At 38.2% G+C, this 69,738-nt stretch overlaps 9 protein-coding genes across 12 annotated transcripts; 3 read left to right on the forward strand and 6 right to left on the reverse strand.

Annotated features, from left to right (window-relative positions):
• Positions 1-539: 539 nt before the first annotated feature.
• On the forward strand, positions 540-1,220 carry LOC122009691. The gene has a single exon (XM_042565952.1). It carries the CDS (start codon positions 540-542, stop codon positions 1,218-1,220), a length of 681 nt encoding a protein of 226 aa, XP_042421886.1.
• A 243-nt stretch (positions 1,221-1,463) lies between these two features.
• Positions 1,464-2,113, reverse strand: LOC122012455. The gene has a single exon (XM_042568999.1). It carries the CDS (start codon positions 2,083-2,085, stop codon positions 1,657-1,659), a length of 429 nt encoding a protein of 142 aa, XP_042424933.1. The 5' UTR covers positions 2,086-2,113; the 3' UTR covers positions 1,464-1,656.
• A 1,779-nt stretch (positions 2,114-3,892) lies between these two features.
• Positions 3,893-10,116, forward strand: LOC122011973. 3 transcript variants are annotated; one of them, XM_042568418.1, is made up of 8 exons: positions 3,893-4,081; positions 4,371-4,419; positions 4,495-5,522; positions 6,167-6,394; positions 6,479-7,013; positions 7,149-7,762; positions 7,860-9,745; positions 9,827-10,116. In XM_042568418.1, exons 3-8 carry the CDS (start codon positions 4,526-4,528, stop codon positions 9,854-9,856), a joined length of 4,290 nt encoding a protein of 1,429 aa, XP_042424352.1. In that variant the 5' UTR covers positions 3,893-4,081; positions 4,371-4,419; positions 4,495-4,525; the 3' UTR covers positions 9,857-10,116. The 3 variants fall into 3 exon arrangements, with proteins under 3 accessions (XP_042424352.1, XP_042424351.1, XP_042424353.1); XM_042568417.1 differs by having other exon boundaries at positions 4,503-5,522; XM_042568419.1 differs by lacking the exon at positions 4,371-4,419 and having other exon boundaries at positions 4,503-5,522.
• A 779-nt stretch (positions 10,117-10,895) lies between these two features.
• LOC122011976 (RNA exonuclease 4-like) lies at positions 10,896-14,456 on the reverse strand. Its single transcript, XM_042568421.1, has 7 exons — positions 14,323-14,456; positions 13,002-13,153; positions 12,643-12,776; positions 12,331-12,557; positions 12,034-12,240; positions 11,827-11,907; positions 10,896-11,276 (listed from the first exon to the last, which is right to left on the reverse strand). The coding sequence occupies exons 1-7, from the start codon at positions 14,349-14,351 to the stop codon at positions 11,006-11,008; spliced, it is 1,101 nt and encodes a 366-aa protein (XP_042424355.1). The 5' UTR covers positions 14,352-14,456; the 3' UTR covers positions 10,896-11,005.
• Positions 14,457-14,623: 167 nt separating this feature from the next.
• On the forward strand, positions 14,624-17,441 carry LOC122011977 (F-box protein At5g39250-like). The gene is made up of 2 exons (XM_042568423.1): positions 14,624-14,763; positions 16,429-17,441. The coding sequence occupies exon 2, from the start codon at positions 16,500-16,502 to the stop codon at positions 17,256-17,258; it is 759 nt and encodes a 252-aa protein (XP_042424357.1). The 5' UTR covers positions 14,624-14,763; positions 16,429-16,499; the 3' UTR covers positions 17,259-17,441.
• Positions 17,442-17,491: 50 nt separating this feature from the next.
• LOC122011975 (ABC transporter G family member 22-like) lies at positions 17,492-21,295 on the reverse strand. The gene is made up of 11 exons (XM_042568420.1): positions 21,192-21,295; positions 20,264-20,659; positions 20,126-20,196; positions 19,811-20,046; positions 19,590-19,745; positions 19,325-19,508; positions 18,921-19,229; positions 18,553-18,843; positions 18,183-18,467; positions 17,983-18,090; positions 17,492-17,852 (listed from the first exon to the last, which is right to left on the reverse strand). The coding sequence occupies exons 2-11, from the start codon at positions 20,637-20,639 to the stop codon at positions 17,637-17,639; spliced, it is 2,232 nt and encodes a 743-aa protein (XP_042424354.1). The 5' UTR covers positions 20,640-20,659; positions 21,192-21,295; the 3' UTR covers positions 17,492-17,636.
• A 3,466-nt stretch (positions 21,296-24,761) lies between these two features.
• LOC122012871 (myosin-binding protein 7-like) lies at positions 24,762-29,249 on the reverse strand. The gene is made up of 3 exons (XM_042569528.1): positions 27,778-29,249; positions 25,250-25,296; positions 24,762-25,166 (listed from the first exon to the last, which is right to left on the reverse strand). The coding sequence occupies exons 1-3, from the start codon at positions 28,927-28,929 to the stop codon at positions 25,010-25,012; spliced, it is 1,356 nt and encodes a 451-aa protein (XP_042425462.1). The 5' UTR covers positions 28,930-29,249; the 3' UTR covers positions 24,762-25,009.
• Positions 29,250-29,513: 264 nt separating this feature from the next.
• On the reverse strand, positions 29,514-33,775 carry LOC122011980 (beta-glucosidase BoGH3B-like). Of its 2 annotated transcripts, XM_042568427.1 has the most exons (10): positions 33,642-33,775; positions 32,826-33,090; positions 32,535-32,739; positions 32,217-32,307; positions 31,960-32,102; positions 31,562-31,805; positions 31,330-31,434; positions 30,456-30,638; positions 30,177-30,381; positions 29,514-30,078 (listed from the first exon to the last, which is right to left on the reverse strand). In XM_042568427.1, exons 2-10 carry the CDS (start codon positions 33,049-33,051, stop codon positions 29,591-29,593), a joined length of 1,890 nt encoding a protein of 629 aa, XP_042424361.1. In that variant the 5' UTR covers positions 33,052-33,090; positions 33,642-33,775; the 3' UTR covers positions 29,514-29,590. The 2 variants fall into 2 exon arrangements, with proteins under 2 accessions (XP_042424361.1, XP_042424360.1); XM_042568426.1 differs by lacking the exon at positions 33,642-33,775 and having other exon boundaries at positions 32,826-33,121.
• A 9,003-nt stretch (positions 33,776-42,778) lies between these two features.
• On the reverse strand, positions 42,779-47,216 carry LOC122011979 (beta-glucosidase BoGH3B-like). Its single transcript, XM_042568425.1, has 10 exons — positions 47,088-47,216; positions 45,956-46,220; positions 45,664-45,868; positions 45,417-45,507; positions 45,155-45,297; positions 44,757-45,000; positions 44,521-44,625; positions 43,793-43,975; positions 43,500-43,701; positions 42,779-43,398 (listed from the first exon to the last, which is right to left on the reverse strand). Exons 2-10 carry the CDS (start codon positions 46,185-46,187, stop codon positions 42,911-42,913), a joined length of 1,893 nt encoding a protein of 630 aa, XP_042424359.1. The 5' UTR covers positions 46,188-46,220; positions 47,088-47,216; the 3' UTR covers positions 42,779-42,910.
• Between the last annotated feature and the right edge of the window lie 22,522 nt (positions 47,217-69,738).

Below are 69,738 nucleotides of genomic sequence, written 5' to 3' on the forward strand. Positions count from 1 at the left end.
TTACAAAAATCAACTGAATGTGAAACATGGTTGACTGGTTCAAATGAGTTTCATAATTGGGGGGGACATATATTGTTTTGCCCTACAAACAGTAGCACTCAATCAATGTCCTTCTTGCGCCGGACGTGTTTCATAAGTTTAAACGAGTGTGTAATCCAAATTCCAAAACCCACCATTATTTGCCACTCTGCTTGATTTTGCACGGTACAGTGAAAGATAATTACTAAGCGAATGTTCAGTGTCCTCGACCGCTATCCCTCATCGATCTCGACGACCAAGTTTGTGGTTGATAATTGCTGCTTGGTAGTTGCTAGTCCAAATCAAATGGCCTCGCCGATATCAAATGAATTCAAGTCGTCAACAATTTACGCCCAATAAACTTTGCCTAGTCTTCGACTGTCGGACGCAAATTATTGCCTCGGCGATTGTTTAAGAGCACCAATGTTGACCAATTCCACTCTGAGATCGGAATCTTCACAAGTATAAGAACTGGAATACGATTCTCTTTGTGTCTACTATACACCAAAGTAGAATCAATCATGGTGAGTGGGAGTTCAGATCGCAAGAGCGTTGACGGGCATGGCGGAGCAGCGACTACAGGAATCACGAACAAGGCCAAGAAGAAGAGCAGCAATCCCTACTCGACGAGGGGACTCGACAAGTACTCGACCTTGCTGAGCGATCTGGAGGCCAGACGAACAAAGATCATGGAGAAGGCGCAGGGCGTGTCGATGGTCAAGTTCAAGTACTCCGACTCCGACCCCGACCATTTGATTCCGATCGTCTTCCGGGGCCGAAGAGAGCAGCTCGACCGGAAGCTTGAGGACGGTAAATCCACCACCAAGCAACCCATGTCGCGGTCAGAGGCGCCTCGATTTGATTCCAAAAACGTCAAAGCAGAGGTCTTGCCGCCTCCGCCTGTCGCCGCCGGCACTGCGGCCAGAAGAAAAAGGGCAGAGAAGAGAATGGATTGGACGGCGCGTTATTACTGGCATTTGGTGGTGGTGGTGGAATTGTTCGGTCTGGTGGTGTTTGGGAGGGCGTTTGCCGTGTGCTGCATGTTGATGTGGTGGTACTTGGTCCCGGTCGTGCATGGCGAACAGGGGGGCAGTCTGAAGTTGTCAACCAAGGGCGGTGCAAGAAAAGTAAGCAACAATAATACGAGGGTTAACACTGGAACCTCAGTTGGATATCACTCTACAACAAATGGAGTTAAGTGATGACAATGCTTGATAGATAATCTATTAGCTGTTCAAAGTCTAGATCTGCCCCTGTTCAATATGAAGGTGGTTCACTAATTATATATTTACTTGATTCAAGTGTTCAGATTGCCTAAAATATATCTCGTGTGTCATGGCTTAGTAATAGATCGATCTCTACACCTTTCTTCTCCCCACAATTCTCATTGACATAATTTCTCTGTACAGGCCGGCCTCTTCCTCTCCTTTAATTTCCATCCTTAATTTCCAGATAAATAAAGCTTAGCAAATTTTATTATTAAGAAGAAATAAAGAGGGGGCACAATCACAATACAAATCCTTAAAAACAAAAAGGAAGTTCCGTAGTCATAACGAAGCTTCCCCAATTTTTGTATTATGCATAGACCATTAGTTTACGCGCTTAAATCTTCATTTCACCACAAATTTGCCTCTTGTTCTACTTTTCGAGCTCGAAGGCCGACACCGGGAAGGTGTCGGACAGCCCCGTGCCGGTCTTAAATGTGATCTTCCCGGACAAAGGATCTCCGATGAACACCTCGACCACGGTGAGCCAGATCAGCAGCTCCCTCGCCTTCACCCCGGTTATCTTCTTCAGCTTGCGCTCCTCCACGAAGGCGGTCACCTCGGTGGCGTAGGACACCAACTGCTTGATCTTCTTGAACATGTGCTCCTTCTTCTTCTTCTGCGTCAGCCACATGAAGCTGTGCTCGCGGTTGTAACCCACCTCCACCATGTCCTCCAGCGGCAGCAGGCCAGTGGGCAGGCACAGCTCTACCATCGCCTCGATCGTCTTCTCCTTGCAGATGGCGTCGCCGCTGTAGATCTCGGCGCCATCCCTGTACTTCTCGATCAGCTCCATTGCCATTGTCGGTGTAAAAGCGAGAGCCTCGCGGAGGGGCATTTATAGACATGGAAACTTGGTTGTGACTCGCTTTTAATTTGCCGACCTTGCGGATGACTAGGAGCTGTCTGCCTCATTAATTCTGCGTAACTGCAAACTACGAACTATATAATTAAATTGTCAGTAGAATATTATTTATTTATTTATTTTTTTGAATATTATTATATAGATGGGAGGTGAATGGTGCATTGAATTGTGAATTAGAGATTGAGTCAATGCACGAGCTGCCAACCAACCATAGAGATAACTAATTAAGCAAGAGATGGTGACTCCAAAATTCTGAGAACAAACTGCTGTAAAGTAGAATAATTTGACTAAAATTACTTATAATTTAAGAAAAACTTAATCAAATTTGATGATAAAAATAACAGGGCAAAAGTTAAAAAGACGTCTTCATTTTTAGAATCATTAACATGACATTCCATTTTTTTTTTCAAAAAAAAAACATCACCTTATGTATACTCAACTACCTTTTATTATATTATTTTCGTTATTATTTCTTACCTATATTTTTCATTTAAATCCATATTGTCACAACTATGAACTCATAGCTACTATACAGTTGTAGCACTACTGTTTAGTGACTGCTATGACTTTTTTTAAGATTAAAATTGTTTAGAGCTTCTGAAGAATATTTAAATGATATTTTTTGAGTTTGAAACCAGACCATTAAGAATTTTATCTCATATTCAATTGTAGATCTTTTAACAAATTTTGATTTGATATATTATAGTCTCATGATTTAATCTTCAAAAGTTATAATCTTTTAAAGTTTAGGATTTAACATTTATATTGTAGCAGCTACGAAATTGTAACTATTATAACTGTATAGCAACTACGATTTTATAGTTGTTACAATTGAGTTATCATGTAATTGTAACCGCTACGATTTTATAATTGCTACACTTAAATTGTCATATAGTTATAGCAACTATGGTTTTATAGCTGTTACAATTTAAATGTAAATTCTAAATTTTGATAGACCATAACTTAGACTACATTACGAATGCACAATATATAAAATTGAAAATTATTTAGAAATCTATAATTAGTTATTGGATAAAACCCATAATAACTCGATTTCAATCTCTAAAAACATCGCTTAAATCCTGTTTTGAGACTCCGAATAATTTTAGTAAAAAAATTTTCATACTATAATAGTTACGAAATCGTAGTTGTTACAACTATGTAACAACTACGATTTTGTACTGTTAAAAAGCGTTTAACAAGTTCAGAATTTAAGTGGGAGATATCAATGGGATAGTAATGAGAATAATACTAGAGTTTAATTGTGTCATTTTATAGAAATATCTTTTTGATAAAAATTTAAATACGACGTCCTTGACAATTAGATAAAAAGAGAATTTTTGACTTTTGTCTTTTGCCTAAAATAATAATAAGGAATATTTTCAGTTAATTTTATACTTGGGCCAAAGATGTATACTTCTTCATGTCCCTCCCAAAGCATTTGGAAAGGGAAAGGGAGGTAAATGAATATTACCAAATAAAATTTTATTTCCAAGAGATTATTGAAATTGGATCTTTATTCTTTTCTGATAATCTACCATTCCAATACCCACTCGGTTATGTCCCAAGTCAATTTATGCTGATCCATCGAATCCATGTTAATTTCTGGTCGTTTTTACGTCTCAATTATTATTAGCCGTTCGATTCACGATGGGCGGTCGATGCCATTAGGTTGCCACGATGTGCGACGCAACCCTTGTCTTTTGATATATTCGCCCGCCTCTCCATTTCCACCCCCAAATAACGATAACTAGCACTTGCGTCCGTTGAACCGACGAGGAATACGACAGGAGGAAATCTAGGGTTTACGTTTACCTTCCCCCGTAATCGAGATCCAAGCAGCTGAAAGACTACTCTCTTATTCGTTTGCGAGTGGCCGCGGGCGTTGCTCGGAGACATCGGACTGGGCCGACTTCGTGTGCTATCCATGAAGGTGCGTGTTTTGAACTTGGATTTCACTTCTCCTCATTTTTGATAAAATTTTGGCGTTCTTCGATGCTCCAACCGATGCTAAGTGAATGATTTTTAGTATAGTAAGATATGGTAGTAGGGTTTTGGATTGTTTTTTTTTTCTTACACGAGCCAAGATAAATGTGTTTCGATGGATGGCGGTGCGGAATCTTGTTTGAGTAACATGCTCGATGGTGGGATTTGTTGTTTTCTGTTCTACTTCGGAGGAGGCTTCGATTTGATTCAGAACTAATAGATTAACTCTGCTGCAGCATTGTCTTTTCATTTGGGAAGGTTCGCTAATATCTGCGTAAGATTGATGTCAGTTTCCCTTCCTTAATTCTGGAGTTCTTGTAGTTCATTTGTAGAAAAACATTGATTTATGGAATGATTAAATCGTGTAGAAGCGTTGTTGGTGTTTGAAGAGATGTATGGCCAAGGTAACTATGCTCAGTTTCGCCCTGCTCCTCCCAACCAGCCGGCGCCTCCTGTGCAGCCACCAGCTCCTGGACCTCCTCCTCGGGCAATCTATCATGGTCCTCCTTTTCTCACACAGAGCCATCAAATTCCTCCCCGCCCTCTCCCTCCAGCTCTTGCAGTTCCACCGTCTCAAAACATCCCCCCACCTGCACCAGTAAACATAGGGCTGTCCTATGGGAATATACTTCCTCCTCCATATCCACCACAACCCCCTACATACTCAACATCTGTGCCAAGCCATGGTACTGCTCATGTTCCACCACCTCCTTCACAGGGTCAAGCATTGTACCAAATTCCACCACCTCCTTCTCAGGGCCAAGCATTGTACCAAATTCCACCACCTCCTTCACAGGGTCAAGCATTGTACCAAATTCCACCACCTCCTCCATTCGCTAATATTCAGCATGTACCCATTCCTCATTCTCAACCTCCTAGTTATTTTCCAGTAACTGCTGCTCCGTTCTCATATTCTGGAAGTGTGGCTAGTGGACATGATGCCCAGCCGCCTTCTCTTCCACCACCTCCCCCTCCCCCTCCCCCATCTTCGCCTCCACCTGTTCCTCCATCACCTCCTTCAGTGGTGTTTCTGGGTGTGGATGATGTAGTTGTTTCCAGTGGTTCTACACCTCCTATACTAGGAGGAAGCTCCTTAGAAGGTGCAGCTATCGATGCTAGAGCTACATCTGCGAAGTCAACTGACAATTCATATCTAGACCACACATTTCATGTTGGCAAGCATATTAATGTTAGCAAGAAGATTGCTGGGGATGATGAATCATCTAGGAACCTTTTATCAACATCACCAGAGCCAATCAAAGAAGTAGCTCTCCAGCAATGTTCTGTATCACTAAATTCATCCAAAGAGGACTTGCCTTTTGAAGCTATTAGCGTTGACAATGATCAAAGAAATAGTTCTCCAGCTTCATCAGACATGGATATGGAAGGTTTGAGATTAACTACTCCAGCATTTTATTCCAATATTCTTAACATTAGAAAATGCACAAAACTTTTGAAGTGAAATTACAGAATTTTAAAAAATAGAAATCCTAGTCTGTACTTTCCATCCTTTTTTTTTTCTTTCTGTATTGTATGTTTTTTAATTGCTACAGTTCTTCAATTACACTTGTGGGATCCTGATTTTTGGTCTCAGGTAAGCGGATCCCGGATTGTTTTCCAAATTTGGATCCTTTTATTGCTGTATTTTTGAGTCCTTATGTTGATAAAAAGAAAACATCTAAATCCATACTCCTGTCAGACACTCGTACCAAGTCTGAGGAAAATTGTGGTGAGAAGCAAAGCCAATAAAAGTGAAGTTAGTCATCTCTTATGCAATGATATATAACTAGTTAGTTCCTGTGTCTAATTGCTTTGCAGCTATTGCTGGAAATTGATATGTGCTTGTTCCCTTTATGAATCTATTATTGAGGGTGTTGTTTCTACTTGTGTGTAGATAAAACTGGTTGAACAAATTTTCAGAAGTCAGAATTTGTTGCATGTACACAAGCCACTGAATGTTGCTGCATCTTAAAATTAATATAAAAATTTGAGTTTCATAGTTTCACTAGTTCACTTTAATTATGGTTTATAGATGATGATGGTGGCCAACTAGAAAGTGTAACTGGTCACAACATATTGAAGAAGGAACCAGTTGGAGTACCAACAGAGGTAGCTGATGAAGGAGGCAGCAGATGTGCTTCACAATCACTTCCTAATACAAAAGAGAAGTTCACTTCCACAAATATCCCACAAAGTTCTTCAGACTACACAGATGTCAGCCCAGTCAGATCATCTCCTGGTGATGCTGAGTGTTATGAAGGTGTGCATGTGCCAAATTTTGTTACACAAGCTATGCAAGGTGCAAACCTGGTTAATATTTCCTTGGTTGCTGGTGGTGTTACAGCTACAGAAGTTCCTGCAGTGTTCATTAAAGCTAAAAGTCCCTTTCGACTTATACAAGGATATGCTTCAGATGAAAGTGAAGAAAAAGATGGGGGAGATGAGATTGATGTTGATTCTTCTATGAGAGCTTCATCTCTTGCAGACCTACCAACGATCCACACAGATAACAAATTTGAGTTGAAATTTGCATCACCAAGTATTCCTCAGGGAACTATTGAAGAAAACTTGGATAGGGTGGAAAAAAATGTTGAACCTTCTAAGGATCATGATATCGTTGGAACCGATGGTCTGGATATTGACCAACTGGAAAAGCTGCAGCCTGAGGATGCAAGACAGGATTCTGATAAGCCAAAGCTAGATGAGTTTGGAAGACTTGTAAGAGAAGGTGTCAGCGATAGCGATTCTGATGACATGCAATATGATGATAGGCATGAAACCAGACGTGGGAGTTCAAGCCATTGGTCTCCTCACGAAGGTAGTAGGCACAGATGGAACCACAGTCCTAGACGAAGGGACAACAAGAACAATTCTCCACGGTAAAACTATTCAGAATTCTTATACATTATCAAACTTTTGTTTGGTTGATAGAACTATGTATAAATATTCCTACTTTGCTGACGGAGCTTATCCATAATTTTTGAAAGCGTTGAGTCTTTTTATTTCCGTTTCAGCCATTCATTGGTGATGCCTTTTAGACACGCTAATAAATTCTCAAGGAGGGATAAGGAGCAACGTCCTGAGTGTTTCAACTTTGTTCGAGGCAGATGTGTTCATGGTGCATCTTGTCGTTTTCTCCATCCTGATTTCTCTCGCATTAAGACAATGCACAAAATTCACCGGGATCCTAGCAGACAATCTTCCACCTTCGATGTGCATGGTCATGCTTCAGATCAAGAGAGAGATCATTCTTCATCAAAAAAAGATAATCATGAGTTTGACAAGCTTCGGCAAGAGGGAACAGAGGAAATTTATACCAAACATGCTGAATCAAATATCAATACTACAAAATATGGAGATGATAAAAAGGTTTCACCAGGTTCAGTGATAGAAAGTGGACTATTGAAGCAAGTCCATGATGATGTTAAGCAAGAGGATACCAATCAGGGCTTTCTTGATGGAAGAGGTTTTCATTTGGGCACACAAAAGGTGAGAAAGTTGTCAGAAACATCTAATTCTAGTGGTGGAGACAGAGAAGAAACATTACTTGAATCTGACAATTCTAAGCTGGTAAAAAATGTGGCATATCAGGCTTCACCTGTTGCTTTACTGGAACAAACTGAACGAGGTAAAAGCTCCATTTTTCAAACTATTAATTTTTGTTTATGATATTATTGGTCTTTTCAGCTGAATTTCATTTTTCTTTCTTTCCTTTGTGGAAGCAGTTTTGCAAGGAAGCCCAGCAAGTCAATCACACGAAAAGCAGGTTATGTTGAACCAAATCTCATATGAATGTCTAAATGAGAAAGAGGTTCAAGTTTCCAAATTCTCTGCCCCAGATAACTCTCAGTTGCAATCTCATATTCAGGAGCATACTTCCTTTGCTATCCCAACTGTTAACATGAGTCCATTGGCTTCACGGCAACACACACCAAGTCAGACAACAGCTATAGTCAGTCAGTTGCAGCCTTCTGAATCAGATATGCTCCTTCCTGGTCAACATCAAATAGCCAGTGAGCAATATGCTCAAAATATTCATGCTCCAAATGTCATAAGCTCAAACTTTCACATGCCAACTATTTCTCAAGGGAATGAATTGACAACGAGAACTTCCATTTCCACAATGGAGCATCCTCAATTGCATCAACAAAATGTGTTTCCACCTAGAAATGACTTTGCTCATCCCTCATCGATGCCTAATTTTGGATGGGAGTTTAGTCGTCCACAATCAATTGACTTTAACTATCATCCTTTATATCATACAGAATCATCTCATCAACCTCCAGTACACTTGGATAAATACAAGCATAATTTTCCCATGGGTGTTTCACAGGATCTACCATTCCGTGGTGAAGCCCAGATTCTGGGCCAAGAAGGTTCTGAAATATTTAATGCACAGCAGAGAGAATATCACATCCGTCACAAGTCTTTTGTTCTTGGAGAGATTCAAATTCCGTCATCAGGTCAAATACCTAGCTCATTTCCTCATGGAAGTTCTGTGCATCTTCAATCATTACCTTTGGCTGGGGAATCCTTTCCTAATGCAAAGTCTGTTCCAGGGGATCTTTTGCAATCAAGGCTTCTTACCAAGCAAGAATATTCTTCTGTCAAGGATTTGCCTTATTCCAATCAACATAAATCCTTTGCTTGGCAACATGACACAGGCAGTCGCTTTCCTTCGGCTGTTAGTGGCCACAGCTTGGTTGATCCCTCTGTTCAGAAAGTTCGACCAGAAGATAATCTGCCACCTCCAATATCTGGCATCACCATGCCTAAAATGCCAATCTCAATGCACCACAACCCATTTGCCTCAACTTTTGAACAGGGACCTTCAACTATAAGACTTGGCTATGATGTTTCTGATTTAGGGCCAAGATTAAAACCTTCACTACCAAATTTCAGATCGACAGAGGAACAGAGTTCACCGAACATTACTGGTTATGCTCTTGAAACTTCTGGAGTCCCACCTCATTTTCCAAGGAGGTTTGTCAGGGAACCAACAGGAGATACCTTGTATGATCCACTATTTGATAGCATTGAACCTTCTTCTGGCACACTCAAGAAGTTAGTTCATGCTCAAAAGCAAGGACAATCTTCTACTGATGCGTGTTCAGTTTTGAAATTCAGTAGCTTGTCCAGGGCTGAAGATGTTCCACACTACGAGGATAGAAGGGTTGGGGCTATTGAACTTAAATCTGTAGTCGATGACTCCACTGAGGCGGCAACTGATGCTGAAGTGGGGGTTGTGGAGAATGATAGTCCACAGCTAATTGATGGACCAGATTGGAGTCCTGACAATGCTGCTGAGCTGGCTAATACTGGTGCTGGAGAAATTGAGATTGATCAGGTTCATTCACCTGGCAAGAAAGCTAAGTCAAAGGAATTGAGATCGATGAAGCTTTTTAAGATTGCACTTGCAGAATTTGTCAAGGAAGTCTTGAAGCCATCATGGCGGCAAGGTAATATGAGCAAAGAAGCATTCAAAACAATTGTAAAGAAGACTGTGGATAAAGTGTCTAGATCAGTGCCAACCCGTCAGATTCCTAAGACACAGGCAAAGATCAACCAATATGTTGAGTCATCCCAGAGAAAGTTGACCAAGCTGGTTATGGTATGCCTATATTGCATTCGTGAATTCAATTCAATTCTTCAGATCGTTGTAAATGATACTATCTTCTTCTTTTCTATGCAGGGCTATGTTGACAAGTATGTTAAGATGTAAATATTTATCTTTCCATTACAAGTTCTCTTTATGAATTAGAGAATCTTTCTGCAGCAGCAATAAGATTGACCAATCCAACGAGGTTATTATGTTCCTTGAACTTTACATTGACCTGGCACTTGAGTGCTAAACATGTATGTTCACATATCTGCATTGTAACTTATCACGACTGTTTCCTGGCTGATTGGAATTTGATATTTTAGTCTGTAAATAGTGTGATACTGATTTAATTTGTTCTTTTGTAATGGTTTCTTCTTTCATGTGGATTTTCCAGTAACAATATTAATGATAGAGGGGCAGTGACTAAATAGTAAAAAGAATCTGAATTTACAGGTGTGGTTACATGAAGATCTTTATGGCCTAGTTAAATGATTGAGGTGAGGAAGCAAATAAAAGTTAGGTAGGTGCATGTGTGGTACGGTGCCACTGCTTTTCGCTACTGTTAATTACCATCTTTATTCATTCAATGTATGTACTGCCACAGGCCCACTGTTAAGAATCTGTGATTGCCTTTTAGTATTATCATTTTTATTTTGAAATGTTGATCACCAGTATGAAATTTGATCTTTGATTTGCAGCCATTTAATTATGGCCAGTCCAGCAACTAAGAGCATCCATAATGGGAGCATTCGACTCCAGCGAAGGAGCTCCCTCCACTATGCGAGGGAGCTCCTTCGTTTAATTATGAGGAAGTTGTGTTCATGGGTAAAAATTTACAATAAATAATTTAGAAATATCGTCCGTACAGATTCATAGGCTAGAGTATTTTTTATATGGATTAGATAATTCATTTTATTTGTACATACCCTTTAATCCTTTTTAATGTAAAGTAATTTTTAAGACTTGGTCCAATATACTTTTATATATATATTTTTTTAATAAAACAAAAATGTTCTCTGTATATAATTCATAAAATTATATAATTTAGTTTTGAATAATAAATTTAAATACTATAATCCACATATTGATCAGTATACTAATTGTTTTGTCTCGTCCCATATACTGATTAAAACGAGATCACTAAATATTTCCTTCCATAAAAAGAACTTAAAAATAGTCTTTTTTTAGCAGGTAAATTCGATGACATTATTTTCTTTTCAATAAAAAAATTGATAGTCACCCTCGGATGAATAAGATAAATAGAACATGCTAAAAATCTGTGCAATGTAAATTGTCGAGACACCAGCACTTGTAGCTTGAAATTGACATCGCAAGGAGTTCATCAGAAGACATCTTTTTCAGTTCCATGAGCATTCTCAAGTCGAAAGGATTGTGGCTTCTTTTGCAAAAAATACTACTGCAATCATTTGGCACCGGCAACGGTGGACTCCCGTGCAATTGTGCACGCATTCTTTTGTATAGCCTCATCGCAGCAACACAATCTTCATAGGGGTTATGAATACCCGTTTGAATTTCATATCTGTTAAAATCAAGAGTTCAGTCAGAAAACTGCACACTGAACTACAGCTAGAAACTGATTAATTTAATTCATTTCCTCTCATTCGAGATGGAACCATGAGACATTCAGAAGTGAAATGTGCAGAATCTTTGACTCAGCAAAGAAACAGTCAGGCCGATGCATTTTTCAAGAAAAAAGTGCCATTAGTCATGTTAAATGACACAAAAAGTACTGGATTAGAGGAAGGGAAGCCTCAGCCTTTACTACTCCTGGTGGGCTTTCTATAGAATGGAGCGTGTTGCTTAAACTGGTGGGTGCAACTTACAGCAAGTCTATCTTTATGAAACAAAGGCTTGTCTACTTGAGAAGAATGAGAGGAAAGAAAATTTGGAGAATATAAAAAGTAATTTTTGTTGTCATTTCTCTCAAATTAAAAGTCAAAAATTATGTGAAATAAGACATGTTCAACAAGACTAAGTCATAAAACAATGTAAAAGACTAAGTTTGTAAGCACAAAAGGCAAAGTTCATAGTTAGTCCTTTCGCAAAAGAATATGAAAAAGTTTACTTTCCCTAGATATGTCTTTGTCAGGTACTTCAATGAATGACTGACCAAATTTGTTCTCATTAATGGGCGGTACTTCGCTGTATCCCTGTATATAGAACAATGAGACTACAACTATCAGAGAAATATAAAAAGAAGAAAACAAGTAATTCCTATGATAGAAGCCAAAATACTTCTAATGAACCATGGTGCTAGTATTCAGCAAGAGTTTCACCTTATTAAGTGATCAGGGTAGGAAATTCTTAGACAATTTAGATCATGTTCTAAGTCATGGCCCACAAGAATCCTAGCTTTTCCACCATCAAGCCGAGCTTTCCAACTGGGTTCTCCATTGTAGAGTATCTCCTCAATTTTATTACTAACATCTAACAAAGGTGAAGCACTTGCCAAATGTTCTTGTGATATACCCGTCAACTCGTACCTTAAAAGCATCATTGATAGTCTTAGCAAGTGAAAGTAGTTGATGCATGCAAAATAATACCTTAGTTCTCATGGAAACTGGATTGGATACCTGTAGTCATTCACGGGAATGATAGGCTGCACAAAAGAATGAAAAATCACATTCTCATCTTCATTGATTATGCAAACCCGTGCACAAAGATCAAGCGAACCATCACTCCCACCTCCGACCATCTCACAGTCTATAGCAACCACTTCATTGTTGTGGTTACTTAGACCTGAGCTGAGCAGACTTTCAGGAAGAAAACAATTGTCCATGATTGGCATGCTCATAGGTCCCTCGAGTAAATGAGACACAGGGCCAGCTTTTAGTCAGATATCCAGAAGAATTATACCAAAAATGTACTGCAGCAAACATACTTACAGGAGCAATAGCAGAAGCCATGAGACACAGATCCATATGTTCACTTAGGTCATCAGGACTATCAAAGATGTTTAGGCAAAGCTTGCAGCCATTAGTTGCAAAAATATCTGCACAATTATCTTTTGGCAGTAGACCTGAACAGTTATTGCAAGAGAAACACATACTAAGTTCTGCAGGGGACCTAAATGAAAATAGTAAAAAGTGTGGTTGTGTGAATAACTAGAATTACAATCTATTTGCAGAGCACTAAGGTACACCATGCAGGTTCATGCTACACGAATAACAACCTAAAAACCCCAATAAATTTTTGAACAAGCAAAAACATAATATCCATATGTTACTACTCCTAAATCTGATACCTGTAAGATGTTCCCTAACAGATTCTAATGATTTGCAATGTTTTTTGCATAAAGGGCACTTTGGATCATGAGCCGAGTGGCAGGAAATCTTCATATGCTCAATAAGGTGTTCCTTTTTCTTGTATTGTTTGTAACATGCAGAGCATTTGTGCCTGTTTAACAATATATTTAACTTCAGAAACATAACATTCAAAACTTGCTCCAAGGCTTTTATTATCAGGGAAATGAAAATTTCAAAAACCAATTAATTAGTACACAGACACAAAAACATGATAAAAGAAAACAGTGAAATCCAAGAAAAACTTACAACTCCCTTGTGACACAATCATATGGATACAATATTAAGTAGGAAATAACATGGGGTACACTAAGGTAAGCTGCTAATCATCACTAGAAAAAACAATATTTACTATGCCGAGCAGTATTGAGCTGTGGCAAGAAATGATGATTGGTTGGGTGTGAAGATACTTAGAAAACCTCAAACATACAAATCCAGCTTCATTTATAACAGAGGCATATGGAACTGGAGATTTATGAAGACAAAAACCATTAGAAGCTAAGTTCCAAAGAATCTTATAAGTACACATCAAAACAAACCAATTCTAAAACCATATATCCCAGGTAACTATGTTCATTTTTTTTTTCTGTTGTTATTTAGATGAATAAGGGATACAAGGCAATAGTTCAAAAAAAAAATCATTTACTGCTCTTCCCTGATCCCAGTCTTTCCACATGATGGTAGTTGGAAAGGAGATACGGATTTGGAGTTAATGAATTTTCTTCTCATCCACCCATTTTCAAAGCTATCCTCTAACCCAACAAGAAATGGTTGTCTTTTTGTCTTCTACACTACACCTAACCAAACAAGATAAAGAAGGGTTTTCCCCTTCCCTTCTCTTTTCCTAATCTCTTATCAAAGATAGATTAATAACACACTTATCTGTCGCAGCGAACTTTACCAATAATGCTCCTCCCAAATCCAGATGTGAAAAATCGCTCCTTGTTTGTAGAATAGAATCAATAGAAGCGCTATCATTTCCCCAAAAAAGAATTATTACAAAATACTCTCGCCCTATTCGAGCAGTGCTTCGATTTACCGACCAGAATATTAACCTAGTTCGAGGCTACGAAAAATTAAAAACCAACAGAAGCAGCAAGTATTTCCGATACGAAGAACTGATATTGAAGGGAAAAAAAAAAGAAATAAAAGGGAAGATCATACGACAAAAATGAAGTATCAATTAAACAACCGAGGAAAAACAATGGAGCCATGGCCGCAACCGTAAAGAATAGAGCAGAGAATTGCGAAAATTAGAGAGACCTTTGCGTCGGAGGCGGCGGAGAATCCATCTAGGAGATGGCGGTGGTCGGCGAAACAGGTGCGGCGACGACGGCGTTGCTTGACGGATGGAGGCCAAGTCGGCGTGACTTCTATTTTTTAATTTTAAAACAAAAATGACCAAATTCAATTGGAACCGTTCGATTTAAATCTAAATCGCAATCCAAAAGTATCGCCGGTAGTTTTTTTAGGAAAATTCCTAAATTAATTTGATTTATTGATAAAAAAAAAGTTTTGGATCAGGTCGGAGCTTCTCAGAAATCCGACCCGAAAGGTCTTTCTTTTTTACCCTAATTATCGGTATCGCCTCGTCTGTTCGCTCTTCCCCTTTCGGGAGAGATTGGTGGTGATCGGCGATAGCGATCGTTGATCGTCGGTCGTGGCCGCTCGACTACTTCGGCTGGCGTATCTTCTTTTCTTGCTGTAAGAGGATTTCTTGCTTATTCCCTTTTTCCCAGTATATGCTTTTCTTCGTTCATAGCGCGTGCTTGTTGATTATTTTCTCACCTGAGAGTTTGCAAAGTTTGTTACCGTGCTTGCTCTTGGATGGTGCTTCTATAGTTGCACAAAGTACAGATGAGTTTGGATAGACAAGTATTTGTGGTAAATCCAACCAGCAGTGATGTAATCAATACTTGAGTTTCCTGTAGGTCAATCTGCATGGCTTCAAACTTAATCTAGAACATGTCATCGGTGAAGAAGCATCCTAAATGACTACATAGGCTAACTAATTGCGCCCTATGGAAAAAAAAACCAACAAGTTCTATTCAGATGGAAAGACCAATTACGCCATATGGAAAAAGTAGGATTAGCGACTGCTGGTGCAGCAGGATTTAGTTAGAACCTTATTGAGTGTAGTAGGCTAGCTAACTAATTAAACTGTATCAAGAAGATCTAGCAGAAATTGAAACAACATGTGCCAATTACAATCAGATTTTACATTGTTTACAATGATGTTAATTATGTAGTTGATCTAGATTTTTGTGAAGAAAATGGTATGTTGAAAAGGTTTTAACCTAACCAACAAGTTTTACTTTGCAAAGTGCTCTTCACATCGCAGATGCAAGTTAATGACAATCTTATGAAATATTTAATGAAGAGTAAATTGTCATTGCTTACTTCCTCTTTTTTAAAATTCACAAAGAAAATGTCAAAACAATGGCACTCAAGTTTCCATATGTAGCTATGGTGATAAGCAACCAAAAGAAAGTGATTATGGTGAGAATATCTGTGATTGTAGGAGACAAGTCCATTTATGAGTGCAGGAAAACAAAATGGTAGAACTCAAAAAGGGAAAATCAAGATCTAAGACTTCATTGTTGAACAACATGTAATGCAAAAGATACAAGAATAGGCCATCAACTATGAAAGTTTGTAGAAAGAGGAGAAGCATCAAGGAAAAAAACAATGTTCTGTTTACCTTGCATGATGATATAAAAGACATCCTCATATATGTTACTCATTTGCCTAATTAACGATGTTGTGTGCTGGAAAACTAGTAAAAGAGAATTAGAAAAATATTGCTTAATCCTACCAGTTTTTAGTGGGCATAATACTAAGCTGGACTATAATCCTATGCCTAATGGACGAAGAATCACAGGATACTTATTGAATTATATAAAAAAATCATTAGTTTTCCTCTGACATGTAGAAAGCCATTCTGATAACTGGAGGGATATGAGGAGTGAAGGTGAGAGAGCTAGTGTTCTATGTTGTTTCCCAATAGTTCGTTTACATGTATTGGAAGATACTAAATAACAGAAATTTCATATATATTGGAGCCATCAGTTGCATGTACTCTGAAGTCATGACTTTATTCGATAGAAATTTCATTTCCTTCTAAGTTTTGGAGGAATTCAGGATAAATCAGAAATAAAATTCAGATCAACTCATGTGTGAGTCATACTTGCAATAAAACACTTCTGATGATTCAGCTTTCATGTTTTTCTCTTCATGAACCAACTAGGTCACTACTTTCAGTGATTATGATGTAGATGTGAGGTTAAAATGTGTCTAGAGAACTCAAATGTAGCAAGTGAGTATCTGTTTGCTATAGTTTGAAAAGTTAATCTATTTTTTACTTTGCAGGTCAAATTCTTGATTGATGCTCCATCTTTGCTCAGCATTACAAAATAGGATTGGATTCAAAGCAAGTTGCAATGACAAAAGATTTGATATTTCGTGAAGTTTTGAAAGCTGTTTTCCCTTTACTTGATGGTGAAGACTTGATTTCTTGCATGCTAGTATCTCGACTATGGAGAGAGATTGCTAGAGATGACTACTTTTGGAAGTCTGTTTGTGCCAGAAGATGGCCTTCCATTTGCAAAAGTCGTCCTCCATCGATAAGCTACCACAAGTTTTTCGTGACATTTTCCAGACCCCAACCTCCTCAGCCCCTTCCCCCAGCAAGGCTTTCTTTCGATGATTTGGAATTCTATATTGATCTATGGTCTGAGCAAAGTGTGATATTCTCTGAAGCTGTCTCAGGTAACGTCCTCCTGAAAGGTATAAAGAGCCCACCTGCAGGGATACCTGACACTCTCAAGCTTCATTTGGACAGCAATGACTACAAGATGATCATGCAGGTCGAGCCAAGGTTTTCGCTGTCACTGGGCCGGATGATTAGTGTCTCTGTGCTTGTGAGTCGCAAAGACACAGATCAAATCGCACAAATTGTAAACCAATCCCACTTCGGATATGTCGACGGCAATGCATTTCGTGCGCTAGCTTATGACTACTTGCATTTTTCACCGGGGCATCCATTCATTTCTGGAATCAGGGCATGGGTGTCCTTGTTGTTCATGGCTAACAGTGCTCTCAGAATCAACGATGTGTTTGGGATCGAGATAGACTTCTGTGATGCTGCAAGCTCCGAGAATGAAGTCCTGTGGCTTCTCGACATGCTTGATTGGAAATAAGCAATCGATTACATTCTTTGATGTATTTTAAATAACTATAACCATCAATCTGGATTTGAGGAATGTAAGAAGGAGATCGACCGTCACTGTAATATAGCAATACTGTAAGCAAAACCTGCCATTTATAAATTGTTCTATGTTGTAAATCAGGTTATTTTAATTAATTTAAGTAAATTATATCTACATGCATGTTAACCTTGTATTACTTGGAGAATTCAACAAAATAGAAATAATTGATAGAACAGCAATAATAGAGGAATTTGAAATTTACGATATTGTCTTGCCACAGATCTCTGATCATCCTGTAGCATCTAAAATGCACAAGGATGATAATTATTCAACTCGTATAGATTTACTATGTAACTGTTTCTCAGAGATTCAATTGGGCAGCTTCATTCTTCTCAAGGAAATATATGCTAAGAATCTATAAACAAACACCATGCCGATCATCACTGCAACTTCTTTAATGCCATTGTCCAGTTTCTCGATATCAAAAGAGGGTGGCAAACGATCATATTGAACCTTTAGGAGGAGCCGATACGAGTAATAGTTAAACGACAGGTAGCGGAGCCATGAGATGAACGCAGGAACTCTCTGCCAAACCACAAGCATCTTAATATTAGCACTTTGAATTTCATAATCTCGTGATTAGGATTTTACTATGGTTTGTTAGCCTAAAACACAATGTCAGAAAGCTGCATCAAGAGGTAATAAGAGTGCTCACCTTGACAAAAAATCCTCCAGCCAGCATGAAGGTCATTACTGTCACAGAAGCTAGAGTAGTTGCCTTCTTGATGTTCATTATTGAAGCACCAATAGCCAACCCTAGTCCCTGATTTGTCAGATATCAGATCGAATTCAGGATTAATTAGCATTTGATAAAACATAACAAATAAATATCTGAGATTCTGTCCTGAAACAAACCTGAGCAGCAATAATGGTGAGAAATACAACAAGCATGCTGAGAAAAAAGTGTTCGATGCTAAGTCTTAGTCCTGCCATGAAATAGACAATCAGCAAAAACAGTACAGGTAGGAAGAGATCTAGCGGCAGATCGCTTGTTGTCCTGGCCATGAAGTATGCACTTAGGCTGTACATGTCTTCTGCCCTTTCTTTGTTCAGCATTGCTCTTTCTTGTGGAAATGTGAAGATTGCTGTGAAAACAGGGAAGAAACCCCAGAATACAGATATGAAGAACAGCAAGCCTGCCTGAAACATTTCATTCAGAATGGAAACTGTCATTTTTCAATTGATGAATGAAAGGACAATACGTTTTCAGAAGTATGTTCTTTACCTGATCCTCTAAACCCCTCAGAGTTGTATTGTTATTGGAGTGCCACCAAAGTAAGCCGAGAATGACTGCAATTGCAAGAACTTGAGTGACCCTCATCCAACTCAAATAATCATGTCTCCTTTCTTTCAATCCTCTCCAGAAAAGAATGGAGTATTGCTGCCACCAGCTCGTTCCCCATTCCCTTTTGGGCGATGAAACTGGGGCCTTCAGATCTTCGCTTATCGGAAGCGGAGCCAGGATCTTCTTCTTCTTCTTCTCAGCAACTCTTGTCTCATAAGCCTCCACAAGGTACTGTTTCATTATTTGACCCAATGATCAGTTTCTTGCAAGACTATATCTACTTGGTGCAGAATCAAAGAAACTTCTACCTCTAGCACATCCTCTGGTGATAGCTTGCCATCTCCCGTGTCGCTTTCCGATTCTTTCGACTTCAATTTGTCCTCCAATTCTGAAGGTACTGTGACGTCGTTCATGTTTCCATTTGCAAGTTCCAATAGGAACTCTGCTGGGTTCATTGCAATCAGAGGCGAGCATCCGATAGATGCAAAGTAAGACATAGCTTTTGATACTCTCCCAAAGTAGAGCAAGCTACCCTTTCCGAGCAGGATCAGCTTGTCAAACCTGTAAAAGAGTCTGCTAGACGGTTGATGGATCGTCGTCACCACGGTTTTGCCAGACTGCAGAAAGTTCAAGTTGAGTGTTCTTTGCTTGTTTTTCATTTGACTAAATTACCAACAGATTATAGCAGATATACGACCAGCAACAAGATTACCTCAGCTATCTCAGCCAGCACTTGAACTATTCGTAATGCTGTTGTTGAATCAAGGCCTGATGTGGGCTCATCAAGGAACAACAAGGATGGATTAACAAGGATCTCATTCCCAATGCACACTCTCTTCCTCTCACCACCTGAAACTCCTCTGATGAAGGAACCTCCAACAATGGTATCTTGGCATCTTCATTAATGAAAAGATCCAAGATGAATTAAGTTACAATCAACTTAATGCAGATGCCTGTTGTTAGAAAAAAAAACATACCTCTCAAGCCCAAGCTCAGTGATGACATTCAAGGCCCTCTCTTCCTTTTGTTGCCTACTCATGGTCCTTGGGAGTCTAAGAAGAGCAGCATAAGTTAACGTTTCTCTTACCGTGAGATGCGCAAATAGAACATCATCTTGAGTCACGAATCCGATCCTGAAAATTAATATCATTGCTTAAGATCTGAGAACTGATAGAAATTAACTCCAATCAATCTTTACCTGCCCTTCAAGGACTTGGAATATGGTTCCTCATTGTAAGTGATCGATCCTTGAATGATATGTCCTATGGTTCTTCCACCGAGGAGGGTCAGCAGAGAAGTTTTCCCACTTCCAGAAGGCCCCATTAGAACCAGGAGTTCTCCAGGTCTAGCAGAGCCTGTAATTCCTTGCAGAATATCTTTCTCAGTGCTAGTTGTTATTCTTTTGAGAATTACCTTATATCTAACATCTGTGAACTGCAAAACAAATATTGGCAAGTAAACAACACAAATCTGCTCCATTTCCAACCTCCATATTCATTTGATTGGGCAATACCTTCAGATATATGGGATAAGATGGCTCTAACATCATTTTTTTCCTAGCTTTTCCAGTCTCTATATCAAGCCCTGCAAAGCAATCATTCAACACAAAATATATCTGGCATCATAGAATTTTTCCTAAAGTCTTAATTACCATTTTCATCGCCACTTAAATATCTGGCATCAGAGGCAATGTCTCCAGGAAGTGCAGTGAAGCCGGTGAATGAGAAGGAGAAGCCCAAGCTTGCACTGGAGGCTCGACTCAGGCTCGCTCCACCGCCGACCTCTTCGGCCTCCATCTTGATTTGCCCGCTCATCGTCCTTTTGAGGTGGTAGGCCGCCTTCTTCCCCGGCGAAGACCCTACCAACTTCTTCCCAAAGCTCGACCTCCTCGACAAGCTCGTGCCACCATGGCCGTCCACAATTGGCACTGTGTCAGCTATTGCTGTGGGGCTCAGACTTTGTGGCGTCGACGTCGGCGCCAAGTCCAGCGACTTGGCCCTGCTGATTCCGGCGTCTGCTGAATCCATCCTCAGGCGACTCAAAACATCTGGAATGGAGTCCGTGACTCAGTAAGGCTTCGTATAGATAAATGAACATGAGCACCCCTTCCACGAAATTAAGGATGAATGCTGGAAATTGACACAAGTGCATGCGGATGTTGGCTGCCACTTTGATCACTCGAGTGAGCGATCGAGAGTCGTCGTTTTCCGTGCATTGGTGATGAAACTATACTTGATGATTGTCTCGCATTATCAGCAGTGAGTTGGCCAGAGAATTGATTGCCTATTCCCTTTCATGCATATTTAATCGGACAAGGAAATCTCTCTGCATCCCTCTATTTAGATTACACTATTTTGCATGATAAATTAGTTTCTAGACACCAAGATGATGTACATCTTTCAGTAAATTTACTGGAACCTCCACCTAAAACATATTACAGTCATAATATGCATGCAGCATCGAAGAACAAGAAATCGTTTTGACAATTTAAATGCAAACTAAATGCGTTAAATGAGATCTTTCCATCTCATGGAAAAGGGAGAAGGCAAAAGAGGAGTTAAAGAAGATAATTTTAGTACCTGAGAACTGAAAATATTTGTGGTGATGAGGAAGAGAAATGGAAATCCTGATAAATTAATGCCACACAAGTTCTTCATCACCTTTATACGGATGTCACCTGCATCCAAATTTCGTAATGTCGTGTGATGGAGGGAATTGGAGATCCTAAGTGACACAAATACCCTCAATTATTTGAGTTTCGCTGGTTAAAATGAATAGCAGTTTGTAATTTAAAGAAATTCAGTTCGCCTATTTTGTCCAAGTCCTGTTTTATTCTTCATGAATTATTGCTCAAAGTAGAACGGACTACCAAAATCATAGAAATTTGGTTCATTTCGTATCTTAGCTTCAGTGGCTACAAAAAATCAAAGAAGGAAACAATCATAGCATTATCATTTTATTTGATGCTGACAATAAGATTTTGATGTAGTGAAAATGCCAAACGATGAATAAATGCCCACCAGCACTGAGTGTAAGTTTGTGGATGACTTGTCTAATTTAACTGTCGATATAGCTCACTTTTGAAGTCCGTGGTGAGGGACCAAGGGCCGTGGCACTGTCGTCTTTGGCTGTCCATCTCTTATCAAAGGAGACTTGTCGAGTAGGCTTTCTCACGCTCTAGTCGTTGGGTGGGAATTGGGAAGGCTCATTGGAAAGTTGAAGGCCGAGTCGCTGGAGGAGGAGAATAAGTCATCGAAGGATGAAATGAATTCGAAGGCAATCAAAAACATAGAGAACCTTAAGAGTATCGTCAGGCAATCTACAGCTGCTTTTTTTTAAGTGGATGAAAATTCAATCAAAATAGTGAGAACTTTCAAAGCCGGTGCTAGTCCTGGAACAAGTGCGTGGCCGCAAATGCTGAAGTGGGCAGCACAACAACCTCTGCTTAACCACCAGCACCAAGCCATCAATTGTGAACGCACATTATTAATAATAATAATAATAATAATATCATCCAAATATCTAACTTTAAGAATTGATTAACCATTTAGACCCATGGAAGATTTTTATTAGCCATCGGATAAATCTGAGAAACATAGATTGTCTGACGGAGAGTCCAACATCACAAGTGATTTGAACACTACAAACGTATGATATGTATTGCGAGAAATTTAAACTCTATGGTAACCTATCTTATCTTTTATCATTCCACCATGCCCCGGGGCAATTGTGAAGGCACATATTTTTTTTGACATGTGAAGACACATCTTTTTTTTTTTTTTTAACTAACACCATATATCTAGCCTGAATATCTAACTCTTCCGACTTCCGACCGATTAATTTTGGGAATCACTGTCCTAGCTTAGCCCAAGAAGTTTCAAAAGTGCTCAGAATTTTAAAGTTTAAGGCGAAAGGAAAGATCTGCTTGACTGTCCATGCAATTTTTTTATTCAACACTTGAAAAAATTCATAATATTTTAGAATTTACATTTAGATGCATTTAATTTATTTTTTTAACACAATTAATATTTATTTTAAAAATATATAAAAATTAAAAAAATAACCCCATCTTTTAAATTTAAGTTTTTTTTTACTAAACACGTTATTTTACTGTTTACTAAAAAAAATATTACAAAATTATTTTACTATTTTATTAAGAATTTATACCATTTACTAACTAATTAATTTTGGTGGATCTTAAAAATAAAATTATGATAATAAAAAATATAAGAGAATATATGAGAATTATGAGTTTGGACCCAGAAATGAGAAAAGAAAAACTAAATTAAATTTTACAATAGTATATAATATTATATTAGCTAATACATATAATAAATCGTAAATTGATTTGTTTTTATGATTAAGAAGAAATATAGAAAAATTTGTAAAGATGATAAAATCATCTCTAGAGAAAGTTTAACTACTATTTCTGTCCGAAAGTCAGTGAGATGGATGCTGGGAATGTGTCGCTCCTATTGACCTCCTGTGGACCTCACCCTGCCCTACAACACAGCTGACATTAGTGCCGAGCCAGGGAAGAGGTCATCGGCGATGACCCTCCGACGTTCAAGTCAGTCTTCGATGAAGAAGAAGAAACAAGTAGCGGAGCAACAAGAAGACTGTAGCACAACAGTAAATATCACATACCTCCGTCGATGCTTGGACCCCCTTTATATAGAGCTTCAGAAGCACGTGTGTACGCTTCCTAAGGCAAGCACGCATCTCAAAGCCTTCCATGAAAAGACTTGTCAATAAAGTGTCCCTGACACAACACCTTAACGGGCCGAGCATATCTCTAAAGTGACAGTGAAAGCTTCTGTTGTACGATCCTCTGTCTGACCATGCTGTCTGTCAGCGGCACTAGCTCCCAAAAGGATGTCGAAAGATAACCTACTGTGCCTTCTGTTGGGCTGAGCGGAATAGCCGCTCAGACGGAATTCCATCGTCCGCGTGTTGTCTGCTGTCGGGCTGAGTGGGCTAGCCGCTCGACCGAAAGTCCACTGTCCTAGTGTTATCTGTTGCCGGGCCGAGTGGGATAGCCGCTCGGCCGGGAATACATTGTCCGCCTGCTCTGTTGTTAAGTCTGCTGCTAGGCCGAGTGGGATAGCCGCTCGGCCAAAGTTGAACTCTGTCGATGTCATGCCTCCCTATCTGGCCGAGCGGGATAGCCGCTCGGCTCGGCTTCTGCACATCGTTATCTTTTGAGCGTCGGGTGTTTGAATGCTCCCCGTGTCGAGGGCGTCGGTGGATCAGATCCTTCTCCCCGGTCGGGGCATGCTTCGCTCGACCGGTCGATGCCCTATATGCATTGATCGTCTTGATTTTGACATCCACCGTGGTAGCAGGATAGGATCCCTCCTCATCACCGTATCAACTACCCAACCTAAATTAAATTAATAGTATTAGATTTATCGAAATTTCAATATGGTATCAATATATTATTTTCAAATACCAAAATTTGTAATACAATATGATGTAAATTATATAAAAAAGAGATGGAATCTTTCAAAGTAACAAAAAAAAAATATTTATTCTGGATTTTTTATATATAAAATCTTATAAAAGAGAATATGAATAAGAGACATCAGATTGAAAAAGGCTAACTTTCAGATTTCTTTTGTATTTTGTCCCTTGAAATAGCCACAATGGATTCAATTTAAGCAAAAGAATGAGTGTTAATTCGGATGAAGGACATCAAATTCGGATTGGATTAATATATGTTTTTTAAATTATAATCTGAATCCAAACTAAATCCGATTTCAAATTGAAACTCTTAAATTCAAATCCGACCTAAATAATTTGATAATTTTGATTCAAAATAATTTTTTTAATTATTTTTCCTCTAATTTTTTACTTTTATCTTCAAGATTATATATTAAATATTCTATCCTGTTATATATATAGATATATATTAATTGAATCCTAAAAAAATCCATTAAACCCCAAATTCAAGTCAACCCAAATCCAATCTGAAAATTTTTAATCCAAAATCCTCCAATCCAAAACCGACCCTAACTAAAAAAATTTCAATCCAATCTAATTTTTTTTGGATAGATTTAGATCAGATTCATTTTTGACACCTCTAAAAAAAATTAATAACAACAACAAAGATTTAAATGAGATATTGAAAGCAATCTAATAGTCCTAACTGTGCAACAAATAAGAACTTTTCCATTCGCAACCAGAGCTTGTCAAGTAATCGTCCTGCAGAGTGATGTTTGTAAACCGCTCCTCCATAGGATTACACGAAAGGGTTGTATTCAATAAGCACTATAATAGTCACAAGAAAATTCTCCAAACAGAGAAATAAATATAACTTAAATAACAGAAAAATTAACACTTCTGATCAAGATCAACCCACTAAAGCATTCTCTGGGATTGGGAGGAAGTTGGAAATTTACATGCTGAGGTCAAGCTCTAGATGCTCATGTCGTGCAGCAAAAGTTGGAAATTTTCCTTGAATTCTTGCAAGATGCCACTGACTCGTCGCATGAGAAGACTTGTGTAAAAGCAGCAGTAAACCAGCGTTGTTGGCAGATACCCCAAAACTATGCCTGAACATAATTAAAAGTCGAGTATCTTCAGTAACATTGATATGAGATCGCCAAAGTTCAGAGATAAGGAAATGAAATCTTACCTGATTTGAGTAGGTTTCTTCCTCTTAAACACAAATGACATGACGATCTGCTTGATGGAAAGCAAATAATCAAAGGAATGCAATAAAAAGGTAGTGTGTGATACAGTCAATCAAGCAAATACCAATCACACTATAAATGAACAAACTCAATGGCCTTCTTGACACGACTACATTAGAATGAGTTGGATGATGACAAATTAAGGGAACACGCCCTTGATTTTCTAAACACGCAGATGACTTTAGGAACATGATCTTGCATCATAACTGTTTTGCCGAAAGGATGCTCATATATTTTCATAATGATATGATATTATCCATTTTAGACTTAGGGTCTCATGGCTTTGCTCTTGGGCTCTCCCCAAAAGACCTCATGCCAATGGAGATATCATGCATCCTTTTAACCCTATGATCTTTACTAAATCTTTCCAATGTGAGACTTTGATTGAAGTCCAACAATCCTCCCCTCAAACGAAGGACCACAATCACTCTCATGGTCCGGGCCTCCCCGCGAGCATCTGGTCACACTGACCTGCTCTGGGCCTCCCCGCAAACATCCGCACCCAGTCACCCTAACCTACTCGCCTCCCTGCGACTACAATCCTCCCCGGATACTCGCGGCGACGTGCCTACTCCACAAAACGGCCGAAGCTTTATTAGAATTCTCTCTACACAAGAGAATCACATCTAATGATTCTTGTGTTTGCTCTCCTTTTGTGCGTCTTTGTCTTGTTGCTCTGCGTGATCTCTTTTCTCTCTTCCTCTTCTTCCGCGTTTTAGAGGTTGAGAGGTGTTTTTGCCCCTTCTTTGCGCAACAATTGGTATCAAAGTCATGGTCCCGACCAAATGTCATGTGGGGTGTCCTTGAACGAAATTGAGGATGGGCCTGGAGTAGGTCAGGATGACTGGATGCTTGCATGAAGGCCTGGAGCGGGTCAAGGACTCAAGGTGATTGGATACTTGCAGGGAGGCGAGTAGGTCAGGGTGACCGGATGCACACAGGGAGGCCCGAAGCAGGTCAAGGTGACCGGATGTTCACGGATAGACCCGAAGCAGGTTAAGATTGATCGGATTAAGCTGCTTACGGGAGGCCTGGAATAGATCAGGATAACCGGATGCTTGTGGGAAAGGCCCCGAAACAGGTCAGGGTGATCGGATACTCGCGGGGAGGCCCGGAGCAAGTCAAGATGGCTAGATGCTTGCGGGGAAGTCTGGAGCAGATCAGAGTGATTGGATGCTCGCGGGGAGGCGAGTAGGTCAGGGTGACCGGATGCTCGCAGGGAGGCCCGAAGCAGGTCAAGGTGACCGAATGCTCGCGGGGTGACCCGGAGTAGGTCAAGGTGACCAGGCGCGGATGCTTGCGAGGAGGCCTAGAGCAAGTCAGAATGACCAGATGCTCGCGGGGAGGCCCGGACCATGAGAGTAATTGCGGTCCTTCGTTTGAGGGGAGAATTATTGGGGTTCAATCAAAGTCCTGCATTGGAAAGATTTGGTAAAGATCATGGGGTTAAAAGGACGCATGATATCTCCATTGGCATAAGGCCTTTTGGGGAGAGTCCAAGAGCAAAGGCATGAGAACTTAGATTCAAGGTGGACAATATCATATCATTATGAAGATATGTAGAGATCCTTTTGCACAACAATAACATATGCACGGTTACATAAATGGAGTTCAATGATGACATTAAAATACTCTCCATCAGATAATACAAAAACAATATAATCTATGGAATATAATAAAAGACAAAAAGCCACAGGGCAGTTTCCAAATCACAATGGTAGCTAAAGAATTAATAATAATCAATACGATTTAAAAATATATGTAAAAATTCAAAACAAAAACAATAGAAGAAACAGTTATCGCTAGACAAGTGTTTATCTTAACGACCATAATTGAGTATCAGCATTCAGCAACAAGAATCAGTAGTGTGATTGCAGACATGATAAGAGTTTGCATTGGGGTAAGACAAGGTCTCTTCTTATTTTGATGATTCTTTGTATTTTAAATTAACTAGACATAAATTAGATTGATCATCATATATATGCTCGCTCAATCTAGAAAAACCAATAGAAAATTAAGGTAATTCCTCTCTGTATATGCATAGCCAGGCAAACGCAAGGTAAGTGATGTGCATATGCAAATGCAGCTGCATAAGTGGCAAGATGAAATGTCTTTATAACAATGAGTTCATCATCAATCAGAAGCACATTATAACCATGCAAGTTAAATTTCCAAAGCTACAAATAATTTTATCTGTAAACTAATTTTGCTGGTGTTTTATTTTTCCATTGTCATTTTTTTAACTTGTGTCTCGTTTTCCATTGTTTTTTATTTCTTATGTCTCTTCTGGAACACTGGTATGTCGTATACTTAATGATGTTCGTGCATTAAGTTTAAGTTTGATATCATGTATTACTTTTCGAATATGAACAAATAGGTGATATCTCTTTTTTCTTCAAAGATGGAAAAACCTACAAAGTTGCATAGTTAATAAAGCAATGATGACAAAAAATCAAAAGAAGAAACATACCTTAAAAGCTAGCATGATTGAGAACCTTCTGAAAAATGATTGGTCCTTGATACTCTTCTTCTCAGGAACCACGTCCTCACGTAACTGTTGAGCAATTTCTTGGAGCAAGACTGCCGGTGCCTTATCAGCACCCATAGAAATCAAGGTCTTTCGTATCGACTCCCTATCAACCTCAAGGGACTCCAGTCTCTTGTAAAGCCTCCTTATTTCTACTTGAGCATCACTACCATACATGTCCATGTTTTGAACATCCCTCGGCGAGTTCTCATATTCCTCGGCTGCCACACGCATAGTGTCTACTGTACAAATTTTATCAGTCATGTCATACCTTCCTCCGCCATCAAATGCATGGTCCATGGTAATTGGGAACTCCTTAACAAATTCCAGGCTCGAAGCGCAGCTATCGAGAGACAACTTCCTAACATGCATCCCCTGGGGAGGTGAATGCCCCACTACCACTCTTTTCTCTGTTACCTTACCCAAATGATCTCTGCTTGGCTTCCGTTCAACCCGGCAGATGCTCTCCTCAAACTTTAGCAGCTGCTCGCTGGGATCATCGCACTTCTCAAGATCAACCGGAGCATCCTCGTCAGGCGAGTTGCACAGTAAGGGAGGGTACACGTAGCATGAGAAATCTGCGTTAGTGTCTGGTGTCATCGGCTCGGTAAGAGGGACAACGGGAATACTCATGCCGTAGCTGAGGAGACCATGGCGGTGGGCCTGAAGTTGGCAGGAGAGGGAATTGATGGTCTGCTCCTGCTCGAAGATGAGGTCCTCGAGGGCGGAGATCTCCCTCCGGTAGTGCTCCATCTTCTCCTCCGTCAAGCGCTTGAACTGCCGCACCTCCATCAGGGCCTCCGACTTCTCTCGCTGGAGCCGGATGATCATCGACATGGCCTCTGTCGCTGCCGAGGCTGCGGCGCTCCTCTCCTCCTCGAGCTCAGCGCCAAGCAACTGGACGGACTGCTGCTGGGCAACAAGGGCCTCACGGAGGACCGCCGCCTCCTCCTCAATCTCCACCCGAGCAAACTCTTTGTTCATGGCGGAGGGCTCGGCGACTACCATCTTCCGCTTGAGGGAGCGGAGAGACAAATTGCCGCAACAGGGGAAGGAACACGCGCAAGTACCGGAAGCGGCCGTTCGATGATCCATGGACGCCAAGATGGCAATCGAATTGCAGCAGACAGCTGGCCCCTTCGGCAAATCTGATCCTGATGGCGCCGGCGTGTGTTCACCGGCGACAATGAGGGAATTGACGACGGCAGACAGCAATGGCAAACGATCTCTTTGAGGATTTAAATCGAAATGGGAGGGAGGGAGAGAACAGTGTAGTTAGTAGAGCTCAAAGTTCAAACTTTTTTCAAAACCCTAGACATTTTGAGTTTTGCGACAAGAACACGAACAGTCAAAATAGATCTCGACGGAACTTTTATGGAACATGAGACAGGAAACACGAAAACTATGGACTAAATGGCGACTACCACTGCGTAATTGGCCTGGATATCGTATATCGTGTCTGTAAAAGAGAGTTCGGATGGGAAGGAGGCGCGCCTGCCCTTGATTCACTCATTATAACTTGCCAATTGTCTTATATAACTCGAATTCTTCCCATATATATTTTGCATTGTTAGATTCAATAAAAGTTGCCTAAAAACTTATCGTCTTTATATTTTAGATGCTCATGTAAAATAAAAAAATAAAAAAAATCTTATAAATCTAGGACAACATCTCAGGCATTTGAAATTTGAAAACCTTATTCCACTTTCACAGCAAGATAATCCAGAACATTTATGATGAATGCCCAATGCAGTCTCTAATTTCCCTTCAGTGGCTCTGTATTAAGGCCAAAGCCATAAGGGAAGAGAGGGTCATAATGTGGATCACCAAAGTTCATAGGCAGTTGATTCACAGATTTGAACCATGTCCGGGGAAGTTTGCCTGAGAAGCCATAGTCGCCAAAAAGCACATCTGCAACACCTTGGCCTTCTGTGCCAGGAAGCCATGCAGCCACCACAGCATCCATCTTGCCAATGTATGGCTCGATCACCAGCGGCCTCCCGGAGACTAGAATGACGACGCATTTGACATTGCTGCACACATTTTGAATCACACTCGGACCGGGGGAAGGAATGGTAAGGTTCAGATTGTCTCCAAAGGATTCGGCATATGGCTTCTCTCCGACCACCACTATTGCGTAGGAGAATCGGTTGTACTTGACGAAGTCTGACTCAGGGTTCTCGGAATAGACCACTGGGGTGCTCGGATCAACAGTTAACCGGACAGCATTAAGAATCGTCGTTCCTGCAATTGATGATCGTTTAAACAATGAATTGAGGCTCAAATATGCCATGAAAGATTGGAAAGGCAATTCAACATCATTTGTAATTTATCCATTTTACCAGTTGTAAGATTGTTTCCACTCTCCCCTTGCCAAGTAATTGTCCACCCTCCACACTGATAACCCAAATTGTCAGCATGGCTACCTGCGACAAGGACTTTCTTCGCCTTCTTCGGTAGAGGCAGAATTGGGTCATTTGCAGACTTGCCATTTTTCAGGAGCACAAGTGATTTCCTCACCGCTTCCCTCGCTAGATCATGGTGTTCCTAGTCGAAGCAAAGAGAATCATCAAGTACTATGACATCAAACTGAAAGAATGAAAATTGAGGAACTTAGTTACTTGTTTGCCGAGCTGATCTGCTAAACTGGGATCAGCATATGGATTCTCAAACAAGCCCATGCTGAACTTGACGCGAAGAATCCTACGCACGGCATCATCTATTCGACTAATGGGTATAAAATTCTTCTGGACCAGGTAGGTCAGATCAGTAATGAAGTCTGTATAGGCATATGGAATCATTACCTGCCAGAAAGCCAGCAAAAATATAAGTGTGAATAAATCTGGAGATGTTAGACAACTTGTAATTCTGCATAAACTATACAAGTACTGCAATAACTTTGTAATTCAATTACCTTAAGAACATGGGCTGTGTTAATAAGTTTAACATGACTGCATGATCTATGTATAGTCTCGAGCACATGGAGGTCAGAGAGTATGTGCAGAAACAGATGAAAGAAGAATGGTGCAATGCGTTTGACCAGATATTATTTTAAGGTTCTCTCCTATTAGTAAGTTTGTGTACTTAGACACAAGTCGAACCAGTGTATCACCAAATGACCATATGTTTCTATAGTACAGGTTGATTACCGGTGCACACAAGGTGTTCAATGAATTTGCTTCAACCAATGAGAGGTGTATAAGTGTTTTTACTGAGCATTGGTCTACAAAGACGTCCTATCTATTTCGGTTGGTTGTTCGGATCTAGAGGAGGTAACTCATTGGCTTTGGTGGCAATTGGCTGTGTCAGAGTAGCGTCAACCCCAACAAGCGATATCAGGGCTGATTCAACAGCGACGACAATAGTTTCTAGTGATCAATAAAACAAGAAGAAAAAAAAGAGTAGTTTCAAAAACATATGCAGTTATTTTTGTATTCATTGCTCTTGTGCTTATAAAACAAAGGTAAGGATATTTGAAAAGTTCTCAGCACTAACCATGTCAATACCAGCAAGGATTGAAGTCTGGACTGAGTAGGTGTAATTTGAAAATGGTGGGTTAGTTATCCTGTCAATAGCTCCCCAATCTGAGATTACAAATCCCTGTTAAATTAAGAAGAAACTTCCATAAGTACAACTAAACATATAAATATTTTGTAATCTTCAAGCAAAGATCCAAAAGAATCAGCAAAATGGTAAAATATATGGCATTTGGTTGTCATTCACTGACCCTGAAATGGAGAGTGTTTTTAAGAAAGTCAGTGATCAGAAAATGGTTGGCATGCATCTTCACACCGTTCCAACTTGAGAAGGAAACCATCACTGTGGATACACCTTTAGAGATGGCACTGTAATAAGGAGGCATGTGGATACTGAGTAGTCCATGTTGACTGATAATGGTGTCATTTTCATTGATTCCTTTGTATGTTCCACCATCGCCTACATAATGCTTAGCACAGGCAGCAACATTTCTTCTGCAGATGAACAAGTTGTTTCTTATAAACCAAGTTTTGCAATAAAGAACTAATTGACTTCAACATATAGAGGGAGGTAAAACAATGCAGCCAAATCATTGAGATTCTGATGGAATATTTGACTTATTATGTTGCAATGAACAGAATATCTTACTTTCCAGCAACAAAAGGAGTTCCTCGAGAATTTGGTGGCATATCTCCCTGTAAGCCAGGGATGATTTCAGTCATTGCTTGAACAACCTTTGGATCTTCGCTGTAGCTTTCGTAACACCGTCCCCATCTCGGATCTCTACAAACCTGTAAGTGCGAGTGAATAAAAGAGAGTTTATCAGTTGAAATTAAATTGAAGATCACATGTTGCAACATGATCATATCTCAAAGCAGGATATAATGTAGATTTGATGTCATTACCGCCACACATGGGGCAAATACATATGGAATTCCAGTTGCTCTAACTTCAAGAGCAGTAGCTGCACCAATTCTCTTCACTAGTGCAGGATCCCTGGTTCACACAAATATGATATAAGGGCCAAGAAATAGCAACTAATACGTAAAAGATTTTTTTTTCATTGGATCTAGCATAGGACAATCAATTTAGAGATAAAGTTTAATTTATAAATTCCTTGAACACAATAAGCCACCGAAGAACAGAAATAAAGAAAAAAAACAAAGAAAATAGAAGTGAACTGCAATTCAAGTAACAAGCTGTTGTGATATGAATTCACTTGCCTAGTCGCTCCCAGTCCAACATTATGTGGAAACACAGTGGCTCTGTAGACATTGTTGTGACCATGAACAGCATCAATACCATAAATTATTGGGATCCCCAAACGAGTAGAGAGAGCAACCTTTTGGATGCCATTGACCATGTCCACCCATGTCTCAGCAGAAGCTTGAGGAGAAGGCACACTACCTCCTCCACTCAAAACACTACCTGTACCAAATATTTAGCATACAACAATTTTATCTTTTGATCTTGTAATTTGTTTTAGAGCATTCAATAGAAACAAACATTTATACCTATGAAGTAGGTCTTTAAGGCACCAGGATTTGCCGTCGCATTTTCTCTCTCAATCTGTGACATCTGACCAATTTTCTCAGCAAGAGTCATTCGACCAAGTAAATCCCTGATTCGAACATTTAATGGTTGCTTAGGGTCCTTGTACTTCATATACTCTGCTACGACAACCATCTCCCAGCATGTTAATGTCAAAATAATGAGCAGAAGGCTTTGCAATATCTTCATGTTGATTTGATGCCTTAATGCTCCACCAATTGCTTATTCCTGAAAGAGAGAATGCTTAAGAAAGAAGATTTTTTTTTTCTCTAAATAATTTCAATCCTTTCAAATATCCACAAGAGAAACAAAACCAAGTAGTTTACTAGTAGTGTTCTAATTTTACGGAATCAATTGGAATAAACTCGGCAAAAAAAATTGAAGTACCAAGAAAATATGATGCAAATCTAATATGCTGCAAGAATAGCAGAGGTGTAAACAAGCCAAGCCAAGATCAGTTGTGTTCAAACTTGTTTATTTCCTTATCAAGTTTGTTTAAGCTTGTTTTAAAAAAATATCTTATCAAGGGAAATATTTGGATGACAAAGAAAAGGTGTCTTTTCTGACCTTTCTCTTTCTGGATTTTTGCCGAAGATTGGGACCAACTTAATTAGATAAATATAAGAACAACAAGAGCCAAGTCATATATCTCATGTATCTTGTTTATCATCATCAACATTTGGGTTATCAAGAGATCCCATCCAAGTATGTAGTGTTTGACAACAAATCTTTTGCTTTAATTGTTGAAATGAAACACAAACCACAAACATACAACAAACCTAACTCATGAGACTAGTTGCGAATCCTTTTTCCCATAGGTTGAATGGAGTTGGAAAGAGTTCAAAGAATGCGGTGAAATAGAACCACAAGCAAAAGAAGCTCACTGCTCATAGATAGCAGAAATGCAGAAAAGAGTAATTTTCAAAGGCCGAAGAGGTTACAAACAAATGTAAGATGAAATTTTCAAAGGCCGAATCATTGATTATTGCAAGAAAAGTAAAAACACATTTCACACTAAACGAAGGGGGAAAAAATCAACTTATGAGGTCATAAGGATAAGAGATTAGTCTAGTAACCCACCCACATTTTGTCTTGTTTTGCTTCTTCAATCGTACCACTTTCAGAGTCAAACATTTCAAGATAATCTAAGAAATATGAAGTAACAAAACATTGAAAAAAAAAACAGAAGGGGAAAAAAAACAGAGACGGAGAAAGAGAGAGTGTTGTACCGTCCGAGCTTCACTGTGGTGGAAGTAAATGAGAGGGATTGCCGCATTGGGATATGATTTATGAAGACTTGTTCTGCCCCGGGCAATGCTGCGAACGTTTTTTTTTTTTTTGACTTTTTAGTTATTTAAAAATTTAATTTTAATTTCAATGAATTAAGACACTCCGTTACTAAAGTTTCTTGATTTATGTTCATAGTTCATGAAAAATTTTCAAATCGATCAGAATAATCGAGCTGGATACTGATGATGTAATGATTAGATATTTCAACGGATGAAATCTTGGCTGTAATATATTATAGAAAAAAAAAATTCAGTGAACATTGGGTTTAAAAATATTGACCGTTTAGGTAAATCTTTATTAACACTTGTTTTAATTTATCCAATGGCCGATAAATTTGTTTTTAGAAGAACTGATCATTTTAGAATGAGGTGGTTTGAAAAATTAAATATCTCGGTTAAAGAAAAAAAAAATCTTCTGGATAGAAAAGGTGGGGATGTCGAGGAACAGCTGGGCAATGGGGGCATGGCGTTCACGACTGCCTGCAGCGTACTGGCATAGCATGCAGGGCGATTGTCCCAATTGATTTGTTTTATTGTTTCTAATGAATTACCTGCACCTGCTACCAAATAAAAAATCAGTTTAGTCAGTCAAAAGCATGATACGAGTGCAATTGTTTTTCATTGAATAATTTGCATGGAGTTGTTCACTCGTTTGTGTTGGTACTTGATAGTTTGACCCAATTATAAAATTATCATGTAATCTAATGATCATAAATTTGAGTGACAATAATCTTTTTGTAATAAAGAATAAAATTATGTATCATAGATTTTTTTTCTCAGGACTTCGTATTGATCTCTTCATGACTATCTTTTTTACACTCAACTCAGCTCTAGCAATACATGAAATATACACTCGACATTTTAAATGTTGATATTGATTAGAGTTTGTTTGGCACTGTGATGATATGAACCCTCTTGACTTGTTCATAATTGGTTAAAAATAAAAGAAATCAAATTTTACAGTAGCAGTCATGATCGCTCTGCCTGAATTAATTGAATTGATCCCGTTGTTGAACGGCGCACGCTTTTACCGTGTCAATATATAATTATTCATCATCCAAATACTCATTATTATTTATTTATTTATTATTTTTTAAAGGATTAATTTAGAAGAAATTATGGAGTGTGACAGATAAATTAAAGAAAACTTCAGGAAGAACAAGATTACATTTAACAAAAAAAAAACCTGAATGATATGCACGTGATGGCTTGATTATCGAGACACACATGTGCCAAGTTGAATAGCACATGCCGATTCTGTGCACAGTTGTTTAAGGTAAGGGATCAATTTTTGGACATATGCCATGAAAAAAAAATCTCTTATTCTGTAATCATTCGGCCATTTATCTATTTTGATATACTCAGGAAACAAACTACTTGAAACGGTGTGATAGTTAGGCCTTTTAATCCATAATTAAATGATCTAAAGTTTAATTTTTTACTATGTTGCATTGTAAAAGATTTTTTCCTTTAATAAAAAGATCTAAGAAAATAATTGTGTGGATGAGTCACTTCATGATTTAATGAGATGTCCGGTGGAAATCAGTAAAATCGAATCGATCAAGATTAGTTAGGATCAAAAATTGAATACTTAAAGAAAAAAAAGTAAAAAAATTAAAAATCTAAAATCAATTCATACAACTTAACAAATATTTGTGAGAAACAATTTTTTTTTAATATTGTCTAAATTTGGCTTTAGTATTTTTGAAATTATATATATATACATCCTCTAAACACTGTTAAATTTTGTTTTTTTTAACAGAAAATTAAGATTGAAAGATTCAATAGTAAATTTTTCAAAAGTTAATTTAATGTTTTTAATTTTTTTCTCTCTTAAATTTACATATTTTATCCTTAATCTTGTTATAATTTTCATTTAAAAAAGAAACCGAATTAAATCAAAATTTTACTAACATTTTAATCAAATCAAATTAAAAATTGAGGCTCATCAGATTAAAAGCAAATTAAATTAAAATTTTATTAAAACCGAATAAAATAAAAAATCAATTATAACACCGAATTAATCAAATTTATTTAAAATATAATAAACAAATTTATAAATTTTTAACATTCATGGGTTTCGATGTGGAACTACGTACATTTCAGAGCTCCAAACAAAATTAAAGAAAATGACGACAACGTAGCTTCACACATTCCATAAATCATCTCCGTCTATAAAGATAAAATATAATTATGAATAAGGAAGAATCTCTACCGTTGAATACATAACAGGACCAAATATTCATTTGAAAGAGTTTATGTTATGGGATAAAGAAGATTGTGTCTAGAACAAATATTTCGTTTTCATATTTTAGTAACACAGTACATACATTCCATAAATTTTTCTTAAACTTGGTTAGATAAAATGTTTATACATTTCACAAATTCTTTTTTTCTGTGATCTAATCAGTTTTTTTCTATGACTCTCTTTTTTTTTTTTGATTGATGGACTTATATTTTTTTTTTTTAAGTAACTGTGTTAATGATAATGTCTGTTTCTTGTTCAAACAAAGACATTAAGTCTTGTTATGAGCCGAGGTATCTAGTCGGAATGATCCAGTGTGTGTTCACTCATTATGCTTGTTGCACAATTGTTTTTTGTGATTGGTTTTTTTGGACAAAAAGAAGGGAAGAAGTGGGGATATAATTATCTTTATTAGGTGGATTTATTTAAAGTGATTTAATTTAGAATTATTGGGTTCGGTTGTTAGATATATAAACCTTATATGTGTAGAACTTTTAGTCACACATCTATTATTAGTTGATAATAGATGTTCAGTATATGTACTTATAGTCTTGCATGTATTATTATTTATGGGCTGATAATAGATGTCCATGGTTCTCAAGGGTTTAGAGAATCATCTTGACATAGTTTCTTGTTCTCCATTAACAAGAAGCTTTATGACACCGTTATTCTTTAAGCCCCTTGAAAGACTTTCCTTTCTGCTGAATCTTCTTCCACAAAAATCAATCTTTCATAAAAATCAAGCCGACGGACAAGGATATGATTCTTCAATCAAGTTCCTTGTCTATTATATTTATGTATTTATTTTTCTTATACCATATTTAATTGATGAAACGAAGATCCATATTTATATGTTCTTGTATTTTCTATATGTGAATTTTTATACGTTTCTTAGAATAGCTTAGGTTTTACAAGACCTATCAATTGATATCAGAGTCATGACTCTCTTTCATCGATTTTATGATTTAAAATTAAAGGTTTTTGTCGATCATGTGGATTTTATGCTAGATTAAGTTTTATTAGTATAAATTATATTCGATCTTGGAATCTTTTGTATAGAAAATTTAGGAAAGATTTATCTTTTATTAGTGATGATTTAATTGATTGATCGATCAATCGATTACCAAACTCAAAACATCTAATAGAATCAATAGAAATTGATTAAAAAAATTTTTAATTGATTTTTCGTCTTAAACACGTCAATTTTAATCGGATAAGTTTTTTTTTAATCGATTAAAATTATTGATTAATTTTTTTTATATAATCGATTAAGTTTCTTGGAATCGATTATGTTTTTTTTAATAATAAAAAAAATCTGAAATAATATGTTGTTTTTTCAATAATCGTGAAACAGGAGTTTTATTTTATGCTTTTCATTAAAAAAACCACTTCCAACAAAAACAGAGCAAAGACAAAAATTTAATGTTTTTTTTTATTTTTTCGCTTTCATGTCGAAAGAGTTTTTTAAACAGTGTGTTTTAAGAAAAAAAAAGTATTAGATAAATTTTAATATAATGATTAATGAATTATAATACTATTTAATTATAGAAGTTAAACGAAGAGGGTGTTTGGTTAAATGATGGGAATGACTATGGGTATGAGTTTGATAATAGGGTGGAACGAGAATAGGAATGGAAATGAAACCCATCAAGTTATATGGGTTTAGTTGATTCCCATAAATTTAGGGGGTGTTTGGTTGATGGGTTTGGGAATGAGGGAATGGAATGATAGTAAAAGATAGTGTTTGGATTGTGGATTTGGGAATGATATTTTGGGAATGATTACTAGATTTATGGGAATCAACCAAACCCATATAACTTGATGAGTTTCATTTCCATTCCTATTCCTATTCCACCCTACTATCAAACTCATACCCATAGTGAATCCTATCATTTAACCAAACGCCCCCTTAGTAATCATTCCCAAACTCACAATCCAAACACTATCTTTTACTATCATTCCATTCCCTCATTCCCAAACCCATCAACCAAACATCCCCGAAGTTTTAACTTCTTAAGGAAAGATTCAATATATAATCATGTAATCGCATATAGTAGATCTTTTAAATCGATTGTGATAATTAATTGGATAAAACCAATCGAAAGTAATATTGTATCAATCGATTGATAAGTCTAATTTGAAGTTGTTAAGACGGATTAAGTAATTTATGTTCGAATTAAGTTCCTAAAATTTTCTTGAGTCTATTCACACAACGTGCTACTAAGTTGAACTTAAATTAAATTAAGTTAAATTAACTTAAAATTGAAATTAAACTACAATTAAATTAAACTTAAAACTTAATTTAAATTTAAATTAAAAATTAACTAAAACTTAAATTAAATTTAGATTTAAATAAAATTCAGAATTAAATTAACTAAAATTAATTAAAATTTGATTAACTTAAAATTCTAAACTAAATTAAATAATTAATAAGCAAATAATCAAAACAAAAACTTCAAATATTAACTATGCTTTAATGCACTTTAAATTAGACTTGTCCTTATATTAAAAGGTTAATTAAAACTTAATCTTAATTTAAATCAATCAATCTTAATTTCAATGTTAATCAAAATCTTAATTTTATTGTAATTGAATCATAATTAATCATATTAAGAATTGATTGAACCTTAACATTATTTAACTTTACCTTATAACTTTAATAAATTAATACTAATTTTAAACTTAACTAATCCTAATTCTAACTTAAAGTTAAACTTAATCAAAATTTAAAGATTAAATAAATGACAAGTAAATTATAATTAATATTTTCAATCAATTTATATGGAATCAATTAATACAAATTTAATCAAATAAATCAAGTAAAATAAAAATTAATCAATAAATCATTATAATGACTAACTATTATTGAGTTAATAACAAATTACTTATTATTGAGAATAATTGATTATTGATTAATTTCAATAATCTTATTTTAATCAAACAATTATATCGAATGTATAGAAATACCTATGTAAATAATATATTCGATAAACATAAGTGTTAATAACACTAAATCCCCTAAAACACTTAAATAGAAAAATGTATTAAGGTTTTGAAATTTATCATACCCAAACTTCGGTGTTAACTAAAGGGGGAGTTTAAATTAAGGGAAAGTTTAAATTCAGGGGAGTGTTAAATTCAGGGGAGTATCAAATTCAGGGGAGATCATTTTTTTAAATATTTACTTAAAAAATTATTTCCTTAAGTTTTTTTTTAAAAAAAATCCTTAGATTTTTTTTTAATTATTCCTTATCAAATTTCTCTTTAAAATCTCTTTTGAAAATCTTACCTCAATCTAAGAAAAAAACTTTGAAAATCTTATGTTAAATATTTTTGTCAGGTTCGAGGGAGATTAATTCAAAATTATTTTTATACTTAGTAAAATTATTTGTAACAAAAATATTTTATTTCCTATGAAAATGTTTTGTAAAAAATTATTTTTAAGCATAATTGTTTTTAAATTGATTTAATTTTACATATCGTCAATGAAGGTAAAATATATGATATAATTATCACTATTAGGTGGGTTTATTTGTAAGTTACATATGTGAATACGATCTAAACCCTTTAATGTGATATAACTTAGGTTTATTGGGTTCGGTACTTCGGTTGTTGGATATATAGACCTTGTATGTGTAGAACCTATAGTCCCACATCTATTATTATCTATATGTTGATAATAGATGTTCAGTATATATATGGACTTATAGTTCCGCATCTATTATTATTTATGAGCCGATAATAGATGCCTACTATATATAGGTTTGGCCTCCAAGGGTTTAGAGAATCATCTTGACATAGTTTCTTGTTTCCCATTGACAAGAAGCTTGTTCCCCATTGACAAGAAATTTTACGACGCGGGCCCTTTGGAAGACCTTCATTTCCGTTGCATCTGGCAATTATTTTTCTTATGTCATATTTAATTGATGAAACGAAGATCCATGTTTATATGTTCTTGATTTTTTATATGTGAATTTTTTTACTGTTCTTAGAATTCATGTTACTTAAATTTTACACGAATTATCAAAAAGACACAGCTAGAGGAATTGGATGAAAGCCTTGATGGAGTTAGAGGAAGGAAGAAGATACCATCTTAGATCTTGACACGTGGACATCTGAAATTCAACTGCTATGTTGTTGAGTGTGTCCCATTGGCACCTAAGCATCTGCAGCTTGTGAGTTTTGTGCATGACACATAAGACATGTGCACAAAGCTTCCGTCGATGCTGAGGCTGTACCGTGATACACTTATTACTGAAATGAAAGCTTCAATTAAATCTACAGTTGCTGACTCGACCAATGGATTCTGATCTAGTTACCAGCGATAGAGTTGGTGATTCAGATGGTGTGGCTAATTGTCATATTCTTTTGCATACATAAAGATCAATAATATTATTTTTTTCTTGTTTTCATGTTCTTACATCTTGAATCGGGTGGAAGTTTGTCCCCTGCAAGCAAGTTGCAGAGTTATCTCCTGAAAGCTTTGTTCTTCTTTTGAAGGCTATTTACAAAGTCGTGGCATATCTACCATCACCGAAGGGGACAATTTTGTTTGCCACAATCACTATTGCTTTGGTTGTAATGACCACTTTGCTATCTTAACTGACCTAGTTGACAGTTGACCCATTCTCTGTTAGATCTCCATCTTGCCATTAACTTGGTGTCTTTTTTCAACCTCAACAATCTCTCTTTCACTATTGTCCCTGTAACTAACAATGTAGATTCCCAATATATATTTTCCATTAACTCGTGTCTTTTTTCAACCTCAACAATCTCTCTTTCATGATGATACCTGTAACTAACAATGTATATTCCTTGTAACTGGCAAAATCTCGATTGCAATTGCCAATCTGCAAAAGATTGGCTGAATATGCTATAGCTCGATTGGAGAATCAGATTCCTGATTGAAAATGAATCCAGATTAAAGAATTGCCAATTAGATTATCGCAATTGACCAAGCCTTCTTGCTTTCTTGAAAAAGTTGATACAGTTTCAATTGTCCAATCTGTAATCAATAAAGTCTTCTGCTCTACTCTTAAGTGGTCCACCCGATTGCTACCTAAGGTGGTGTTGAAGCATGGCACCTATATACTATGTTATATGGAAAAAATAATTAGGGATTTTTCTCTAATTAAATACTCCCCTTTACCTATATGAAAAATGATATGTTTAAGGAAGAATCTTAAAGAAATATTCAAGAATAGATATATAAAATAATAAGACCCATAAAAAATAAAATGATTAGCAATAAATTTATATGCTTATCTTTAAATATTCCTTAAGATTTTTTCCTTGTGTTATCATTACTTAGTATAATTTATTGAATGATATGAATTGTGATAAGTTTCGCCACATACCAATCCGGATGACCCACAGGATCTTTATTGAATGGTATGAATGCATCTAAAAAGTGCCGATTTGATCAACCATATTTGTTAATGGAGGAAAAATAGTTGGTCAAAATAATTTTTAATGTCATCTGTCTAATTAAGAAATAGATTCGGGTGTGTAATTTCAACAAATATTATTTCATTAGTAATCTTAATACGTGAGTCACAACAATACTGAGATTGCTCTTTACACATAGACGACATGATTTTAATTTTATATATACATGTAATTTTTAAATTTAACAATGTATGAAAAATAATCATTAATCTTTAAGCTTACTATTTTACAAGAGCTAGACATATTTCCAAAATGTTTTTCTAGAGTATATTTAATGATAATTATGGTGTTTTTCTTACAAGTTAATTCAAATATTATAAATTAATAATAATTATAAAATTAAATATGGTGGAGTAGAATATAATTAATAAACCGGAAACATGCATAAACTAAACTGAATAAAAAATATGTATAAATAAATTAATGATGCTAATATGATAATATTAACCAGTATAATAATTAAATTAATGATTATATTATTTATAATGAATGATATTTTATTTGATTAATGGTGACTAAATTAAATAGAAAATATATATGTTTTGGATAATGATTAAATTAAATAGAAAAGAGATGTTTTGATAGATGATGATTAAATTAAAAATAAATTTTATCTGATAGCTGATTATTAAATTTAAAACTACTTCAATAATTATTTTATATTAAATATTTTAAAAAATCTTTATTACGAAACGCAGTTTGACAAAATAACTGATCCAATTTTTATTTAAATAATTTCATAATTATCGATTAGTAGAATTTTTTCATTAAAGAAACAAAGTTTACTATATTTTGCATTGTTACATTCAATAAAAATTTAAGATGTCTAAACACTACTTATAAAATTGTTTTGTAACAATTTTTGGATTAAATAACACGTAAATGAAGTTTTCATCTTTTTCGTTATTTTCCTGTTATATTTTAGATGTTAATGTAAAAGAAAGAAAGAAATATCTTATAAATATAGGACACAATTTCAAGCATTTGCAATCTGAAAACCTTATTCCACTTCAGTTTTCGCAGCAAGATAATACAGAACATTTATGATGAATGCCCAATGCAGTCTCTAATTTCCCTTCACTGGCTCTGTTGTAAGGCCAAAGCCATAAGGGAAGAGAGGGTCATAATGTGGATCACCAAAGTTCATCGGCAGTTGATTCACAGATTTGAACCATGTCCGGGGAAGTTTGCCTGAGAAGCCATAGTCGCCAAAGAGCACATCTGCAACACCTTGGCCTTCTGTGCCAGGAAGCCATGCAGCAACCAGAGCATCAATGGTGCCAATGTACGGCTCGATCACCAGCGGTCGGCCGGAGATTAGAACGACGACGCATTTGACATTGCTGCACACATTATGAATCACACTCGGACCAGGGGCAGGAATCGTAAGGGTTAGATTGTCTCCAAAGGTTTCAGCATATGGCAGCTCTCCAACCACTACTATTGCGTAGGAGAATTGATTGTGCTTGACGAAGTCTGGTTCAGGGTTCTCGGAATACACCACCGAGGTGCTTGGATCAACAGTCGACCTGATACCATTAAGAATCGTCGTTCCTGCAAGTGATGATGATCGTTTAAACAATGAATTGAGGCTCAAATATGCCATGAAAGATTGGACAGACGATTGAACATATCATGTTATCTATCCTTTTTACCAGCTGTAATATCGTTTCCACCCTGCCCTTGCCAAGTAAGTGTCCACCCTCCACACTGATAACCCAAATTGTCAGCATGGCTACCTGCGACGAGGACTTTTGCCTTCTTCGGAAGAGGCAACAGCGGGTCATTGGCAGACTTGCCATTTTTCAGGAGCACAAGTGATTTCCTCACAGCTTCCCTGGCTAGATCGCGGTGTTCCTAGTCGAAGCAAAGAGAATCATCTAAGTTATGAAGGAACATGAGTACTATGACATCAAACTGAAGAATGAAAGTTAAGTGAGTTGGTTACCTGTTTGCCGAGCTGATCTGCTAGACTGGGATCAGCATATGGGTTCTCAAACAAGCCCATGGTGAACTTGACTCGAAGAATCCTATGCACAGCATCATCGATTCGACTAATGGGTATAAAATTCTTCTGGACTAGGTAGGTCAGATCAGTAATGAATTCTGTATAGGTATATGGAATCATTATCTGCCAGAAAGACAAAGACAAAATATATGAGAGTCAATTTGGAGATGTTAGAAAATCTGTGATTCTGCATAATCTATGTATGGTCTCAAGCACAGGAGGTCAGAGAGCATGTGTAGGGACAACAGATGGAACAAGGATGGCACATTGTGTTTGTCCAGACATTTTTTTTTAATGTTTCTCTCGTATTAGAAAGTTTGTGTGGTTTAGGCCCAAGTCATATCATCATATGACTACATGTTTCTAGTTCAGGTTGATTCCCTGTGAACACAGGGTTTTCAATGAATTTGCTTTGACCAATTTGAGGTGAATTTACTGAGTATTGGTCTACAAAGGGGAGAATTGAGAAGCCAAGAAAGGCACCTAGAAGAGTTAACTCACTGGTGTTGATACCAATTGGCCGTGTCAAATTAGCCTCGACAGCAACAAGAATAGTTCCAAGTGATCAATAAAACAGGAGGGGAAAAAAGTAGTTTAAAAACATATGCAGTTATTTTTGTAGTTAAACAAAGGTAAGTAAGGATGTTTGAAAAGTTCTCAGTGCTCACCATGTCAATACCAGCAAGGATTCCAGTCACAATTGAGTAGGTGTAATTTGCATGTGGTGGCGTAGTTATCCTGTCAATACCTTGCCAATCTGATATTACAAATCCCTGTTAAATTAAGAAGAGACTTCCATAAGTACAACTAAACGTATAAATGCTTTGTAATCTTCAAGCAAGCATCCTAAAGAATCAGCAAAATGGTAAAATATCAGGCATGCATTTGGTTGCCATTCACTGACCCTGAAACGGAGAGTGTTTTTAAGAAAGTCAGTGATCAGAAAATGGTTGGAATGCATCTTCACTCCGTTCCAACTTGAGTAGGAAACCATCACGGTGGATACACCTTTGGAGACAGCAGTGTAGTAAGGAGGCATGTGGATACTAAGTAGTCCATGTTGACTGATAATGGTGTTATTTTCATTGATTCCAAGGTATGTTCCACCATCACCAACATAATGCTTAGCACAGGCAGCAACATTTCTCCTGCGGATGCACGAGTTGTTCCCTATTAACCAAGTTTTGCAATAATGATCTAATTGACTTCAACATATAGAGGGAGGTGAAAAAATGCAGCCAAATCATTGAGCTTCTGATGAAATATTTGACTTATTATGTTGCAATGAACAGAATATCTTACTTTCCAGCAACAAAAGGAGTTCCTCGAGAATTTGGTGGCATATCTCCCTGTAAGCCAGGGATGATTTCAGTCATTGCTTGAACAACCTTTGGATCTTCGCTGTAGCTTTCGTAACACCGTCCCCATCTAGGATCTCTACAAACCTGTACGTGTGAGTACAGAAAAGAGAGTTTGTTAGAACAGTTGAAATTAAATAGATGGCAACATGTTGCAACATGATCATATCTCGAAGCAGGGTATAATGGTGATTCAGTATCATTACCGCCACACATGGGGCAAATACATATGGAATTCCAGTTGCTCTAACTTCAAGAGCAGTAGCTGCACCAATTCTCTTCACTAGTGCCGGATCCCTGGTTCACACAGATATGATATAAAGGCTGAGAAATAGCAAATGAACTGCAATTTCTCGAGTGCAATAAACCACCAAAGAACAGAAAGAAAAAAGAATGATGTTACAAGTGAACTGCAATTCAAGCAACAAATTGTTGTGATACGAATTCACTTGCCTAGTCGCTCCCAGTCCAACATTATGCGGAAATACAGTGGCTCTATAGACATTGTTGTGACCATGAACAGCATCAATACCATAAATTATTGGGATCCCCAATCGAGTAGAGAGAGCAACCCTTTGGAATCCATTGACCATATTCACCCATGTTTGAACAGAAGCTTGAGGTGAAGGCACACTACCTCCCCCACTCAAAACACTACCTGTACCAAATATTTAGCACACAACAATTTTAGCTTTCGATCTTGTAATTTGTCATAAGAGCATTCAATAGAAACAAACATTTATACCTATGAAGTAGGTCTTTAAGGCACCAGGATTAGCCGTCGCATTTTCTCTCTCAATCTGTGACATCTGACCAATTTTCTCAGCAAGAGTCATTCGACCAAGTAAATCCTTGATTCGAACATTCAATGGTTGCTTAGGGTCCTTGTACTTCACATACTCTGCTACAACAACCATCTCCCAGCATGTTGAAATCAGAATAACAAATAGAAGGATTTGCAATACCTTCATCTTCATTTGATGCCTTAATGCTCCACCAATTGCTTATTCCTGAAAGAGAGAATGCTTAAGAAGGAAGATTTTTTTTACTCCACAGAATTTCAATTCTTCAAATATCTACAAGAAAACCTTCCTGAACAAAACCAAGTAGTTTACTAATAGTGATCTAAGCTTAGAATAGCAATTGGAGGAAACTGGACAAAAATTTCAAGTGCCAAGAAAATATGATGCATATCTTATAAAGTAAAATTAAGATAGTATAAGAGGGTTAGAAGTCAAATGTGAGGACAAAATATGAGGTGGTTTGCAATTCCAATTTCATGATCAAAGATAGTAGAATCTTTTTTTTTAATTTTAAAATGTGTTGATGTGATTGGTTTGAGGAAAAGTTGTTGGAGCATGTACAGGTTGAAGAATAAAAAATTAATCCAATCTTTCTGAGGAAAACTTGGGTAACAGAAAGTGACCTATGATTGGTAAAATGCATGGCAACGATCTAACAGCAAATCTTTTGCTTAAATTGTTGAAATGAAACACAAACCCCAAACTTTTCACAGACCTAACTCATGAGACAAGTAGCGAATCCCTTTCCCATAGGTTGCGTGGAGTTGGGAAGGAAAGTTCAAAGAACGCGATGAAATAAAACCACAAGAAAAAGAAGTTCACTGCTCATCTATAGATAACTGCATATATAGCGACGTTTAGGTTGTCGTCTGGGCCAAATACATAAACTTAAAAAATAATAATATTCAAAGGCTGAAGAGGAAGCAAACAAAATGGAAGATGTAAGCACGGATTACAACTTCTCAACCTCATTAATGATTGCAAGAAAAATAACAACACATTTCACACTACATGAAGGCCAAAAAAAATCAACCTATGAGATCATAAGGATCAGAGATTAGTCTAATACCCCACCTACATTTTGTCTTGTTTTGCTGAAATCATACGACTTTCAGAGTCGAACATTTCAAGATAATCTAAGAAATATGAAGTGAAAGTATTGAGAAAAAAAAAAGAAGGGAAAAAAACACAGAGACGGAGAAAGAAAGAGGATTATACCAAGCTTTGTCGGTGGAGGAAGGAGGAAGAAGATCGGGATATGATTTATGAAGGCTTTTTCTTGGTAGATAAGGTGGGGATTGAGAGGCCCACGTGCATAATTGCGGAGAGTTGGACATGGCGTTCACGCCTGCAACGCACTGCACATGACATGCAGGGCGCTCACTGAATGAGCTGTCCCAATTAAGAATCTGTACCAACCACTAAAATTAAAAGTCAGTTTAATCAGTAGACAGCATGACTAATTGTCTATAATATAATGATAACTGATAAGTTTGTTCGATTGCTTCTTAATTACGAGTATAATATGTTTTCATTGAATAATTTGATGAGATTGAGATGGTAGAAATTAAATGAACTCTCTTGAGTTCTTCATCAATATTTGCGCGCAGCAGCATAAACTTATAGACAATTCATGTTTCAGTCTGAATTAGTTAAATTAATTCATCTGTTGGCTGGGGCACGCTTTTCCATGTCAATATAAAAATTAAAATTGTGATTAATGCTCATTGTAAATATTTTTTAAAGGCAAAGTTTAGAAGAAGTTATTAAGTTGACAAAAAAAAATCGCTTCGATGATTCTAAGAAACACGTGCCGATATAAATACCTCCCTAGTTATTATTCTAAAAATTAATAATCGTCCGTAATTTATTTTTTTCGTATGAATCCTGAGATGAATTGACGGGAGTACTGAAAATAAGCATATTCATCTTTTATCACTATAAAAAGCACGTGCATAACTTGCAGGTGGCCAAAGTAAGAAGCATTAATTGAACCATAATTCTGTTGCACTAAGAAAATTGTTCTCTAGTTATCTGTGTATTTTGTTACGGCCGGACTGATTTTGATTTGGAAATTCAAACCTGATTAATTGGATGGTTAAATGTATAAAAAAAATCTTAAATACACAGACTTAGCTTTTTTTTAACCTTAAAATTAATCCCGGGTTAAAGTCTATATAGGCTAATGCATGTTTCCGCCTCTGATCGCAATCGAGTGGCTCATCACTCATCAGGATTGCCACATGCAACGGAAGAATCTTTTTAACAATTTTATTTTTTTTTTAATTTTTTTTTATAAATATAAAAATATAATATATTTTTTAAAAAATTAAAAAAATATTGAGTTGACCAAAGAAAACAAAATTGTGATGATTCTAAGAAGCACGTGCATGCGAAGGCTTATAGGTGGCCAAGTAAGAATCATTAATTTAATAGAACGATATCCTTTTAAAGGGGCGCTTAAATTTTTAAATATTTGGAAGATGGTATCATATTTTATAGTTATGAAAATCTTATTTTGTTTTCCAAAATATGCTTTTTATTAAAATATACATAAAAAAATTCTCCATCAGATCACTGCAGGACCACTCCGACTCGACTACTAACTGCCGGATTTGATGGCACGGCGCAGTTCGGATTCTCTCCGAATTCCTAATCTCTTCTGGGTCCATTCTAAAATCATACACTTTGGATGCTATTAAATTTGACCATTATCATTGGACTAAAATATTTATATCAATTATCTTATCTAAAAATTTTATTTTAAATTTTAAATAGGATAACAAAAAATTTTCTATATCAGTTATCCTATTCATTCTTTAAATTTAGATTTGATGAATAATAATTCTCAATTTAGATAATGAAACATTTATCATAAAAATAAAATAATATTTTTTTTAATCTCTCTCCTTCCACTCAATCTTTTACATTTCTCCTTCCACTCATTTCATAAATATAATAATAAAAAATAAAAAAAGAGAAAAAGATAATAAAAAATTAAGGATGATGAAAATTTTAAGATATTTAATGTAGTGTGTAGTGAAAAATAATTATCTAAATTTAATAAAATCGGTCATTTATCCTAAATTTTAGATATAGTAATAGAAAAATTAATATGGATGCTTTGCTGGATTAAATGACACGGTGCAATTCGGATTCTCTCCTAATTCCTAATCTCTTCTCGGTCCATTCTAAAACCATACACTTTGGATATACGATTAAATTTATATTCACAGTCTAAATTCTGACAAAGAATAATACACTAATCATACTTAAACTTAAACATAAACAATATTGATTTATGAGAAAAAAAAATACAAATTCAATCAAAACTTTAATATGTTGACAAAAAAAAAAACAACTCTCAACATTCATAAAAACACATATATTTTTATCTAAATGCTACTCTAAACATATCTAAACTTAAAATAACACTAATTTATCATTTTAACAGTATTCAAAGAGTATAGTTTTGAAATTGACCAAGAGAGAACTAGGAATTCGGGACCAAGAGATCTCAACTGTGATACGGCGGTCATGACCAAGGCAATATTTTTTTAATAGAATATTATTTAAAAAAAATGTTTTTTATATAAATATAAAAATACAATATATGTTAAAAAAAATAAAAATTATTGAGTTGATCAACGAGCACAAAATTCTAAGATTCCTAAAGCACGTGCTGACTTGTAGGTGGCTAAGTAAGAATCATTAGTCTTGAGATTACGGTGGTGCAACGTTAGATTTTTTTTTTTTCGATGATATAATTAGGATTTTCAATCAATAGAGACTAATTCAATAAATTTAAAATATTAATACAATGTATAAAATTGAATTATTAAATTCTAAAAACTCAAAAATTTGTAAAAATATAAAATAAAAAATTTAAAAAAATCCAAACAACAATATAGATCGTTTTTCACCCTCTAAAAACATAAATTTCCAATTATAAAAAGATGAACAAATTCAAAAATTTCAGTCTTAGTCCTTTAGTTCTGATTGAAACAATGATTCATCGATCTTCAAAATTTGTCTATGACTCAAAGACGAATAATCATTTATGATCTCGTTTTATCATAATATTTAGTATTCCTTTATATGATACTTCATTTCTACCTAAACAATTATCCTAACTAACAACGTAATAAAATAAAATTTATATTTTATAACCCTCTTTTAATTAAAAAAACACAAAAGAAAAAAAAAGAATAACTCACTCCTCTTATTGTTGTTGTGGTTGGACAAAGAGCAAAAATAGCTACTTGTAAAAGGCTGCTCATTAGAAAAAAATAAAAGGAAAATAGTTGCTTTTAAGGAAAATAGAGAAAAGAAGATAGAGAGGAAGAAGCAAAAGAGGAGAACTTTACCTTCTTCGTTAGCAATCTTGTCTAGCTTCCATGAGCTCAGCAACGACACAACGAGAGCAAAGTAAAATAAAATAGGATTATTCTTGCGGTTCCAACAAAACCTTAAAAAACATGAAAAAAAAAAAAGAAGATATGAAGGTTGTTCTTGTTGTTGGAAGAAGGTAGTTGCGTTCCTTGCTTGCGGGAGAAAAGAAAGGAGAATAAAAAAAAAATCTTGTGCTATAAAAGAAAAGGAAGTTCTTGTGCTTGAGAAGAGGAGGGGAAAAAATTATAGGTTTACTATAGTTGAAGAAGAAAAGAAGAAGAAAGAAATCAAGAGAGAAGAAAACTAGGGATTGACTTATTATGTACGTCTATCAAATAAAAGTTACGCAATAAAATATTTATATAGTTAGGTTAAATATCAATAATAAGAAAAAAAAACTAATCTATCCCTAATAGCTAATAAATAGAAAAGTCTAACGATAAAAAAAGTAGTATAATCTAACATCCCCTCTTAAAGTTATAATGTTACAGCTAAAAGCATTAAGAATTTGTTAGACAAAAAACGAAAGCATAAAGTGGAATGTGTCTTAGTGAATATATATTAGTAACCTGTAGATTAGAATGAATGAATGACAATATAATGGTGCTAAGCGAAAAATGATGACGAGTAATGTGATAATCAATTTCAATATATTTTGTCCGCTCATGAACAACAGAATTGCTCACAATTTGAATAACACTTTAATTATCATAATATTATTGGGATATGCTCGATGCGAGTGCGTGCTAGAACACGTTTCAAGAAATAAAACAATAATAATTCCTAATTATTACATCACAAACACCACATGCATACAAGGCTAAACATGATCGTATAATTAAAATTTGACCTGTAACGAGAAGGGCATCAATCGTAGCGACGTTGTCGAACCTCGCCTCTATTCGTATCCACGTCGAACTCCTCAAGACAAATTCTTAAGTATAAGTCTCTCCTTCAGAAGTTACTAGCCACGAGCAAAGAAAAGAGATCCAGAGGAAGTAGAAGAAAAACACACAAGGGAGAGTTTTTCTCCCTTGTGGTGGTCACGACAACAAGAGGGAGAGACCTCTTGGTCATGAGACTCATGACAAAGTGCATCAGAGTTTGTTAGATAATGTGCAATAATTATCCGAGGAATCTTCCTCTTACCCATATGTATACCTCTTTTGTCGTTTATAAATTTTGTTATTGTTGAGGTTGATAAAGGAATATGTTGTTATAAATGGTCGGCTGATAGGAGACACGATTGTCCTAGAGAAATTTCTAAAAGAATATTCTCTGATACAGTTGTTATTCTGACAGGTTGTCGGAGTTTTCTGATTATGCTGTCAGATAAGTATATCCCGACCGATCATCTTTAAGTCGGTACTTGTATTAAGACGCCTTGTTACATATTGGAAGTCATATAGAAATCCACTCGAGAAATAATAGAATATCTTGAACTTGTTGAGAATCTGCTTGAGAAATAATATGATATCTAGTGCGTGCTGGAAATCCCTTTGATGACATGTGTATGTTATAGGTCTATCTAGGTGGCAATATGAAATCAAGTGTCTTAGCCCGGCCGACCTTTTATCAAGACCGGCATACATAGAGTGAGGCTAAGCGCCTTAAACCCAGCCAACCTTTTATCTGGCTGAGCATGTATCAAGAGATTTTATGAACATTCAGGAGCTAACTCTTATTCTGCCTATTCATATGGCTAATTTGCTATGGTTTGTTATGAGGTACATCGAACTGTCTGGCCAACTTGTAAGACTGACCACTTTTAAACCCGATCCATTGGACTCCTCTCGCCCCGCCTATAATCTGACCAAGCAAAACTTGAAAGCTTTAGGGTACGTTTGCTTCAAGTTATCATGTATAACCTTGGTTATGTGGTAATCACATAACCAAAGTTATGGGGAATAAAACATAACCAAATGTTGTTTGGTTCAACCTAGGTAATGCAACAAAAACTTATTTGTTTGAAGGTTTTAATGAATAACTTAATTTAATATTTTATCGTATTACCCTCAGTTACAAAATCAACTATACATATTATTATTATTATTATTATATATTTTTTTATATTTTTTTATTTTTCTTTTTCTTGTATATTTTTTTTACTTTTTCTTGTATATATTTTTTTTATTTTTTTAATGTTTTTATATTTTTTAATATTATTCATATTTATGTTTTTTTATTTTTTTACATTTTTTAAATTTAAATTTTTATTTATTTATTTTATTTTTTAATTTTAAATTTTTAAAAATTTTTAATTTTTTTTAAAATTTAAAATTTTTATTTTTAAAATTTTTATTTTTTTTAAAAAAATTATTTATTTTAAAAAAATTTAAAATTTTTTAAACATTTTTTTATTTTTTTTCTTTTTTCCATGTTTTTTCTTATCGGAGGGTATTTTTGGTATAAAAAATTCGTTAATCCCGGAATCAAGAAAAACCTTAGTTTTCTAAGGTCATGGAACATTACTCGGGAATCATCGAATACCTAAACCAAACAAGGTTTTTGTTGATAACCTTGGATGGATAACCAAGGTTATCAAGAATAACCCCGAATCAAACGCACCCTTAGTGTTGAGCGAGCGACAAGACCAAGTGAGGGATATTTTTTTCCCTTGACTTTAACTTTAACCGTTACATCATCTCTTGGGTCCACTCACTGTACCCGATATCAAAAATATTTCCCCCTTAATTGTTTCCTTTTATTTTGTTGTGGCTCAAAAGCTAAATTCATTTCTTGTGACCTCTAGGCATTCAGCGTGTAGGCCTTCCGGTTGATAAGAAACTCACGGACTAAAATTTTTTCAATTCAAATTATTAATTGAAATTATTGTATAAAAAAGGCTAATGAGAACCTAAACTATCTTGACGATATAACTTGCAAATATATGCCGAAAGCAAAACTATTTATTTTAATTTAATTTATTGATAAAATAGACAGTAGGACACCACCAGATGTAAACATAATAAAGAGATAAAAAAAAAAAAGTTAAGCCGTCGACCCAGCTCGATGAACTGATCCGGTGAAGCCGATCCACAGGAGCACGAGGACAAGGAGGAGTTTCAATGGTCGCGATTGGAGGTGGGTCGCTCCAAAACTCGATGCTCGGCGTCCAGATTCCGTCGGGCAGGAGGCATAGCAGAAAATACCTCTTTCGTCCTATTTGAAGGCCCCCAAGTATTAAAAATAATGGACTTGGGCTACATTTTAAAAGAGGTACTACGGTCCGGTAAGGCTAAACGTAATTCAGCCCTTGATAGCAGCATGAAACTGTACGTATTATAAATCATAATTGTTATAATAGTTGTAACAATTATTGTTTTAAAAAGAAGTTATTACCATACGAATTTATTTTATTCATGCAACGGACTACTATAAACGTTCAATAAAAACATAAAATAAATGTAATAAACAAAAAAAATTGAAAAGAAAAAAAAATGGCATATGTGATGCTAATGTCTACCTCTACCTAATACGACTTTATCAAATTCCCTTAATTTAATCTTGTTTTCACAACCGGCCGCTATAATAGGAATCAAGATACAGGACCAGCTCATTTGGCAGTATTCCTAAGCGCCGCCTCAAGGTCACTAAGGCGTTCTCATTTAATGTCACTGATTTCTCTTCGTCTGATTTCTTCCCTTTAGGAACGCTCATGAATATCTCTTTTTCTTCCTTGGTCGGGTAGAGTGTCAGATCGTAGTCGTCGTCTAATGACAACCAATTCCGGCAGCATTGAATTGCACTGTCGTAATTCTCCCTGCTTCCCCAAAACATATTGTCAAAAGAAGATCCCTGACACGTGTCCTCCCCTAAATCCGGGGTCTCAAGCCACGTGTCGGAAGCGACGTCGTAGACGAGCGCCGATCGCAGCTTTTTGCCTTCCGCGACCCTCCCGCCGACCACAAACACCTTCCCTCCCATCAAGAAGTACTTGCAGAAAAGCCGCTCTGGCGATGGGTTCGGCGCGCCTGGGCGCCAGGCCCCGGAGAATAGGTCGTAGATGTGGACCTCACCATTACGGCAGTTTTTCCACCCGTCCCATCCGCCGATCACCACCAACTCTTTCCCGACGATCGTAGCATCGCTGTTTCTCATGTTGATGTTAGGGCGGTGGAGGGCCAGCTGCCGCATCGTGCAGACGCCCGTGGCAGGCTCGTATAGGGCTACGTGCAACTTGTCGAAGGTGTGCGGGTGCGGGAGCTTGGCCCGGAGGAGCAACGAGACGATGCGGTGGTCGAGTCCAGTGGCCCTGCGGACGCAGTAGAAGGACGGCGAGTCGAGCTCCTGCTTCCACCGCTTGCAGACGGCCCGAGCATTGAGGATGACATGGAAGTGGAGGCGGAGGAGACACTCGAGAGCGAGACAGTCCGGCAGCCCTGGAATTAACGCGGACTCCATCGTCATGGTTCGTTGGAACTGCCGCGGAACGACCGTCCCGGCACAAGAACTTCTTCTCATAATCGGATCAGAACGGTGATGATTGCCGCCGGAGGAATCGGACGGCGACAGCGTCGTCGACGATTAACCTTTCTTTTGGAGTTGCAAATTGAAAGCTTTGAGATGGAATAAATAGAGGAGCAAAGGAAACGGTGTTTTACCAATTAAAAAATTTTCTTTGAATTAGTCGTTGGAAACGGTTTGTTCGGAAAACAATCTTTTCATACAAATATGACTAAGTAAATACTATTTTGTAACTGATTATTTCTTCCATTTTTTTTATTTTATTCTTATTAATTATCACCTTCAATTAAATATTACTAAGTAAATATTAATTCTACCAATTAAAAAATAATATTATTTTTTAAAATTTAATGGCTTATGATAATTTTTAATAAATTAAATTCTTAACTACTTAAATCTCAGTAAAACTTATATATAATTCTTCAAAATAGTTTTTGAATAGTAATAAAAATTTTAATTAATATTTTTTCATGCCATAAATATAGAATAGAATTAAAGTTTGATTCTTACCTCTTTATTTTTGCAATGCACATTGTATAGATGATAATTGGTTTTTAAAGATTAATAATAAATTTCTAGGTTTTTGAATTTCTCCATCCTGAGCATTTTTTGTTTTAATTTTCAAGATAATTACTTGTTATTTATTTATTATTTGTAAAATTTTAATTTTTAGAAATTTTTATATTTTTTAAATAATAAGGGATTATCTCGGGAAGTTCCATTATGACCCATGTAATAGCGTAACGCAAGGACAACTCTACTGTAATGGACTCTACTTCATAAAAAATTAACTTAATTTTTTATATCAGGTATTAAACTAATAAAAATATATATTGCACTTGATTTTTGGCGAATTAAAAGGCGGAGAAATATTTTAGCTGAATTACAATGCGGAGAAATATATACTCTCTAACGTCACCTGTCCAAGATATTTATAGAAGTTTTTCTATTTGTAGAACTAAAGAGAATTATTACAATACATATTTTTATATAAAAAAACAACTTAAAATTATTTTTAGTGTGAAAAAAAGATATTAACATAATTTTATTTTGACTTCATCAAAATCAGTTATTAAAGGTTCTAGATATTTAATTAAATAATAAGATTTTATATATATATATATATATATATATATAATCCACTCATTAAGAGCATTCAAAGAATTGAACATTTTTAATGTGTGAATGTTATAACACATATCCATAATAGTTTGCAATACCATACCATTTGAATGCTATAACATGATAACATCCATATAATAACACCATTCTGGATGCTCTAATGGATTGACTTTTTATTTAAAAAATAATTTTAGCTTGGTAAAATCTGGGCTTGAACCTCATAGGAATTGAATGGGCTAATCAAATCTAGTCCTATTTTAAGAGTCTTTGATGATGTCATATGGATGCAATGCCCTTAGCTTGACTTGAAATTATACGTTGCATGTTGCCCTTAGCTTAGTTTGAAATTACATGTCCCACTTAGTCTTACTTGAAATTATGTATTCCGCTTAGCCTGATTAGAGAGCCTATTAAGCTCGAGTCCTATCTAGCTTGATAGGTTCTAATTGGGACGTTGGGACGAACGTATTCGTTTTTTTACCACTTTGATAGGCTCTAATTGTTACCTCTATTAAATTTTCTATTATAAATTTATAACTATTTGACTGGAAGAAAAACAAACCATCTGTTTTATTTCATCCTCACTTTATTTCCTTGGGGTGAACTATTGTGGTATGGAATGAAGGTAAGAAAAAGCAACCATCTAATTTTAACTTTCCTCCCACATGAAAATTTATAATTTGTTTGTGTTACATATATGCAAATCACAAAAAGACCTCCTGAATTAAAATTATATAACTTTTTTCTTATGCAAGTATTAAGATGCACCATGTTCTTGTGCAGGGGCGGATCTAGGATTTTAGATTTCGGAAGGCCGTATATTAAGTGATAAAAGTAATTATTAAATGTATTATATAATAATAACTTCTCTAAATTTTAAAAATGTATAATGTATATTTACTTAAAATGTAAAAAATAAAGGAGAAATTTTTTTTTTAAAACTCAGTTCTACTAAGATTCGAACTCAAGTGGTGTGTTAAAATAAAAACAAAACTTACCATTAGACCAATAATATATATATTTTCACTTGGGGTAAAATAATATATATACTAATAACATTTATAAAATTTCTCTATAAAAATATGTTGTTAAAAAATTTTGGGGGTCCTCACTCTTATGCCCTAAATTTCTACTGATGTTTTCCTTACTAAGTGATATGGATATGACTTGAAGGGTATAGGAGAAATTAAGAAGAAGAAGAGGGGCAAGGGGATAAAAGGATTATTAGGGTTTTAAGGGGAGGAGGGCACTGTAGCAAAAGGGGTTCCTTTTTCCGTGTGGGGCTGGGCCACGACCATCGACAGGGAGGAAGAGAGGGGAGCTTCTTCTCCCTCTCTCGCCGCCATCCTCCTCGCGACACCCACAACGACCGCCTCTCCTCTTCCTCCTTCTCTTCGGGACACTGGCGACGACCGCCTCTTCTCTTCCTCCTCTTCGCGACGTCGACACCGGACAGACTCACCGCAACTCCTCTGAGTAGCCTTCTCCACGCCTCTGCCATCTCGTCGCCTCTCCTCTGGTTATCGGCCAGCAACCGCTCCACACCGGTTGTCTCCTCTTCAACGGACAAGCTTGTCGCCCATCATCATGCGTCCGGAAACTCATGCGCTGCCTCCGCCAGACCTGCTGCCTCCGCCAGACCTGCTGCCTCCGCCAGACCTCACATCGTCGACAGCAACAGTGCCGCAGCCACCTCGTCGCACAACTCCATTGCATCCGTGTGGCCTTCGGCATTATTGGCATCTTCTCGCGGGCACTCAAGCATCCCACACGTCACCTCCCTTCTCCTGACACGTCGGTAGCTCAGGCATTGTTATCGGCACCCCCACCATCGAATCTAACCACTTGACATTTGTGCATTCCAATCCATTGGTTCAATTCGCGATCCACATTATTGTGTGTTTTCGCCATCGATTGGGCCTCCGGGCCACTGTCGTCATTACCCTCCGATCTGACCTGTCTCTAGCCTTTGAGTGGCGGCTATATGTCGGACCGTGTGTTTGGTGTCTAGCCTTCTTGTTGTTGTAATTTTCCGGCCTGCGTGCCGAGATCCTATTCCGGCATGTGCGCAAATATTTTATCCTGATCTGTGTGCCAGTGTTCTATCTCGGCCTACGTGCTGAAGTCATATTCCGGCACGTGTGCTGATTTTATATCCCGCCAACGTGCTGATCTCATATCCCGGTCAGCGTGGCGCGGCGAGATCCCCGCCTGTATGTCGTCTTCCGGATCCAGGTCGCGCTCGACTGGGCGTCGTCAGATCCAACTCTCCATCCTAATTGAGCGTCGTCTACTCTTCCGGGTCCCGACAACTAGAGCAGCGTCTCATCCGAGGGCGCTCCCCTGGGTCAGGGTACGTTATCGTACTTACTCTTTATTCATTTCATTATTTTAGTATTAGCCTGTTACTTATATATTCGTTGAATTTGCCTCGAGCATCGGGGTACCGGAGACCGGGCCAACCCGGTCGCTGGCTGCAGGTAGCGTTGACCAGAGGACTTCTGACGACTTGGTCAATATAGAAGTCATCTCAGCATACCCTCCTCTGCGACGTCGTGATTCGATCAACATTTCATCCATCTCATTTGGCGGTTCGTCTAATTCAGATTTTGGACAGAATCACCGAGGATTAATCTTTTCAAGTCAAGCTGGAAGACGGGGTTGCTTCTTCAGTACTAATTAGTATTTCGGATCTGTTGCTTTGTAAATTTCCCTTTCATGACATAAATTTAAATATCGCCTTTCCTAAAAGAATAAGAATAAATATGTCTATATAAAAACAGGACTTCAAGATTCACCGAGATGAAATTCTCATGAAGCCGATAGTGTAGGATAAAACTCGAAGAAAGAGGGGAGAAATAACGTTACAAATTTTATGAGCTAATTTAACCAAAAATTTAAAACAAACAGAGTAATTCATCAGAATAAAGAGCAATAAGTAGTGACTTAGCAAATTTAACACACAAGCAATTTTTCAACAAAAATAACAAGCATGCAACTATAACCCTAAACAAAATTCCAGAGCATGCAACGTCTTATATTTAGCAGGAGTTATGACTTATGAATATGCAACTTTTCAATACTTAACCAATTTATGTAAGAAATGTCACAGTGACAGGCAAATATAGACATAAAAACAAATTATTCTTATTTATAATTCCACCTCGTAAAGCTTCTAAGGTGGAAAAATCTGAAAAAAAATATAAATAAACATCCAATTACTAGAATGTATATATAACAACAAAAATTTGAATAATTATACGCTGAGTGTTCCCATTTAAAGTTGAAGCAAGTCGCCGCCGAGGTTTGAAGAGCACAACCGGCGGAACGAACACAAGTATGAGCACGAACAGTATATCATGCAAGAGGAGCCAAAGACTCTTATTATTTTTTTCTATAATTTTATTTTTTTAATATTTAAGGTATTATAGATATTTTGATAATTCTATCCTGTTGTATTTTTATATTTCAAGTTTATTTAGAAATTTTAGGATATGAGTCTTTTTCTTTTTAGGATAAGATTCTTTTCTTTTCTTTATAAGTTAGGAATTGAGGTCTATATAATTTTTTTTTTTTTAGTCTAAAGTCTATATAAATAATTATTTAGGTCGTTGTAAAGAAGATTTTTGGTTTTAATGATATTTTTAGTAATATTATTTATTTTTCTATTTTATAATATTCCTCTTTGAATCAATATATTTTATAAGATTATTTTCAATATTCGTACGTGAATCAACGGATTCAATAGCCGTAGGATAATCACTATTCTATATGGTGTCAATTGATATCAGAGCTCTAGATCCCATGGATAGTCGTTGTGGTCATGATCATGGCCGTGACAAACAAGTTTCGACTGAGAAAATTTCACACTGTGATCGTAGTACCTAAAATGAGATACTTGAAAATCTATAGAGATAATTATCCTAGCATCTAGCATACAAAATTTTAAAGATAATAAGTTCATTTATTTTAATTTGAATAAAAATTTTCTTTAAAATTTGAATGGAAATATCAAAATTGACGATGATCCAATAAAAATGAAACTGAGTCATATCATCAGATTCCACCACTGACCACTTCGAAGCCTGCATCTCCAAGAACAGTCGGCCCCGCGAGAATGCTCAACTTACTTGCTTTCCCACGTGGAGTTAAATAGATGATTTGTTGTTGTAACAAGATTGATGGCGACATCTTGCATGATATTAATGATGGTTTAACTTTAATGTCAGACATTGATGCTTACTAGCTTCAAATGAAGATATCTCACCCTCATGAAGAAATAGAAATCGCTTTGAAGATACAAAATGCATCTCTGACAAGTGGTAGTAATGAATCACAAGCTGAGAAGGTTCCATTCTCTTTGATTTGCCGACCTTGCCAATTTTTTAAAATTGACATACCAGCCCGTTATCCATGACTTGTGTGAACAGAAATCTTCAACGAAGCCACTAGTAGCTACTAGAATCACCATTGAAGATGATGATAGTGATGCAAACTCTGCACCCTGACCCAGGTCATTGCACGAGATCACCTTTTCAACTAATGACATATCACAGCTTTTAAGTTTGACGACTTCATTGCTTGGCGAGCTTGGCTTTAATATTCAAGAAGTACACATGTATTCTCAACAAATGATAGCTACTCCTTGGATGTGTGGCCTTATGAGAAAACTGAACAAAAGGATTTGTTATGGAAGGAAATTCATAAGATGGGTAGACAAACTAGGTCAAAGTCTCATGCATGGTCTCTTCAAATACACAGTCCACTACATGAAGGATACTATCTGCTAGAGCATGTTCAAATATCAACAGATGGAATTGATGTATTCAAAATTGATTTTTGGCTTCTCAAGTTTGGAAATAAAGTTGAATTGGGATAGTCAAAGATTCCCAAATTCTAACCGCTATTCACTGCAGTAAAATTGCTAAAAGATAACACCATAAAGATAATAATTTTAAGAAAAATTATTATAAATTTGACAAAAAAACAACCGTTTTTGATAAACTCATTGTCTTAGACGCAATAATTACTCCAAAAGATCACGATTTGACACTATCCATTGTTGTTTAAGACAACAATTTTTTTTTTAAATAACAGTATATTTTATAATAATTTTTTAAAATCATTGTCTTTAAGATTTTTTTTATTTTAACAATAGTTAGAACAACAGTATATAACTGTTGTCGTTGTGATAATTAGACCATAGTTATAAATCATTGTAAATGAAATTGAATCGTTGTGTTTTTTTTCCCGCCTCTAAATCTAGCCTATGAATTAACGTTAGAAATTGGAACATGTGTATGACTTTCATGAATAATAAAAAATGAATTAAATGAAAAATCTTGACCCCAAGAAACATATATACACAACCACTAACACTTCGTCCAAAACCAACTCCTCCGCCTGTGCAATCCCAAAGCTACACTTTATCCGAAAACTGAACTCCTCCGCATGTGCGATCCCAAAGCCTCATTTTCAGCTGGTAAGGTGCCTGGACACTTACATCGAAAGTCGTAGTGTCGAGGGTCATCAGCTGTACACGGGCGTAAAATCTCGATCTGCTGTGCTTAAATTTCACTCGATCCCCAGTCACCCCTCCCGCCCAGCTTAACCGTGATTTACCCCCTCTGGACATCTGTGGGGCCGAACCTAGGGGGCCGCTAAAATGACGGTTCCACCTTTGCACCAAAGCCTCATCTTCACAGTGTGATCCCAAAGCCTCTTGCTCTACTCTCGCATCGTTTGCTTTCTCTAGCTTCGTCTTCTCCATTTTACTCCCCTCATCTATCTCGAAGAAACTTATGGCGCAAGTGATGAAATCATTGTCTTCTCTTGTCTCGCTACCATCTGTAGGCAAAAGGTAAACTCTTCTAGTGAGTTCAAGATGTTGTGGTCGACTGAAGATGATTTGAGGTTTATTTCTTTACTGCTTCAAATCTCGAATTTTAACGGACGCGGAGCTTTTTTCTTCTTCGATTCTCTATCGATTTTTGTGATAGAAAAATTAGGTTGATAAATCTCAACATAAAACTTATGTATTATATTCCATTCTTAAGAAATTATAAATTGGATAGATAAAAATTACGGAAGTATACCAGAATCCATAGTATGCAATTGATTTTGGACAATATCTTCAATTTATAGATCTTCCTTAGTATCCGGAGAGTTTTGTCGATGAGGAAACAAAAAAAAAAATATCATCTGCAAACTGGGACCATAACCCTTATTTATAGAAACATAAGTTTGCGTATTTTTAATTTAACCCCTCAACAAATTAGAAATTACACATGGTATCCATATTATTTTATTCATAACAATTAAATCCTTAAGTCATATTCCTTAATCATAAATTTGATCATATTAAATTATGACTTATTTAATTGATGGCATTAGACATTTATAATTACAATTATGATCCCAAAATTCTAACAATCTCCTATTGGACCATATGTGTAAACTTATAAATATTAACCTTAATGAGCTCATAACTTTTGTCATCATAACTGTAGAGTTTCCTTAACAATCTCGTGATTCTCGTCCATTAATTATATAGACATAGGATCAATGTAGTATTCGTTGTATTTTTCACAACTAAACCATCAATGGTCACATACACTAATATAATCAAATGACATCAATCAATTATGAATATGTGGCATGAAAATTACATGCAAGGTGATCTATTCATGTCAATTTTCAACTAGTCCTCTTTAACCAAAGAGAGATCAAAACTTTAACTTTATACAAAGTGTAATGAAGTAAACATTGAACTTTATATATGATCAGATAATCTCCAAATACATAAGTTCCATCAATATAACTGATCCTGTCCGAATCAGGAGTCAACGGACGCTGGGGATGTGGCGCTCCCTGCTGGATCCTCGAGTGCTCCGGCGAACCTGCAACAAAACCGAGCCGAGGGGGGGGGGGTGTCCCGGCGACGGCCCTCCGACGCTCAAGTTAGGCGAAGGAATAAGAAAGTGGCTGAGAAAATGGAGACTTGTGTACCTCCGGTTGAAGAAACGGAGGCCTTATATAGACCTCTCGAAGGAGCCTGGGCACACCAATCGAAGCGATCACCTGCTTTCGACCATGCCTAGGTATGGGCTTGTCAGAAGGGCATCCATAAGACCATACTGCTACTGTATCAACCTTTCCGTGACGTGAAGGTGGGACCTTTAATAGTGTCATCTTGCGTACAGTCTAATCACCATGCCTTTGCTGACATATCATCCCGAGCCGAGCGAATAGGCCGCTCGGCTAACCACTGTTCCCTCGCCATGATTCCGGCCGAGCGGACACCTACGCTCGGCCATTCTGTCCTCGGCTGAGCGGACACCTCCGCTCGGCCACTCGGCTCCGGTTCTTCTGCTTTGGCGTCGGAAACCCAAACCTTTGGCTGGGTAATCTCTGGTTCCGCTCGGACGGGACCCCATCTGTGGGTTCCCCATTCTTACCGCCGGATCACTTGCATCCCCTTCAAGTCTAGTCGAAGGAGGCAGTGAGTCCGACTGACTGGATTGTGTGTCCGAGCAGGCGGTCGTCGCCTTATCGCTGCTGCTGATATCTCTTGAGCCGTTCGGCCCTCATGCCAAATTTAGCCGCTCGGCTCTTCACTTTGTATGCCTTGGCGCCCAACGTGGATGTTTGCTTGTCTAAATCCTCTCGAAAATCTTGCAAGTCTTTTTCATTAAGCCGAAGCATGCGCGGTATGGGCGCATTAATTGCGCTTGGTGACAGAGCGCCACGTGGCTTGTCTCTAGTGGCGGTGACGCTCCGTACGATGGGACACCCTTTGTTTTGAAATGAACGGCTAGATGATGACCTCGTCTCTTGTGCCCTTCATCCGACGGACGAGGCTGAGCGGTCTCGTTTGTATAAAACCCTTGTTCTGCCCTTCACGCCGCATTCTCTGTTTCATCGCACGTCCTCCGTCGAAGCTGCCTGCCGCTAGCTTACTCCGGCGACTCCCAGTGCTTGCTTTCCGGTGGTTTCCGAGTTCCTGGGCTTCTTTCCTTTGACCTTCCCTCAGTAAGCTTCTTCTCTTCTCTCGTCCCCTTGTTTCCGAGTATTGCTAGGCTTCCTTCCCTTCTCTAGTCATGGCGAGCACTTCTGCACCCGCTACCGAGGTTTACGGTCCGTGGTATATGAGTATGGAGAGTAGGTTAGATGAGGAGCATGCCCGACGCGTTGCTAGGACCTACGGGATCCCGCAAGACAATGAAATAGTTATAGCCGGCCCGACCGACCGGCCCCATAACCCGCCGATCGGTACTATTTGTTTTTTTCTGGACCAATTCCAGGGCGGCCTTAGATTTCCTACTCATCCATTTATTTTGGAAGTTTGTAATTATTTCCGCATCCCGCTCGGCCAACTTGTGCCAAATTCCTTTAGGCTACTGAGCGGGATTGTCGTCCTCTTTAGGCTGCACAGTATCCCACTTGACCCCAGAATATTCCACTACTTCTTCTACCCCAAACAATCCGAGTTGGGTACTTTTATTTTCCAAAGTAGAATAGGCTTCAAATTTTTTGAGAACATGCCGACCTCCAACAAGCACTGGAGGGAGTTCTTCTTCTATATACGACTTCCCGAGCGGCCAGCATTCAGAACCAAATGGCAGACCGCTGTGCCGACCCAGCCGGAGCTCGGCAAATTCAGAAGCAATCCGGCCTACCTTCATGCCGCAAATTGCTTGTCCGGTCAGCGGTACAAGATCGACCAGTTGCTTCTCAAGGGAGTGTTGTACATTTTTGGATTATCTCCCGTTCGGGCCAATCTCCCCTACCGCATGGGTAAGGACTCTTTACTCCTTCGCCTTTTTTGTCTAACTGATTTTAATTTCTTCCACTGCAGCTGAAGTCATGTGGCGCTCCAAGGCTACCGATCATCTGAAATTGAAGGCCGTGGAAATTGAGGCGGCTACCAAAAAAGAACTCGCCGAGCGGGGTCTTATCCCCAGCCGCCCGGCAGATGCAGGAGAGGGGGGGACGCAGTCCGCCCCTGAAACAGAAGTCACCCAACCCGCTTCAACGGAGGTTGAGGCGGATCCTGTTTCCTCTGCTCCAGCCGAGCTGGCAGTCCCCCAGGCCGGGGATTCACCACGGGAAGTTCGGCGGAAACGTCGAAGAGAGTCCAGCCTTCCGTCGACCCCAGAGGGCGAACCGCATGTGCCGATCGAGATCGCTTCTCCAGATCGCACGCCTTCGCAGAGCAGGACCCCCGTGGCCTCGCCCACCGCACAGCCCTCTGGCTCTCCTCCACGGACCCGTCGTCGCTTACGACGGTTGGGCGAAACTTCAACCATAGGGGAGTCCTCGGGCCAGGCGACTGCGGCTGAGGAAGTGCCGGCCGGCCACCCGACCATCAAGACTACCCTTCGATTCCCGTCGGAGGAATATTTATTGTCTGCCGATCGGCCATCAAGCCCCGTTCATGAAATAACCTTGACGGGTCCGCTCGCCAAACTTTTCGAGGACGCCCAGATTCGGGTGGCCCTCATGACGCCCAAGCAGCTCGGCGATAACCACATGCAGCAGGCCACTCAGGTAGGTTCATTTTTCTTCCTGTGCCATGCTACTGTTTGATTCCTGATTTTATTATTTCCCTTACAGCATTGGGCCGAGCAAATCGCCACTAGCCATCGGCTGGCCGAGCTGGAGGATCTTATGGAAAAGCTCCAAGTCTCGGGGGGTCCATCGGCCGAGCGGGAGAAACAAGCCCGCGAGGCCGAACAAAAGAAGGTCGCCGACCTGGCTACAGAGGTGGCTCGCCTTGAAGGCTTGGTGAAGAAGCGCGACGAAGACGTGAAGCGAGCCAGTAGCCGGAAGAAGCGGGCGATCGCTGATCTGGACAAGATGAAAGTTGAAGTCTGAGCCTTAGATCAGCGATCTAAGGAGCTGGAAGCCCAACTAACTACCGAACGGGATGGGCGCTCAGCTGAACGCACTAAAGCGGAGGGGACCAGAAAGTTCTTCAAGATTCACTAATTGCCTCCCGGGTGGCGCTCAGAAAGTACAAGGAAGGGGAGCCGAGTCGTCTGGCTGCTGCACGTCAAGATTACCTCCGCTCGGAGAGGTTCGGCACGAAATTTGGCGGCAGCGTCTCTTCAACCTTTGCCGAGGCCGTTAAGGTCACTATGGCCTACTTGAAGAAGGGTGGCCACCTTCCTGCGGGAATGCACATTCCCGCCTCCGATCTGGCGGCCATGACAGACGACATTCCGGACAGTTTCTTCAACTTCGAAGACCCCGAGTGAAGAGTGTTTCTCGTCTCTATCTTTTTTTTGCGTTTCTTACGCCCAGCGCAACTTTTTGTACTTGCCGTCCGGCATGCTTTCCCTTTAATGTAATTATGTCTTTGCTTGCGTCTTTCTGATCATTATCCATAATATTCTTCTGTTTGCTTAACGTTTATGCTTAGAGTCAGTCATGCTCTAAGTGTTCTCCGTCACGCGGCCGATCAGCTTAACCCATTAAACAAAGTCCGAGCGGGAGGATCTACTCGCTCTGCACGTATCTAGCCTGTGTGGAATCAACAAACGCCAAGTATCGAAAGACTAACGCCCGAGCGGGCCTAAATGTTTTAATACTTGTGGTTTCCGCGGTTTCTTATTCTTTGATATTCGTTCGTCCGCCCGGGGTATTTATAGTCGCCGGACCGACTCTCGATTTTTAACGATGGAGCTCGTCAGTTTTCCGCTCGGTTTTTATAGACGCCGGCTCGTCTCTCGGTTTTTAACGACGGAGCTCGTTGGCGCGGATATTTATAGCCGGTCGGCGCGGCTCTCGATCTTTAACGACGGAGCTCGTCGGCGCGGATATTTATAGCCGGTCGGCGCGGCTCTCGATCTTTAACGACGGAGCTCGTCGGTCTTCGGCGCGAATATTTATAGCCGGTCGGCGCGGCTCTCGATCTTTAACGTCGGAGCTCGACGGTGCGGATATTTATAGCCGGTCGGCGCGGCTCTCGATCTTTAACGACGGAGCTCGTCGGTCTTCGGCGCGGATATTTATAGCCGGTCGGCGCGGCTCTCGATCTTTAACGTCGGAGCTCGACGGCGCGGATATTTATAGCCGGTCGGCGCGGCTCTCGATCTTTAACGTCGGAGCTCGTCGGCGCGGATATTTATAGCCGGTCGGCGCGGCTCTCGATCTTTAACGACGGAGCTCGTCGGCGCGGATATTTATAGCCGGTCGGCGCGGCTCTCGATCTTTAACGATGGAGCTTGTCGGTCTTCGGCGCGGATATTTATAGCCGGTCGGCGCGGCTCTCGATCTTTAACGACGGAGCTCGTCGGCGCGGATATTTATAGCCGGTCGGCGCGGCTCTCGATCTTGAACGACGGAGCTCGTCGGCGCGGATATTTATAGCCGGTCGGCGCGGCTCTCGATCTTTAACGTCGGAGCTCGACGGCGCGAAAATTTATAGCCGGTCGGCGCGGCTCTCGATCTTTAACGACGGAGCTCGTCGGCGCGGATATTTATAGCCGGTCGGCGCGGCTCTCGATCTTTAACGACGGAGCTCGTCGGCGCGGATATTTATAGCCGGTCGGCGCGGATATTTATAGCCGGTCCGCGCGGCTCTCGATTTTTAATGATGGAGCTCGTCGGTCTTCGGCGTGGATATTTATAGCCGGTCGGCGCGGCTCTCGATCTTTAACGACGGAGCTCGTCGGCGTGGATATTTATAGCCGGTCGGCGCGGCTCTCGATCTTTAATGACGGAGCTCGTCGGTGTTCGGCGCGGATATTTATAGCCGGTCGGCGCGACTCTCGATCTTTAACGACGGAGTTCGTCGGTCTTCGGCGCGGATATTTATAGCCGGTCGGCGCGGCTCTCGATTTTTAACGACGGAGTTCGTCGGGCTTTTAAGCCTAATTTAGACAACGTTTACCTGGCCGAACAGCACAGGGTCTTCGGAATTGAGCCTTTGGCTCGTACAATATACCTCCGGCTGAGCAGCTCGGGGCCTTCGATACTCGAGCCTTTGGCTCGGCTAATTTACCACCGGCCGAACGGCACGGGGCCTTCGGATAACCAACCGTTCGGCTATGAACACAGAATGCCTTGGGAATAATTTGTTTCCTGCAATAAAAGGAGTACAACTATTTTGAATTTACACAAAATAGAGCAAAAGCGCACCTATCACCCAGCTCTATATGGCTGAAGGTGATTTGCACTCCATGGCCGATCCAGCATCCGACCTTCCGCATCCTTGAGGTAATAAGCGTCCGAACGGAGCTTCTCGACCACTTCTTCTTTCTGTTCGTCCTCCAGGTCGGCGGCAATAAAGGTTGTTGCCTCCGATCGGCTCGGATGGATCTGAACCTCCTCCTTTTCATCATAAATTAAAACAGGAGGTTTCTCGGTTATGGCGTGTACCTCGATCCGTGGAGCCTTTCGCGCGGCGCTGGATTCGGCTCGAACCATTTCCACATAGCATTTCCGAGCGGCTAACTGATCTCCTCGCACTTCACCGATTTTGTCCTCGATCGGGAATTTGATCTTCTGATAGAACGTCGACACAACAGCTCGGAATTCGCTTAACGCCGGTCGCCCCAGTATCACGTTGTAGGATGAAGGGGAGTCGACCACCACAAAGTTTGTTGTCCTCGTTCTCCGGAGCGGTTCTTCCCCTAAGGAGATAGCTAGTCTTACCTGTCCGACCGGAAGAACCTCATTGCCCGTAAACCCGTAGAGGGGGGTTGTCATGGGCAGCAGCTCGGCTTGATCGATTTATAGTTGATCAAAAGCCTTTCTGAAGATGATGTTGACCGAGCTACCATTGTCAATGAAGATACGGTGGATGGTGTAGTTGGCTATCACCGCTTTGATGATAAGGGCATCCTCATGCGGCACTTCAACTCCCTCAAGATCCTTGGGCCCGAAACTGATCTCGGGCCTGCTCGCCTTTTCTTGGCTGCAACCCACCTCATGGATTCTGAGCTGCCGGGCGCTTGTCTTTCTCGCCCTGTGTGAATCTCCTCCGGTCGGCCCACCCGCAATAATATTGATTTCTCCCCGGGAGGTGTTGTTTCTGTTCTCCTCCTCCCGAGCGGACTGCCTAGGTCGCTCATTGGACCTTCGAGAGCGATCTTCATGCCTTGGAGGGAAACGCTGTTCGGGAGATCTTCTATATGTTCGCCGACCGGACTCTTGATGCCGCTGCCGGTGGTCGGGTGAAGGCGATCGACGAGGGCCACCCCGTCGTACGGGATGGGTGATTGAAGGCAAGCCCCGACAGTCGCGGGTGTTGTGGGAGTCAGTATTATGGAAAGAGCAAAACATTGGGGTCCATACCCTCTTTTTCTTCATCTTTGGCCGCTCGGCCGCTACCTCTTGGACCACCGGGGACTTCGCATGATGTGCCCGGGATGCCTCAACTCTTGGTCCTCTTGGTGGCTGATGGGCAGCGGGCTGCTTCCGTTCGGCATGGGCCGGACGTTCGGCATGAGTTTCCTTCCGTCGGGCAGCCTCCGCCTCTTCCACATTTATATACTCATTCGCCCGGTATAGCATGTGGTCGTAGTCTCTGGGCGGTTTGCGAATGAGCGCGCGGAAGAAGTCCCCTTCCGCGAGGTCTTGCGTGAAGGCGTTTACCATTGTCTCCGAGGTGGCTGTGGGGATGTCCATCGCTACCTGATTAAATCGCTGTATATACGCCCGGAGAGATTCTCTTGGTTCTTGTTTGATGGTAAACAGGCTGACGCTTGTCCTTTGATAACGTCGGTTGCTGCAAAGT

This window comes from Zingiber officinale, chromosome 8A (genome assembly GCF_018446385.1).
Source record: "Zingiber officinale cultivar Zhangliang chromosome 8A, Zo_v1.1, whole genome shotgun sequence".
Lineage (NCBI taxonomy): Eukaryota > Viridiplantae > Streptophyta > Magnoliopsida > Zingiberales > Zingiberaceae > Zingiber > Zingiber officinale.

Bases quoted from the DNA above. Each gene is read 5' to 3' on its own strand.
- LOC122011979 (XM_042568425.1), bottom strand. From the start codon at position 46,187: ATGAAGATGAAGGTATTGCAAATCCTTCTATTTGTTATTCTGATTTCA. The intron at 45,001-45,154 runs GTAAGATATTCT...GTGCATCCGCAG, and splicing joins ACTCCTTTTGTTGCTGGAAA to GAGAAATGTTGCTGCCTGTG. The intron at 43,976-44,520 runs GTGAGCACTGAG...TCTTTCTGGCAG, and splicing joins TCCTTGCTGGTATTGACATG to ATAATGATTCCATATACCTA.
- LOC122011980 (XM_042568427.1), bottom strand. From the start codon at position 33,051: ATGAAGATATTGCAAAGCCTTCTGCTCATTATTTTGACATTAACATGC. The intron at 32,740-32,825 runs GTATAAATGTTT...TATTTGGTACAG, and splicing joins CTTAAAGACCTACTTCATAG to GTAGTGTTTTGAGTGGAGGA. The intron at 31,435-31,561 runs GTCAGTGAATGA...TTAATTTAACAG, and splicing joins AAAACACTCTCCATTTCAGG to GGATTTGTAATCTCAGATTG.
- LOC122011975 (XM_042568420.1), bottom strand. From the start codon at position 20,639: ATGGATTCAGCAGACGCCGGAATCAGCAGGGCCAAGTCGCTGGACTTG. The intron at 19,746-19,810 runs GTAAAGATTGAT...ATTAATTTTCAG, and splicing joins TCCAAGTCCTTGAAGGGCAG to GATCGGATTCGTGACTCAAG. The intron at 18,844-18,920 runs GTAGAAGTTTCT...ATAATGAAACAG, and splicing joins CACCAGAGGATGTGCTAGAG to TACCTTGTGGAGGCTTATGA.
- LOC122011973 (XM_042568418.1), top strand. From the start codon at position 4,526: ATGTATGGCCAAGGTAACTATGCTCAGTTTCGCCCTGCTCCTCCCAAC. The intron at 7,014-7,148 runs GTAAAACTATTC...TTTCCGTTTCAG, and splicing joins AACAAGAACAATTCTCCACG to CCATTCATTGGTGATGCCTT. The intron at 9,746-9,826 runs GTATGCCTATAT...TTTTCTATGCAG, and splicing joins AGTTGACCAAGCTGGTTATG to GGCTATGTTGACAAGTATGT.
- LOC122011977 (XM_042568423.1), top strand. From the start codon at position 16,500: ATGACAAAAGATTTGATATTTCGTGAAGTTTTGAAAGCTGTTTTCCCT.
- LOC122012455 (XM_042568999.1), bottom strand. From the start codon at position 2,085: ATGGCAATGGAGCTGATCGAGAAGTACAGGGATGGCGCCGAGATCTAC.
- LOC122009691 (XM_042565952.1), top strand. From the start codon at position 540: ATGGTGAGTGGGAGTTCAGATCGCAAGAGCGTTGACGGGCATGGCGGA.
- LOC122012871 (XM_042569528.1), bottom strand. From the start codon at position 28,929: ATGGATCATCGAACGGCCGCTTCCGGTACTTGCGCGTGTTCCTTCCCC. The intron at 25,297-27,777 runs GTATGTTTCTTC...TCCATCAAGCAG, and splicing joins CAATCATGCTAGCTTTTAAG to ATCGTCATGTCATTTGTGTT. The intron at 25,167-25,249 runs GTAAGATTTCAT...AATTATGTTCAG, and splicing joins AAGAAACCTACTCAAATCAG to GCATAGTTTTGGGGTATCTG.
- LOC122011976 (XM_042568421.1), bottom strand. From the start codon at position 14,351: ATGGATTCTCCGCCGCCTCCGACGCAAAG. The intron at 12,558-12,642 runs GTAAGTATGTTT...CATTTACTCGAG, and splicing joins TGGCTTCTGCTATTGCTCCT to GGACCTATGAGCATGCCAAT. The intron at 12,241-12,330 runs GTATCCAATCCA...GATGCTTTTAAG, and splicing joins ATTCCCGTGAATGACTACAG to GTACGAGTTGACGGGTATAT.